At 35.8% G+C, this 72,089-nt stretch overlaps 1 protein-coding gene across 3 annotated transcripts; it reads right to left on the bottom strand.

Moving 5' to 3' along the window:
- Window positions 1-11,753: 11,753 nt before the first annotated feature.
- Window positions 11,754-63,259, bottom strand: LOC131572887 (myoD family inhibitor domain-containing protein-like). Of its 3 annotated transcripts, none has more exons than XM_058826312.1 (5): window positions 63,112-63,259; window positions 60,910-61,067; window positions 49,665-49,796; window positions 26,984-27,259; window positions 11,754-14,543 (listed from the first exon to the last, which is right to left on the bottom strand). In XM_058826312.1, the coding sequence occupies exons 2-5, from the start codon at window positions 60,998-61,000 to the stop codon at window positions 14,296-14,298; spliced, it is 747 nt and encodes a 248-aa protein (XP_058682295.1). In that variant the 5' UTR covers window positions 61,001-61,067; window positions 63,112-63,259; the 3' UTR covers window positions 11,754-14,295. The 3 variants fall into 3 exon arrangements, with proteins under 3 accessions (XP_058682295.1, XP_058682297.1, XP_058682296.1); XM_058826314.1 differs by lacking the exon at window positions 63,112-63,259 and adding an exon at window positions 61,511-61,637; XM_058826313.1 differs by lacking the exon at window positions 63,112-63,259 and adding an exon at window positions 61,325-61,472.
- Between the last annotated feature and the right edge of the window lie 8,830 nt (window positions 63,260-72,089).

The raw sequence follows: 72,089 nt of genomic DNA, 5'->3' as shown, positions 1-72,089 counted from the left end.
CTGGCAGAAAAGTTCAATCCCCATATAGAGACAACCTCCTTTCATGTGAGAATCTTTCTTTCCTTGACTTTTTCTTTATAATTATTTTGCTACAGTTTTTTAAGGAAGCATTAATTTCTGGGTTCCAAAGATTGAAAATAAAACTAACATTCTCAGGCATCCAGCTACTTCTGTCACCTCAAATCTGGAGAGCTGTAGAACATACAGTCACAGATCAGTGATCTCTGTTGTTAAATATATTCTAATATAGAGCTGTTCATAATCATTAATACATATGGATTTGTTTTTCTGTATAAAATAATGTAGACATAATTCTAATTGTGATATTCTGACATTTTGTTTATTTGATGAAGGAAAATTAACCCCAAACCAAATATGAATTACAGTGTGGCTGAGTTGAGAATTAGAAGTTCTACCGGAAGGATGATGTAGTCTACATTTGTGTCAACTGGGAAGCACACATTAACATAAATTTTGCTCTTTCCTGGATGGCTAGACTTGTGTTGCTACTACCAACCAGAGAAGTCCAACTTGCACATGCTTACATATGATATTCCCTTGATGCAGTCCTCACTAATCTTCTAAGTGTTGTATGTGATTCCTTCTGTGTGCAAAAGCTACAGGGCAAACAGCAATCAATGTGTAATTTGACTTGATGCCCTTTGAGTTTCCCAGTACTCTGAAACAGGCAAAATCACTTAGAGCAGATGATTCAATTTGTCAGGCAGCACTGTGGGTAATGTGCATCAGCCTTAATTCAGCTGTAGCAGAAGAGGGTGTCTTGTCAGTCCGTCAGCATATTGGGCTGGTAATTCACAGGAGCAAGGCAGAGTAGGATGTGAGCCATAAGCAGTCCAAGCAAGAATATTTAGTTAGAGAGGAACTCATGTGCATGAACAAATATTAACATTTAGAGTCACACAGCAATACATTTTATAGACATAAATACAGTGATTGTAGCTATTGAAAGGAGAGTTCACAGACAGGTGCTTTCCCACATACAGCACCAAAGCTCGACAAAGGAACAAAGAAATTCTCCCTCTGGCTGTTTTTGAACATGCTTTCCAGTTTTCCAGGCCATCGCCTCTCAGGAGGTTTTAGTTTTGGTTTCACTTTGGTTTTGGTTATTTCTGCTCTCAAACTGCTTGGCTCCATCTGTCCCAGAACTCTGAAGCACAATTCTGAGAAGGAAAAACTTAAGAGGTTAATGCAGGTTTCTCTGTTTAATATGGGTTTCAATGGTGGAATTTTTTCCATACATATCCGCAAAGACAGAAGGATCCCTTGCTATACTTTCACCAGACCTTTATACACAGTTTGAAATCACAAAACAATAGAAAATTATAACAGAGCAAACAATGTATATCTGTTGTTTAGTATATTAATCTTGGTAAATAATCATTTACACTAATTGTATCTACATATGAACAATCGGTTCTGCTGTCTAGGGTTTAAAACCTCATTAAAGAAGACTATGTATTAATATGATACCCTTGATTCCAGGATTTAGCTGAAGATTATAGTAATATTCATACAGGTAGGCAGACAGTAGGCCTATGCAGAAGTAGATTTATAATTCCCTTTCATAAATATTATTTTTATAAAAAACAAATACGGTGTTTGAGAAAATCCCAGGATCATATCTTAGTCTCTATTTGAAATATCTTTGGCCTCTATTGAAAATACAAAAAGATCTAACCTGTGAAAAAAGTGAGATATTCTACAATTATTTAAACCACATAAGACACTGGAGAATCTTTTATCAAAGATGCAGGAATACTTACCTTTCCTAATAGACTATTTCTTGAAATGTCAGGGTTCTAGAGAATTACCATTAAGCCTCCAGAGAGCATGTACTTCTCCTTATTGCCTCTTCTATTGTTCATCTGAGCTCACATTTGGCCCAAATCATTCAGACACAAGATTTCAACAAGCATATTAATCCAAGCAGTGCTGGATAGAGTGTTTCATACATAATTAGTAAAAAATCAAGCATCTGAAATACAATCACCACAGAGGATATCACAAACAAGTATGCCCTTCCCATTTTAATTTTAACAAAAGGCCTCAAAAAGCCTTTACACCTTTGTGCAAATTGCCTGCCCTTTGTGCAGCAGTGTCCTCGCTGGGATGCTGATAACCTGCACAGGGCACCTCCAGTCAACATGACTTTGCCTTTCACTACCCTGATTAAGTAAGTAATGTTCACTTTCCAGGAATCCCCCATGGAGCAGCAGCATTCCTATGTGCCTGGCCGTAACAGCAGTAATGACTGGATTCTGAGAGAATTTGAAAAACCTTCCTCAACACACTTATTTCTGTTTTTCAACCTATATTCAAAGCGATACTTTGGCTCTGCTATGTAATTTTTGACAGGGTTACAGTAAATTCATCATGCTAAACTGAAATGTTTCTGGCAGATGTCGACTCTGAAACAATCAAGCTATGTGTACAGTAAAATATGACAACCACAGACATACTTCTAGTTGTAAAAATTACACATATAATACTTTATTAATGCTAACTTGGAGTACAATTATGCAGCATATATTTATTTTTTAATTAGGAAATATTTCTTTCAAAAACTTGCTTAGCTTGTTATATGGATAAAAAATTCTTCAAATTTAGTCTTGAGTCAAAAAGCATCATTCGTAAAAAAGAAATAAACAGGCAAATATGTTAATAATAACAGAGTTTCTTTTTCAGTCCTTCAGTCTTTTCTTTCTTGACTATCAGCAAATTATTTCTTCAGTCATTTCTAGTTTTCTTCCTCAAGATTTCTTAGGAACTATGGATTTAGAAAGCTGTTTGGGGGACGGAGGGAGGGAACCTTGAATCATTAGAGGCGAATATCATAACTTTTCCAAAAATAGACATAAAAAACCAGAAGACAAAGAAGTAGCATTTATTTTAAAAGTAATTTAAACTATTCAAGTGTATGAAAGTCAGGCTTAAACCACGCAGAAGAGTTAGTTCTGTTAGTAAAAGAACTAATTTTTATTTGTATGATTTCAGTTGCTCAGTTTGATTTCCATGCATTTAATAAAATCTGAACTTCAACTGCAGATTTTTCCACTATTAAACATTTTTAGTAAGTCTCTCTTCTGTGGATTCCCTGGCAGCTTACAGGAGCTGACCAAATCCTGCCAGTGTCCTCTCACTGGGGTAAGAATAGGATCAGTCTCCTTTGATTTTCTTTAGCTTTTTTAAATTGCTCTCACTTTTCATTTACACAAGACCACAAGGCCTTAAAGTCATTAGTAGGGAGTAAGAAAATGGCTAAACACACATGCAAGCATATACATCACAGTGGATTATTAAACCCTTTTCTCTCTGGAAACCAGGAAAAGGGTAAAATTCATTTGGTCATTGGTAAAATCCCCATGTCACATAACACAGTCTTACAAACTACTAATGATTTCCATAGGGGTCAATTTTCATTTTATCATTTGACTCCCTTAAGAATAACACAGGACCAAGGAAGCCTAAGGGAAATAAATAAATAAATAAACCTAATGGTACAGTTTGTGAGCTAAATTTCTCCTGGAGTAGGGGAATGCAAAATTATAGCTGAATCAATGTAACACAGCATTTTATTAACCTCCAACTAAGGAGCAGGGAAGTGAAATATGCAGTAAAGTCTCCACACACGTCTGACCTCTCCACCTGCTCTATAATTTCCTGCGCTGCAAGATGTGGAAGGATAGTGTATAAAGAACAGTCAGTATCCACTTCCTTTTCTCAGCCCAGAGGAATTCAACCATCTAGCTAATTTTTTTTTTTTTTCCTTTTTTTAACATTTCAGAGTAGATTTGTAATGGTTATGATGAACCTACTGGCAGCTCACAACATACAAATCCCATTGGTCCTTTGTTTAATACACTGGAATGCATTTTGTCTTGTGAACTTTCCACAAACTTCTGTATCGTAGATGAACTTTCATGCTTTATTTCACTATGAGTGAACTATTTATCTTAACACTGCTGCTTATCTTTCTTTCACAGCCCAATTTATTAACTTTTTTAATATTAAGTAAATTCACTTTTTATCTACGGTGTTTGTTTTACAGGTAATTCATCCAATTTAAGGTATTTTCTTAGGGACTTCAATTTCATTTTTCCCTTGAAATTAACATCTAATGTGTTTTACATTTTTGAATTAGAAATTAATCTTTGTTTGAATTATTAGTCCAGAATTATAACCTACATTCACCATATTTGAATGTTGGTGTGGGAGTCATCTGTGACCACATATTATCCTGGACAACTACTGTGATAGAAGACATACATATTTGTGTTGTGGAGATCCTGCAGTGGTAAAAAAAAAAAAAAAAGTATTTCTTTTATTTTAATGTTTGACAGAAGTAAGAATTCTACAAACCCCATTCACACAGGATAATCTATTCCTACCACAAGACAAATCCATGAGGTAGTACTGTACCATCTCATCTAACCTCTCTAAGATGAAAGGAGATAAAATTCTGTCCAGTTCAGCATTTCTTGACTACATTTTTTCTCTGTATATGCTATATATATATACACATATATATATATAGGTATTCATATACACACACAGCTTTTTAAAGGTAAGTGTAATTCTGAGAAAAGCATCAGTTGTGGACCAAGACTACCAGAAGGTGATTAATCAATCACCTGGGTTTGATTTGTTCAACTTACTATCATCACAGCTACATTTGGGTAAGGAATTACATCCCTTTTTGTATGGCTTTAGAGTTTAGTTCTTTCTGTGTCTCTTTGGCAGAATAAGAAAAGCTTCAAAGCACTGTCATTTGTGCCTGGGAAGATACCAGTATAGTGTGATGAAATCAAAGCTCAGTCTTCTGCTGGATAAACTTGAGTAGAATATGCTCTAAAATTCTCTCATTTTTAAACTGATTTTATATGTCTAAGTGATTTTCAATGTTCTGTTTTGAACTTTCTGTTTTTCAAAACATGAAGAACTGAAAGCATGTTCTGAAACTGATTTCTTTAGCACACTCATTCTTCCTTGCTTCCAGTCACTGCACTATCCATTGAAATATTGAAAGGTCACCATGAAAGGCTGCAAGATTTCCACTGAAACTCATTGTTCAGTACATTCTTCACCATGATCCTCAAGTCCTTTAAAAGTGTTTGAAATTATTCTTTTTTATATGAAGTAAATTCTGAATATTTCCTTTCCCTTTCACAGCATGGAAAAACATTTTCTGAGAAGAGATTTATCCCACCAGATTCAGATTGCTCAAAAGAAGCACCTTGTAATGATATACTGTTCCATCAGCTATTGATTCATCAACAAATTCTGCTAGAAATGTTTCCAGATTGTTGATTAAAATGTTGAAGAGTTGCAGGCACCGTACCAATTTTCTCAGAACCTCTCTAAAATCACCCTTTTAACACATTCTCATTTGAAAACTATGGTTTTTAGACCTGTCAGTTACTTGGTTTCAATCTACATCACCTGTACATATTAAAGAATAATACTGCAAATCAGGACGTCATGTAAGTCCTAAATCAGAAGTGCTAAGAACTCAGGTATAATATGGCTATATAATTTTTTTAAAAAAAAACTTTTATTCTCATAAGTGAATAATAATTGAGAAGTATTTTCCATAAAACTACACTGACATACGTTGGATTTTCTCTGTGAATAAAATTATTCCAATTACCATTTTTGAACATGAAGGGACCATTAACCTATTGAAACACAGTTTGTTTATGTTAAATTCACTCTCACTTATGATCTTAAAACCATATTGCAAGGCTAATACAAGGTTACAGGTAAGCTCAATAAGAAAAAACATCACTCTTCAGTAGCTTCTTTTTTTCCCCTTCATAAATATGTATTAAGCATCAAAGAAGCTATGAGACCTAACAGAACTGGGCAGGAAGTTTCAGTGAAAACAGAGGATGCTGGATTAGAAAACCAAGTGCCCAAATGAGTGGGAAGAATCTGAAAGCTGAGATGGAGTGAAAATACAGAAGAAAACAATATAGATAAGCTTTAATGACATGGGTGATTAATTTTATCAGTTTGTTTGCTAATACAACACTTGCAGGTGTCCATCATGGAAATTTTTAAGTGTTTTGCAACACTTAAAATCTTTTCACAAAAATCTTTCAAGGCATTATGTAAATGATCATAATGCTGATTCTTTGGACTGATTCCGTTATAGAAGTCAAGGTGAAAGTGAAATACTGACAATTTTCATGCCACAGAAATCCACACACATTATAGATATGAATGTATCTTTCACCTCAATACACTATCCAACATCTGTCCTTCTTATTAGCAAAAAAAATCCTCCCTCAGTCTTGTCATAGTTTGAAAGGAGAAGCACAGCTCATACAGTTTATAATGCCTGAAATAAATGTTGCACAGAAAACAAGTTGGGACTCGATTTCTTTGGATTAGGCAAGAGAAATTGGGAAGGAGTGTACAAACTATATGAAAGGTTAATATAAGAAAGTTTGTGACAAGAGAATGGTGATTGTTCTACACATCCACTGGGAATAGAACATGGGTACATCAGTTTTATTTGCAGAAATGAAAATAAGATTAAATGGGATGTAAGGAAAAAAGCCTTCTATGCGTTAAGACACTACTGGAGCACAAGTGAGAACTATCTCTAGTGTCCAAACTCCCTTCATCAGAGGCTTCCAACAACATGTTTTTAGAAACTGTTACAGCTTAGACTGCTGAACTGGAAGTTCTCTAGAAGGTTCATCCAATCATGAAATCTCATGTTTCCACAATATTTGTATGTACATTTTGTGATTAATATCTTTTGGTTATTAGTCTAATTAATACAAGTGATTATGCAAAGTAATATCCAGAAAAATAGTAATTTAATATTACTCAGAAACACAATAATTTTTTGTCCTTTCCAAACAATATCTAAGGTAGGAGTTCAGAATGAAATAACCTTTTTTCCATTTACATGTATATATACTACAAAAATATTATGGTTGCTTTCAGAAATTTATAATTTAGAAATTAATATCAGCTGTAAAAGAATGTGATACATCTTAACACAAAAAAAAAAAACAAACAGATTTTTCACCACATATTTTGTAACGAGACTTGCATATGCAATACATGGAACAATTTAAAAATCATTTTGATGCATTATGAATCACCTGTAAAAGAATAAGTAAGTGAGGACATTCTCAATTTTGGTAAATATTTATAGAGCCAAACAATATGAAGTATATGTAACAATCAAATTTCTAGTGAAAATGTGTGCAAGAAGGTTTATTTTGAAAGGAAAATTCTTACTCCCAGTGTCATACCCAATTAAATTCTCCAGGTAATGACCCCATTTGCATAGAGAGCTGAACCCACAAGTGGGAATTTTAATGGGCACAGCACCTGAGTACATTAATTGAGAGTGACACTACTTGAACTAGTTTTGTGCTTACCCCACTGAAAATTCTACTCATATTATTTTTAATGTCAAGCTACAAGTCAAATTTCAAGATGATGGATTTGTTCTTTTTTAAGCATTGAATTTGAATAAAAGGCGGCTTTAATTCTGTTATGCATTGCATAGCTTTAACTAATCTTTAGTTTTGATTCTTACCATTGCTTCATTTTTTCAGTGATTGGAATTTAATTTTATTCATTAATTTGCAAATAATTAGATAGAAAATAATGCCTTCTGCAGCTAAATTTCTTCTGGATTGCTGTTTAATGTACTTTAACCAGAATATGTGTTACAGTCAAGCTGACATAATAGTTTACTAAAATGTAACTGTGTAAATTTATCTAATTACACTTTCTAAAGAAACAAGAGTGAATACAAAATTTCACTCATGGATACCTTAATTTTCTTAAACTTAACCCCATGAAAGCTTGGTAGATGCAAAGCAGATTACTGAGGCAGAGACAGCAGTTGTCAAGAGTAGTGGGATCCTTGCAACACATTTCCCTTTATCCTTCACACACTATTTCTAATGACCTTGAAGTTATTGTGGATTCTAAACCACTGCTGTTAGTCTACATTAAATATGTAATCAAGGTGTCTCCTCCTCACATGAAGAAACAGACAAATGGAGCAGCATTTCCTAGGGAAGAAAGAAATACCGTGTTGTTTAATACATTTATTCTTCCCAGCTTGTTGTTCTTAATTAGTCCTCACTACATGAAGCTAGCTCAGAATTGAAAAACTAGCACAGATATATATATATATATATATGCTACTAAAAAATGTGCTAATTTGAAACTAACTCTTATTCATGCAAGCAGAACTATTTTGAAGACTGTCAGTTTGCAAAATTCTGCAGAATCCATCTTGATAGAACTTCTGGTGCTTTATTTGAGCAAGAAAGACATAATCAATACATTTTCATTTTCAAATATTTCAACACTATTGAGCTTCAGTTATTTAGATGCTAAGTCCAAAGTTCCAAAGACATCACTTTTATACGGCTCTTTAACTAGAAGTTGCACATAGCAGAGAACATAGAAAAGATGAAGAAACAACTTACAATGCAACATGTATCTTGGTATTGTCCCAGACTTCCATAATGAAGACCCTTTCAATTCTCTTTGAACCAAAATTTAAAAGCAAAACAAAACCAAACATATCACCTTGCAAAAAAGCTAAGGAAACAAAGGTAGGCACTGTGAATCTGGTGCCTAAAAAAGTAGGATTGTAACATGAAACATACTGGAGTACAGCATATTCACAGTGTGGTCACTTTGTGCAACTTGGAGATGAGACAAATTTCTGAATCCTACATCACTGATTGAAGAGGAATTGTGTAGTGCCTGGGCACCAATTACATACCCTACTGAGATGATATAAAGAGCCCCAATTATAGTGGAGTATTTTGTCAGTTAAAATAGCAAATGCATACCAGAATAAAAATCAGTAAGGCACTATTAAATGTATAAAAGGTATTATACAGCCTTTCATCTTACATTTCATTTTTATGAGTACTGAATGGTAATGTACTAACAATTGCTATAATATGCGTACATAAAATAAGAAAACAGGATTGTACGCTGTGTTTTATTAAGTGTGCTGAACTGATAGGAGAGTTGGAATTGTTCAGCCTGGAAAAAAAGATCTTTTGGGTGGCCTAACTGCAGCCTTCCAGTTGCCTGAAGGGAGACTAAAAGGAAAATGGAGAGAGACTATTTACAAGATGTACTGATAGGACAAGGGAGAATGGGCTCTAAGATGAAAGAGGGGAGGTTTAGATTAGATACTGGGAAGCAATTCCCAAAGTGAGGGTGATGAGGCAATAGAACAGGTTGTCCAGAGACATTGTGGATGCCCCACCCCTGGAAGGGTTCAAAGCCAAGTTGGATGGGCCTCTGAGCAACATGATCTAGTTGAAGTTATCCCTGCCCATGGCAAGTGGGTTGGAATCCTATGATGCTTCAAGTCCCTCCCAACGCAATTCTATGAACCTATGATTAGAAACCATAAAGACATTAAGAACATCTAATCAAATTAAACATCTACCTGATTTGCAGAATGATAATTCAGAGAAAGTTCTCTTTCCAACTATATTTATTTCCATCATATTAAAGATTTCTAAAGGAGATAAAACTCATCCTTTTATGACATAGCACCAAATCACTGGTAAATAGCACAAGCAAGTGTTTAAGAGTAGGCTAAACTTTGTACAAGTGATCAACTTCACATTCTAGTGCACTGAGCACACTCAACAAGTGCATCTTGGAAGTGAGGGCAGTATATTATTTTTACTAAAATTCTTTCAATGTTAAAATTGAGTTCAGGTCTCCCTGCTCTCTTTGGAAGTGCTAAGAGCTGGAAAAGGGTGTGGAAGGTAAGGGAAAAAACAAGATTAATGTCTGTAGGATTTTAGAGCTACTACTGTCATCATCAACACAATGTGGAGTTTTCCAGTACATGGTGTATGCACTCAAAGACTAAGATAAGACACTAGGGAGATAGTTCTCTAATGTTTAACTTAATTTTGGGGCCAAGAGTAAGATTTCAGATACATCATTCATTCTATGATCTATTACCTTTTAGAAAGTTACAAGACTGGGGACAATAAAAGCTTTATTTTGGAGATACATCAATACAATTGGCACTGCTCTCCAAGACCATATACCAAATATTGCAAACATTAAGATAATGTGAAAAAAGCCTAAGTGTATGAAAAGCTTAGAAAAGTTTCTCATTTAAAGTATTTCAAAATCAGTGATTCATCTAAGCAAGCCAACACACAGTTCTTAACATGAGAACTACAACTGAAATAGAGCCATTATTCAATCCAAAAGATCCTGAATGTTCCTGGTCCTTCTTAACAGGAGCCATTATTTAAAAAATAAATCTTATGAATTATGGATACTGGCTAAACTACCTAAAATAGGTGTCAAATGTTGCTATTTGTCTATGTGTTTATCAGTTCTTTTACTAAAGCAATTATTTTGGTGAGCAGTCTCAATGCAAAACTCCTTGATACACGCTCAAACACAATTTCTGCCAGTTTTATTATCTTTCCTCTGTAATGGCCAGAGAAGCAATTTTTTGGACCCTCTACAGGGTTATAGATGTAGAAAAAAAATAGTGCAAAAGACTGTAACATGCAGTTTCTGCAGTTTTAAAGTAGTATAAGGATGTTCACACTTAGCTTAAGCCAACATGAAAAAAAAATCATATGAATACTAAGAGCCGGTTATACTCCTGGTTCAGCTTGTTTTTGGTAAACTGAAGACTTTCTGTGGATGTATTAAAATAACTTTCAATTCGATAAAAATTCACAATTACTGGAATTTCACTTAATTAATCCATTTTCACCAAGGAATGAATTTTCCCTCTTAATGACAAATTTTTTACTGCTGGAGGTTCATGCTAACACAGCTTCTAGTGCCTGAGTCAGCTGAGCTCCACCTGTAGGACAATTTGTACATCGGTTCACCCTCTGTGCAAGTCACCCAAAGGCCAACACCTTTAGGAAGGGTTTAAGCAGAAGAAAAAACACAAAAATACATGAAATTATTCTTTAGAGGAGTAACAAGGCAAGACTAGAAGAAGGTAATATCCAAAAGTTTCAAAATAAAGATCTTTATTTCAAAATACTGTTTGCAAGTAGCACATCCAATTGATAAAAAATACAAACAGCATGTTTTTTAAATGGGCCAGTTTGCAGAACTATAAACTGAAACACTGTACAAGTTCACAAGAATTATTATAAAATAGACAATTAAGTTCTAATGTTTTCATTTTATTTAACTCTATTTTCACATTTGAGTTCCAATTCCGCTTTTTTTATTACACAAGGTGCTTACAAGATTGATTATAGAGTGGAAATTACAAAACAGAATTTAAGGATATAAATATAGAAAGGAATTCCTTAAACTACATACTAATATTCTCTGCTACAAAGATATATTTTTCAAAAGTGCTAATATCTCTATGACAAACAGTAGCAGATTACATTTAAATGTCAAACAAAATACACTTTTTTTTTTTTAATTGTCTGTTATACTCTGATACTTCTAATTATTAAGAGGCTTAATAACACTATTTTCACTTCCTAGTATTTCACAATCCCACATGTGGAAAAAGACATATCTGTGTGTGTATGTCCATGTGTGTGAGAAAAATTATATACATATATGCATAAACAAAGTTCTCATAATTATTGTTTTCATAATTCCAATAAATCAAAAACCCACTAAGTTCCAGTAAGTAGAAACAAGGGCTTGTGCAGGACAAACTCTATAGATAACTTTTACACAGGAAAAGAAATCCCTAGACTGGTATATTTTTTTTTTTATTTTTTTTTTTTTAATCATATCAACCTGTGGTAAAAAGAATTTTTAGTAAAATCTAGCATTCACTAAAAGCATGATACACAAATGTGCATTTTCCATGCACGGAACTGGAACTGCACCAGCAGGGCATGGATATTGGGGCAGGACAAGAGACTGGAAGTCCTCTTCCCTGTCCCAAAAGCACAATCAGACAAGAAACAGCCATAATTCACCTCTCTGTGACCAGAAGGACAAAAGGGAGTTCATGGTGCTGTCTAGCCCCAGAGAACATGTTCCCACAACCATGGTGTCAACCACAGACCTACAATGGACAAAGTACTGTCTAGACTTTTCCAAGGTGCATTGAGTCCCAATGCTCACTGTGATGCCCCCAATTTCCCCAGAGGCATTATGCCTTACAAAGACAAAATGCCTCCAGGCAATGCCACTCAACCAAGGCACCTCTTCCCCCTTCCCAATGTGGTTCAGCCTTTTAGGAGTCATAATTGAGCCCCATGAGCCTGATTCTGAGCACTGGGAATTTATCAATTTAACTATATTATTCCTTATTAGCCTGCCTATTACCATAATATTTTTGTGCTCTCTAACTGGAATTTAACCAATAGGAAATTCTGACATGAATGGAAATGCACTTAGTTTATGCAATACAGATTAGAATCTGGCCCAATATATGGGGAGGAAAAAAAAAAACAAAAACATAATAAGAATAATACCTGTAGCAACTATCAAAAAACAGATTAGGAAACCCTCTGAGGGTGAATCTGCATTGCATCAGAATACACCACAATATTGCATACACCAAGGCAAAATGTAACACTTCCCAGCTTCCTAGTAAAGTTAAGGATTCAGCTTCAGTGATAACTTGCAGTAGTAGGCACTACTAGTCAGTGTTCACAAGAAGAAGCTTTGGTTAATATCAGACCGTTTGTAGACTTAGTTTCTAAAGATCCTGTGATCTTTAGCTTGTCACATTTGCATAAACTGAATTCACTATAATAGAAAGAGGCATTTATGGCCAATTCACTCAACATACATGCTATTGGCTATTGATGACTCTTGTAACAAGGACTGAATTTAGGAGATCTACAATTTTACACTCAAAAAATGGAATATCTGGAGTGTAAACAGGAAAGTTTAAGTATGTGAGATCAAGATGTTTGGGTGTTTTACACAGAAAAGCTACATACATGGACGGAGGAAATTAGCAGACAGTAAAGAAAATGGGTACTTTGATTCCCTATATCTGGGAATGCCATAAACCTCTTTATGTGTTCCACAATTAAAACTACAAAAGACAGTTATTTCTTGGAAAACCTTAATGGTGTAATAGGAATATACAGCTAGGTCCAACAGATCCTAACTGTATTTTTCAAAATTTTAAATACCAACACTTTTATTTTTAAAGCATAAAACATATATTTTTAATTATCTTTTTTTACACAGTTATTTAAAAATAACATTTTAAATGTATCTGAGAATAATCATTTTTTCACTTGCTCTTTGCATTTAATGACATAATTCCTTGATTAAGTCAGTTTTGTTTTTATATCCTGTTTAAATTCTGCTACTTTCTGTAGATCTTTCTTACACCATAAAGAAATAAATACTAAGTTATGTGACACTGGCTCCAAAGGCACAAACACTGACCAGGCCACTTAACGTACTGGTTTAGATTCTTGAGTTAACTTCTAACAATTTTCCTTCTTTACCCAATTTTTGAGGTATTGTTAGTCTATTGGTTTATTACTCGAAGGATACATTTCATAGACAGATTTCCAAAGTCTCTTTCTAAGATGAAGCATTTCAAGTAATAATAGTACTGAACTAAAATGATAAGGTCTCTATTCTGTCTTGATTAATGACAAAGAAATCCTGGTACTCTTCTAGTCCAGGGCAAAACTTAGATTTGATTTTAGATTGCCAGATTATTTCAGCAATGTAAAATACTGGGAATTGCTCTCTAATTAATGAGATATTCAAAACAAAAGACATATTTCCAACATGACCACTGTAGCAAAACCAACAGTATATTTCTAATGCTGACTTTTGAATTAAGTTTAAAATAATAGGGCAAAGTTGCTTTCAACCCAGAGAGAAACAGAGATACTTTGATTTTTCAGAATGCCTGTAAGGACATGTTATGCATGGAGGCATTTGAGTGTTTAAACATTAAAATATGTAGCAAATACTTAAGGCTTTGCCTTGCAGTCTGTTCTCTGACCAAAACCTTGATTCACTGGATTCAAATGGCAATTTTGCCTTCATGTGGACTGCAGTATCAGGCCTAGAATTCACTTTCTGTAAACTCTTCCATTTGCAAAGCCAAAAGGAAGCTGGAATGTAGCTTTAGTTTCACATACAAAACTATACCATTTGTGTTAGAATACAGACTTGAGGATTACTTTTTAAAAAAATATTTATATAAAGAGAATTAACAGTGCAAGTGTGAAAATCTTACCTAGTCTTTCTTCAAATGTATTTAAAGAAAACTCTCCAGTTTTATAGAGAATAAAATAGAAAGGGATAAATATTTCATGATGGGAAGCAGATCCCACAGCATTCCATGCAGATCTCCAAGCAATCTGAAGATTCACAACACGCGTCCATTATGCCACAGTCCATATCACATGGACAGTTACAGTCATCCCCCATCTCGTCCCCGCAGCAGCAGCAGCAGGCTTCCGATGTGCAGATGCCACAGGATGCTTGTCCCAGAACAATGTTGCAGAGGGTGAGAAATTCACAGAACAAGCAAGCCAGGATACAGTGAACACAGCAATCTTCATAGACAATAGTACAGTAGCATGTCAGGAACAAACAAAAGAAACCAACAAAACAAAACAAAACAAAACAAAAAAAAAAAAAGACAAAGAAGAAAAGAGAAAATCATTAATATGTCATTATAAATCCAGATTTATCACAATGTCAAATAAGTAGATGAATGAAACGGTTCAGTGTAGACATTATTTACCACAAAAAAAGTGCTTCCTATCTTCATGGTCACTTCTGCAGCTGAACTCATGTCCACCTCCATGCAAGTTTCCTGTCACCACTTCACTTCATACAAATCCTTAGTACAAAACTGCTCAGAGCTGCTTAGATCAACCTCCTTAGTAATTATGTAAGATATCCGTATCTATTATTTTCAGTTATTCATTCTTACACAAACTGATAAAAAATAAAAAAAAATGAGGGAAACTATCAAAAATTATTTCCAGCCCTTCCCAGTTCATCTTGCCCTTCTGAAGCTGTTTTGTTTGCTTGATACATGTGAAGAAAAACAAAGGAGTTGCCTAAACATTGTTGTTTTACTTTATTGTTTTTGCACGCGTTAAAACCAGCTTAACAGCACATTATAAATGTTACTTACCCTCAACAATAGGTAAAATATTCAGTCAAAATACAGATTTTCCTATTGCTTTTCTACACAAATCTACTGGCAATTGTTTTAATATACTGCTTCAATCTTCAAGAGTTGTTAACTACACCTAAACATCAATATACAGCTTTTATAAGTACTACTAAATTATTTAGATAGTTTAGGTGTCTCACAAACTATCTGCAAAAGATACGGCACCCAAGGAGTAAATATATGGAATAACTTCAAACAATAATACATCCATGAGATATGACAGGAAAACAAGGATTGGAACTAAACATGCACCAGTGAAAAGGAGACTGCAGGAATGAGGGACATACTCAATTTTACATAATACGGATAAATCCATATGTATAAGTATACTTAATTTGTAAGAGGCAGTGAATAGTCATTCAGAAATTAAATGAAAACTTAAAAATACAAGATGTGTTCAGGATGGAGAAATACTTTTCTTTCCTAGCCTCAGCTTTTGTTCTTTTTACTACTTGCAATCTCCAAAGTCTAGCCAGACAAGTGAAGATTGGGAAAATTTTCTGGGGAAAATATCCTGCACAACTTCACCCTATCTCTTGTCCCTACAGCCTGTCACAGCATCCTCTGTGAGAGTCTGTTAGGATCGACAGGTTATTGAGCTATATGGTCTGAGCACCTACAGACGTTATGTTCTATAAATGTTATATTCTTTCAGTTCACAGGTTAAGACTGCTGTCATAGGGGAAAAAATGCAATTGCAACAGTAATACTATTATCAGGCCTTCTAACCAAATTTATAAATGTAAAAAATTATGCAGTAGCCATGACAAGTATGTTGATTGATTCCAAATATCTCTACCATTGCAGAAACTCGGACTGCATGATAGTACAGTGATGACTTACACAAGGAAGAATGAATACTTAAAGCAATGCAGCAACAGAGACTCAGACCAGCCAAATCTGTCCCAAGAAGCAAAGGAACTACTTGAGCCTTTAGCCCACTCCTATTTACTATAATACTTAGATGCAAACTTAGCTTGGACATTTCTGCACTGCAATGTGGCTGCAGTCATCATGTACTACTAAACCCTTATGCCCAAAACAAAAAAAAAAATTGGAAATTTCAGAAAAAGCAAGAGGGAAAAAAAAACCAAAATCCTAACCTTAAAATCTCCCTACTACTGTGCAGGAAGCAAAACTGGGAGGAAACTGCAGGTGCATTTAATGTGCTTTAAAGACAATGGTTTCTTGTATGAAAAGGCTTCCACTCCCAAAGACATAATGTCGCTAAATAAATGACCTTCATAGAAAACACAGAAGATATGTGAAAAAAAGCTGGAGAGTATCAGTTCACTGAAGAGGACCAAAGCCAGACTGATAGTGATTAATTAGCTGGTTGTCATGGAGATGGTGTTAAATATGCTCAGGTAAAATCTCCTTTCAGATTTTCTTTTACTATGAAGGAAAAAGATAAAGAAGCCAAGAGTTCTATCTAAGAAAGATCCGTATTTGAGGAACTAAGGTTTTAGTATATCACATCTTCAAAAAATTAGCTGGAAGCAGCTAATACAACAACAAATGTTGTTCTAAATTTTTTTTTTTTAGTACACCATAATGAAACTTTGTGTGTAAACATATCATAAATAAAATGTACAAAAAATCTTGCTTGCTTAATGCAGGGATGTGTAAAATTGCAGACAGAGAAATACACATTCACAGACATTATAATATGCTTCTATTGATGAGCAAGGAACAGAGTTCATAGGATAAAAAACAGAAACTGTAATCAGAAAGCATTTTCTGGACCCACAAAAGAACTTTTCCCTCCTAATCTAAAAATAACACCAAATCAAGACTTATGGGTAGAGGCTGTGTTTATTTAAATGAAGGTATTCCAAAGGCAAGAGCTATGAAAAATGGCCCAAGACATAGTAAGAAATTTTGGCCATTAGTATTATTATGAAAACTCTGTAGAGGTTCTTTTTTTCCATCTTTTTTTCACTGACTGGAACACTAAGAGGATTTATTTACCTACTCTTTATTTTATGGCAAACCTAATATTCAATTCAAAAACTCTTTATATAACAATTTTACTTAACCTCCACAAACAATTAACAGAAAATAGAGATACCCTTTAGTGCTCTCTTCATTCTTGCAATGACTCATTTGTACAATGAACATAAACTTTGATCCACATTTCAAGGACAAATCTGAAATAATCATGCTTTTATGTTCTTCATGTTATTGACTTTTAATAGCTATCCAGGTAGCAATTATTTAACACATGACAAAGCATGCTGTTACCTAGTCCTACCTAACTTGCTGAATTCAGAATCATGACTCTAAAGGGCTGTAATACAGTTGCATAAAATGGGTGGAAGAATAATTTCTTCTATGTATGACCCCTATTTCTTGGCTTCTTATCTACAGATGCAATTATAGGAAAAAGATGCAGTTACACTGTATTTTTGTAGTAATAACAAACCTACATGCCACACAAAACTCATTCTTCTTAAGTATCTGCATTCCTACAGCAATCTGTCAGTTCCACAGAAATCACTATACAGCTAAAACTGTGATCAGTGGAATACAGCCATGAAGGTGCTATACAAAGCTCACTTCAAAAGAGATGACCACAGATTTTTCATTACCATGTTTGAGACAACTACAATATATTTCATTGCTTGCACAAGACACTGCAGTAATTTTTTTCTGCTTATAAGACCAAGGAAACTATTTTAAGTTACATATTATTCCAAGTTTCAAAACTTATTAGTACATTAAGAATAAAGACTATACTTAACTTCCACTCTTTAATCTTACCCCATCAAAATCCTTTTTTTTTTTTTTTTTTTTTTTTTTTTTACCACCTGCTTGAGGAGTGGAACACTTTAATCCAACTAGAAGTAAACATATTTTATGTGTTTGTAAACTTGGTGATTTTAATGTCTGACAAGGAATTTTCTGGAACCTTTGAGTATATTCTAGTCTTTTCTAATAAGGAAATGATACAATAATAGCAGTTACAATACTGGTGCCAGCTTAAAATCATGTATTTCTTTAAGCTCTTTTTTGTTTGAGAATTAGAGGTAATAACACAATTGAGAATTAGGGGCATGTCTTTATTGTGGACAGAACTCCATTAGCCTTGACATTCATGATGCACTACTGTAAGTTAACTGAAATTTCTTAGGGCTTAAGTTTTCATTAAACAAATTTCTCTCTCTGTGGAAATATCTAAGTTTCATCACACAGGCAAATAATTAACAGATAAACTTTTTCCTAGGACTTCTACACTACACCACACAAGTCTCAAATTTCCCTTGTTTTTCAACTCTTATATTACACTTTAATTAAGAATTGCTGCACTAGAGACTGCCACTTTTATAAAGTGAGGATGTGGGGTGCAAGCACTGTCTAGAGGCATACTTAAAAAAAAAATAAAATTCCAAATCAGTAAGTTAGTTCTTTCACCAAAAGTTTCTGATTTTGTCAAAACACTACATCACTTTTGTTGACTAGATCCAAGCTCCTATAAGCTATGCTAAATGGCATAAATTACAACAGTCTTGATCTGTTGGCAGTACTAGTACATTTTATTGGACCAATTTATGTTTGGGGAAAAAAGGTGAGCTTTCAGACACTCACACTTATTTTCAATTATTCCCTCATTTTGTCTGGGATGAAAGTTAGACCTGAAGTTAAAACGATCATCCCATCTGACATTTTTTAAAGCCAATGTAAGTGAAGGTGTTTCCTTAGGCCTTTGGCACGTCCCCAAAAGGCACAGATTTGTTAGGGAACTTCATCAAAACTGTTAAACAATGCCAAGGCAAATAGAACCCAACCAACATGTTCAAGTTTTTGCTGCTTTATATCATACACACACACCCGACCATGTGCTGATTTAACCAAAGAGTGGATACAGTATATGTAACATCTACTTTAACTAGGTTTTAAATATTACCACAGAAAAGATCCAGACAAAAAATAGGCCTAAGATCCCTTCAAACTGTTTACACACTGTTATAAAAGCCCAGAAGGCTCCACTCCTAACTTACCCCAGTTATAACAGCTACATTTAAGAAAAAGAAACAATACCAACAATAAAACTATTTTAATGCTTTTCCACATCTTTAAACATTTGCATGTGCACACCACTTTTTATTTCTAAAACTTCTGCATACAGATATTACCATGGTATCCCATTTCTTTCAAACACTGTCATATACATTTATTTTATTTCAATTTCCCTTGTATCATCTCCTCTTCATTTTTATGAAAAGGTGCATCTCTAGTTAAAAAACAGGTTTTAAGAGAATGATCAACCATCAAAACTGTACAGGAAATGCAGGAGGTGAACTGAAAAATGCACAGAGAAATGTATGTGCGGGCTGCTATGTGCTGCTTTTGTAATGTTTGACACTAACCTGTCACAAACTGACTAAAAAAGCTTTCATACCAAGCAGGCAGGTCACATATGATAAAAGTTTTTCATGTCTACAGTGGTAAATAAGCTCACTTACAGGATGGTGACCTTGGTCAGCTTCTTACTAACTATATTCACCAAGTTCAGACAACTCAAAACAAATCTCCAGGCACTCTGCTGTCTCACAGAGAGAATCAAAAAGGGCAAATCCACAATCAAAGTGACAGCTGAGGTCTTCAGCAGGGGTTTACCGCAGGCCCCCGCAGAGCCCTGAACAGAAGCCCCAGCAGGTGCTACAGGCGTCCCGCAGCCCAGCTGCACGGGCTGGCAGCGGTTGGGATGAGCACACAGCGCCGGCGGCTCAGAGCCCACACCACCAGCCAGAAACCACCCCAGCCAAGGCTCCTGGAGGGCTGCAGAAGCGAGGAGCAAAATTCCTGAGCCGCCACACCTCCCACCGCTCCTGCAACGGGGCTCATGGGCAGCCTCTGCGACCCACTGCCTTTCTTTTGAGAAAAATCACTACACCCAGGAAAATGTTCACAGGAAAATAGGAAAAGGCAGAAAGAACAACTGACATTTTGTATGGAATATGATTATTTCTAGATAAAAGAGTGACATTTATTTAGACAGCGGAAAACATAGTTACAAAGTCTAGTATATGTGATATTTCACCATTTAAAAAAAAAAACATTATCTCTATTGAACAAGAAAATTAAAATGTTGCCTGAACAGGCAAATCACACTGAACACATGGAAACTTTCATCAGAGCTTATTTTCTAAGCTCTCAATACAGATATAACCTCAGGAGTAAAATGATCCATTTTAAACATACAGATATACTCAGAAATCTGCTAATTTCTATTACCGAAGACTTCCTTAGAATACAAAGCCTTCACTGCCACTACTCACTACTCCAAATACTGAGACAAGTTAAGTGCCAGCTAAACTATGTCCTTATGAAATAGATGCTGCTGGAAGACCCTTTTACAGACCTCTTACAGGCTGTTTTCCACTCAATCCTATTAAAAAACATGTAAATGACCTTTCAAGACTTCTGTGCAAAAAAACAATGTAAACTATAATTAAAACACATCACCCTTCAAAATGCATTCTTAATAAAAACAAATTTGACCATTTTGATAATGTTATTTGCCCACTGCCTGACTGACAACTGTGTTCTGATACAAACTTGTCTAACAAAAACCCTGGTTTAGCACTTCATGCTCAGACACAAATCCACTTTGAATCAATTTCTAATCCATAACAAATAAAATTTCTAAATTCTAAACAAATAAAATTTCTAAAGTAGAGAGATTGCAGAATACTAACAAGTAGCTGCCTAAATACTACTTAATGCTACAGGATGGATTTCAGAATGTATGTTTAAAAAAAAAAAAATCCAGGTTGAGCGATGGCCAACAGATATTTCTGCAATGTTAGGCGATTGATGCACATTCTTACTGAATTTCAGTAAATAATACTAATCAAGTGACTGAACAGTATATAAAAGAAAACTTATTGCTGCTCTGGTGTCCCTCAAGAGGAAAAAATCCCAACACAATCCTATTGCAAGTCATGCCCACTAAAGTTTCCTGGAAACCATTTTTCCTATATAAAGTTATATAAACCAAAGTAAAACACTCCTACTTCAAACAGAAGTCTGGTAACATGCTAAGACAACTACTCATACTTTCCATGTATATGCACCTAGTGGCTCTTAAGACCCTGGCTTAACACAAAGGTCATTTGTTGGACTTGCTTTGTCTTCACTTAAGCCATCAGTATCATTTGGGATATTCTATTAAATGAATGTAGTCAGCAGAATGACTTTAATAGTGTCCACCAACCCCATGCTTTGATTCAAAATCTAGAACAGATAGAAGTTGCATTATGCTAAAAAAAAGGGGAGCAGGAGAGGGATGTTTCATTCAAATGCACCCTGAAATGTTGAATTTTAAACACTGAGTTTAAAAAAACACCCACACTTTGGGTGAAATAGTTCATCACATCTCTAAGCTCAGCACCGCAAGAAGCACAGTCTAGAAAGCTGCAGAAGGTTGCTTCAGGCTTTGCTTCTGGGAGAGCATGAATAGTAACTTAAATGTGGTGGCAAGTCTGCACTGACTGTCCTTCCCCAGAGTCTCACCCCCATGCTGCAGGCTTTCCTTATCTAGCCTTATTACACTTCCTAAAGATCTCTCCTGAAAGAAACCCATTACAAAGAAGATGCCTTCTAGTGCCTGTCCAAGTTAGAGAGCCTGGGAAGGAAGGGAGTAGATTTCCCTGTCCATGCAGGAGGCAGGCTCATGATCTGTTTGGCATAGTTTAACAATCTTCTGATTCCAAATGAATACAGCAATTGTGTATGCTCAAAGCCATTTCGGTGAGGTATCACACTGAACTCAAATTGTCGAGTTGCTGGAGTTGTGGGAACTTCCCAGCCAAACACAGTAACTTCTGAGAACACAACAACTTGACCAGAAGTGAGAGCTTCATGTCAAAAACAAGTTAAAACCTGTATTCCCTCTCTCCATCCTTAACTTTTCATAAATGATTGCTTTGATTCAAAAACTGTATAACATCAAGCTTCATAAGGATTTGGTAGGAAGACTTGGTTTAGTTTTTAGAAAATAATAAGCACCTACCTTGGCCCCTCACTCCCTTAATTAAATTCCTCTTCTAGCCTTCCCGCTGCCCAACCTCTTTCCTCTCCTTCTCCAAGTCTGCCTGTCATTATTACATACCTTCCACCGCTCTGATACACATACGCATGTATTCAGCTACTCATCTCTCTTCATTTCCTGACATCTAGATCTACTGGTCTGCTCCCTCACTGCTGTCTCCTTTAGACCTCCTGTCTTCTTTGAGTTCCTCTGGACAGGTCTGCAACTGGATCTGCATCAGATTTCTGGATGCTCTGCATTTGAATACAGCAGCTAGACTGCCTTCCTTTTTACTCATTTACAATTGCTTTTTCATGTTTCCAAGATGTTTTTCTCTACTTCTCATAACAAACAGGTGCAAAACAGTAACAATTCTCTTTGCTAGTGGCCTACCAACCAGAATTTTGGAAGTACTGTGACACCTCTGGCATCAATAATTCACATTATTATTAAAATTTCTTTGAGCTAAAAAATTTTTATTCCCAATATTCACTGAAACCTATCCAGTCCCTTTGAAAAATCTTTAGAACTGAAACAGTGTTTAAAAACTGCTTTTTAGGAGTGACACTCCAACTATTTCATAATTCCTTTGGTTTTTTTGTAGTGTAAGTTATGGAGCTGAGTAAGATTTCTTCAGGGACAATATGGATTAATAATAGATGTGGAGGAGAAGCAGAACTGGAGAGTGGTGCACTCACACCCTCCTAAATCTCACTGGATGTGAAAGTGTTTCTAACCAGCATATTCTAGAATGCTGACATCACCACATATACTGCAGACCCACTTAAAAAAGGAGTTTTTAAGCCTTTATACTACTGCTTCCAAAATGTCTGTTACATTTTAAGCATTTCCTACACAAATTCAGCTCCAAAAGCTCACTAGGTGTGACCCAAAGCACAAGTGGAGTTTTCAGCTGGAACAATTAATAAAAGAGTTCTTAACAGTAGTGGGTGAATTTTTGAGGGGTGGCAGACTGGGAGGTTTCAATGCTTTTGTTAGGACTGCCTAGTACTTTGGAGACCAACAGGAGCAGCACCAACCTTCACGGGAAGATGTGCTACCCAGGGTAAAGTAATATTGAACTTCATTTAGCTTTCTGGTATATATACTGAAATCTGCAGTATATGAAGCAGCACACTACATTTCAAATACTCATGAGGCAAAATATGTGCCTGTGCAGAATGGGAGGCAACCCCATGTTGTGTTTCTTGATTCTATCCCACTTCAAGCCCTTCCAGGCTTTTGGTTCTGTCAACAGATATAATATTTAGAGCAAAGTAGAGCAAAAAACCCTGGACAAACTTTGCATTACAAGCAAGTGTGGTGCTCCAGAAATATTCACATCTTGCCTTTTAAGAAAAATCAAGGAGAATGAGGCTTTTGGGAGGGAAAAAGAAAAAAATGGAAAATATTTTCTCTTTCCTATAGTTTAATCTCAACTTGCTAGCCAGAATTTTTGCTTCTATTCCTTCTGAGGACATAACATACTATTTTTCTCTGGCCACTTTCCTTCACTTAATTTAGTTAGTCTCCTGACTGACAACAGACCAAAACATTCAAGGAGGAAGAAAATGTAGACAAACTAAAAAAACAGGGTGTGTATTTTCAGGTTTAAAAAACCAAACAAAGCTAGCAATTAGATCATAAAATCCAAGGTACTACATCAGGAATAGCAAAATTAAAGTGAATTGAAATATCTGAAAGTGTACAAGTTTATTTCTTTCTACTAAAACTTTCTGGATGCTATAGTAAACTAAGCAGGTGAGTTAATTCAGGTGATTCATTACTCACAGTACAAAATAAATATAGTTTGTCTACTTCTGCATTAAAGCATTTAAAAAACTGCCCAGAATGTATATTATTACACTATATATACATGCCTGAAAACGAATACACACCTGCTGCCCTGAAAACTCAGCTTCTGAGCTTGCTAACATAGTTTTCTAAAGACTTTCCCAAGACAGTAACTGCAAACATAGATATGTGTACATTCTTTCTGTTACACGTCTTGTGATGGACATCTCTCATGGCCAGTGCAGTGAGAAAGTGTTATCCTGACTATCCAATCCCTGGCTGTGGTCAGAAGCCTATAAATCCTGGGAGGAAAAATAAACTTCTTCTTTTCACCAGTCTTCCTGTAAGCTGTGTCAATAGCCTCTACAGAAATGTCATTGAATCAGAAGAGGCAACTACTCAGAGAAATGCCTCTTTGCCCAAAAATGTTCATCATATAAAGAAGCTGCAGAAGTTAGGTTCAAATTAAATTGTGTATACCATTTTGAAAAAATGTCTGTGCAATCCTCAGTCACTGAACTTATTAATATACTCCTCTGGCTTAGCATAATTACATGTATTTATCAAGCATATATACATATATGCATATATACATATGCATATACATGCATATATTCCAGATTTAAATGCAATTATAGTCCTTTAAACAAGTAACTGGGTTAATTATATCAGGTTTTTGTAATTCAGTCTTCCAGAAGTAGTCATAAGGGGTTAACATGACTTGTAGTAATAGCACAATTATTTTAAAGCTATCAATAAATAATTTTTCCCTTAAACAGTGAGCTCTTCTTTGTGTTTACATTAGACTTCATGATTGTGCATCTTCTAAAAAATTGGGATGATAGAACAAATAAAGTATATACTGATACTTCCTGAAAGGCAACAGCTTGATAAGAATACTGCTCATCTAGTTCTGTCATGTAGCACCAAAGGGTACCTTACTGAAAAGCTGAAGAACCTGTCAGAAGACTTGTAGATGTGTGCATGCAGATGTGTTTACACAAACATAAAACATGTCTGTCAGAGAACTGTAAAGCAAAATAAATTTCAAAACTAGAAAATAATTTAATAACAAATATTCCTTTATGGGCGTATTCCAACACACCAGACGTACTTTAATCATTGCACGATAAAACTTGTGCTTCGCTCGGATTGAGTATCAGAAAACTTAGAGCTGCAGACATTTGCAGAGTGGGACAAGCTACTCAGAGCATATATCCAACTTCTCACATTCAAAAGGAGAACATTACAATGCCAGATGTAAAGTGTTGACTATATTTAACCATAGCTACTAGGTGACTTGTGAAATTGCGTGTGACAATAGGACTATCCTGTATTTCTGTGCTTTCAAAAAATGAAAGTTATACAGTGCAACAACATTATTTAATTATCTATATTCTAATCAGATATGCCTTTAAGGATAATGACATTTCTACTGTATATAAAAACATTGTATGATGGCAGTTTAAAGCAACTAACACAATTGTGTTGGATATTAAAATCATATATTAAAATTTAAAGCTAAATCTGAAGACATCATTGATTTTCTCCTCAATCACTTAGTAATTTGACACAATTATATCCAGCTATTAAACAAAAAAAATCCCCAACAACTGCTTTAATTACAGGATAATTTTAGAAGAAAAAAGGAAATGTTTGCCACAATTAATTGTATCAGGGAATGAACAGGGCAAGCGCTGCCTCTGAAATAACAGTTTATTGGCTTTTTTCAGAGGTATGAATTTATTAAAATTCAGAGGCCTGCAGTTTGTTTCAATCATGAACAGATCTAGGATTCCTAAGATATAGTCTTTTCAAAATGTACTAAGGAGAACCATATAAGCATATTTCACAGAAGAATACAGGAAGTATGAAGTTGTGATTTTGGAAAGAAATATTAGAGGACTAAAAGTGCAACAGAAAAGTAACAGTAGATTCTTGAAAATAAACATGAAAATAAAAAACAGCAAGGGGGACCAGCCCAGGAAAAGTCTGACTGAAGCTGTTCTTGATATTACTACACAGATTCACTGAGTAAGTTTGACTAAAGTAGTTGAAGCCAAGAGGACTCACTCCACTGACATCAGTAGGCTTCGTTCAGGCCGCTACATGTGGTCCTTCTGATCCCTTATCCTTTCATCTAGGCTGAGAATCTTCCCCATTTCACTGAACACTCTGTGTCCGTCCCCTCCCTCTAGAGGTGTTTTTTTAACCAGTCATATCTATGCCTGCCTCAAACCAATAAAATTTCAAGCATCTCTACACTCCTCCTGTTAAGGGCAGTAGTAAAGTCCATCGATTATATTAATGCTAATGGGAAGATTGAGAAGCTCAGGAACTCTGGAACCATGAGTGTAAATGCAAGCAGTGAGAGTACAGAGACACAGCTAAAACATAAGAGAAATTATCTACTTTTGCTTATTTAAGCTATGCAGGAGTCTGAAGCTTTTTCCTGCACATTATCTACATCTCAAATATAGCATAAGGCACACTAAACACTGGAGCACAGGTCATTGTTTTATTATCTAGTGTTCAGACCTCACAGCTAGTCAGGATATCAGCTAACAGAACATTTCAAAAGCAAAGTCTACCTTCACGGAGCCTGTTATTACTGCATTTAAATATTTACTATGCTTTGAACTACTAGTACTTTAATAGTTGTTTTTTTTCTGATGCGTGTGTGACAATGTTGACAGGAGTTTCTATCAGTTCAGGAGACTAAGTACAGAGACTAAAACATTATCAGATCATGTTGACCAAACGTTTGAAAGCAAGAAGTCTCCCATTCCTTCCTGTTCCTTCAAATACTCAATATTTTCCTTTGGGAAAGAAGCTTGTCTTTTATCTTAATAAAAGATCTATTTGCTTCTGGAGCATGAGTCACACTCTTCAATTATTTTCAGTTTATTTTATAATTTTTACTGAGATTTGGTTGGTCTTTATTCAGTTTGGTTTTTTTAATGAGACTATCAGCTTACCTTCTGGTGAAGTACCTGGCTTTTGAGAAAACACAGAGCTTATTTTATTCTTCTTGCTGCTGTTGCTGTTGACAGACAAGGTGGACTGAATTTTTCTGTGCATTTTTTCTGAAACAGGAGATGAAAGCTTTCTGTTGTCTGCAGGCATATGCTTGACCCCGTTGTGAATTCCACTTCCATTACTCAGACCCACATGGCCATTTTGGATTTTTCCACTTTCTTCCTCACTCCTTTCCAGTGCTGAAGTATTTGGCTGAGGCAAACGTCGAGGTTGTGCTTAAAGTATAAGAAAAAAAAGGGTTAATTGTAAATTGATAACTGAACTGGGAATGCAACTTTCCTTGCTCTTATTGAGCTAAAAACAGACTGACAAGTTACCATTCTCCCATCAAGACAACAAAGCAAAAAAAATCTCTAGATTAAAAATAATTATTAGGTATTCAAAAAGCACCTCATGTCTGCATGGAACCTAGGCTGCCTGTTTGGCAATGCAAAGAAAGGCTTTCAAGGCTCTGTGAACTGCACAGAGAGAATAATGCAACCAATTTGAAGAAAGGGAAAAAGTCAAGACTAGGAACAAATGTAGTAAAACTGAGATAAACTTGTATTGAGGGGATCAAATGAATAATGTGTGAAATACACCCAAATGGAAGAAAAAGTGTAGGAGTAAACATACAAACCACAATAATGGGCTAAGATGCAGGCTGGCCAAGCCACCAACCTTCAGAAAATAACCTGAGTGACATGGTAGAGGTCCCCTGACACTCAACCACCACAGACCAGTATATTATAGAAGAACAGGAATATCCAGGTAACTAACAAGTTTGAGCTTAAATTCATAAAGATCATGGATTACTAAGAATTAAAACCAATCAAAATCAGCTTTTGTGGAAGAAGTAATCAGAAGGAACATACATTCAAACACCACAGAGCTGTGACAAGCCAGTCACCCCCCCATATTCTTCAATTCAGAATCACAATTTTAGAAATGGCTGTAATGGGCCAGTTAGGGATTTCATGGAAACACTGAAATGGTCAAGGGGGAAAAAAAAACCAAACAAAATCCTGTCAAGGCAAGAATCTGCAGTGACCTGGCTAAGCCTCCAAGAGTACATGCTATAAACTCATTTTAATGAGTAAGCATGAAACTTGGCCATTCTGTCTTGAACTACTATATCATAAAGGAGAATGTGTGTAGCAACATGGAAAATGGATTTCCTACGTATTCCTTAGTCTGTAACTAAAGAAAAGACGCATGATTTTTTAATATAAATCTTTGTAATAAAATAAAATTATTTGGATTTAACAATTCTTTTTTATAAAAAAAAAGAAGTAGATTTTGTGGGTGAAAACTAATCAAACTGTAAACACAGTAACACAACAAGATTTCACAATCAAAAAGCATCAGCCCAATCACCTCTCCTAATCAAAACACTTCTGCATCATGCTTGGACATAAAGAGGTTTTCAGACAGTCCAATCTTCACCTATTTAAAAATGTTGTGCAAAAGAAAAAGTCCAGATTCTATTAGATACCCAATGGATGAGAAATTAGTGCCAGCAGTATGGAAAACCAGTGCTACAGTTCATTCTGTTTTCAAATGGTTCATATCCACTTCCTGATGATTTCACAGTATCAAGGTAAAAATACACATAGATAATTATAGATAGCTTGTTCTGAAAGAAACAATTCCACTGATCACTTCAGATACTAGTTAACAAACTATCCAACAAATACTACTGGGACAAACAGACCAACATGGTCTCTAAAAGAACTCAGTTCTAAATTTGACTAACAAACCCCTAATGCTTTCCTTTTATCCAGAACACTTAACACCATGCTCAGGTTGCTTTCTCTACTATCATAAACTTGTCCAGATTAAACTTCACACAAATCTTAAACTTTGTTCTGGTCATACTCGCAGGCAACAAAGGATTCTTTTTCATAATAGTTTAAATATGAACTGGTTCATGCTTCTTTTGATATTTTAATCACTGCCACTAACATTTTCAGAAGATAGCCTTGACTGCCCACATTTATCTAGGTCCAGTAACCCTGCTGGAACCTACTTGACCAAAGTGATAATTTTCTGTTGCAGCAAAGTGGGCTGGGATAAACATTCATGTTTTAGACTCCCCAGAGATGTTACAGGGAATAAAAAGATCATTCCCTTTCATTACCAGTAGAAACTGCTCAGAAACCTCCAAGCAAACAAAACAAAACAGGAGCACACTATCTGAGACCTGAAGAACTAACTGTTGCCCAAAGGTTTTTTTATTGACAATGCTGAAACTGCTTCTCCTTCAATTTTGCATTAGTGTTTGTAAAATCTATGAACAGAAGCATAAGCAAGGCACTTTCTTCACTTTGGAATTCAATTTGTGCTATTGATGCATTGAGAGGTTACCTAGAACAGAGGCTAGACAGTGTTAAAGGAATAAAGTAGGTATTTATTAAAAAAGCCTTCAAAGAATACACCTTGGGCAGTACAAGAGCCTGGCTGAGGCTACCCAAGATGGATCCTGGTCACAAGTTTTCACACTTTTTAAAGTTTTGGTCTATTTACATATTGGGTTTTATTGTCCAATTACAGCTTCACGTGATGAAGTCCCATCCTCACAGATGGCTGTCCTCAATTCGCTGGTTTTTATACTTTTTGGGCCTGAAGCTGCAATGGTGTCCTTGATTCTCAAGCTGGAAAAGGTTTTGTCTAACTAAACTGTGAAGAGAACTTGCTAACAATTTATATGAAGTTCAGAGTTATATACTAATGCAATATCTATAATACAGAAACTCTCATAAAGGTCCCAAAACAAAGTTTTAGGGAACTTTCTCCTATTTGAATAAGTGTTATTAAAACCCTATAAGTATTATTAAAACCTATTTGAATAAGTATTATTATACAGGAACCCTTCATGTAGATTCTCTTTCCATATATGTGCAAAATTAATTTTATTAAAAATCAAATGTTATTCCTTCCATTTTAAAAATAGTCAATGTAGACCTAATCACAGCCAAAAATCTTTGCCAATATCAGATATAAAAATTTACTCTCTCAAATTCAGTGTTTATGTCCACAGTACCCCACAGTTTTATCTTCATTATCCCACTTAAATGCAAATTTGGTAATTAAAGAATAGTGTTCTTCATGTTTCATGTAATGTTTCCTCACCCTGGATTGCCTGTGAGTCCCTGCTGTGGAGTAGTGCAGTTGTACCAATGAACTAGAATTGCTGGAGCAGTTAACCTTCCTCAATAAACACAAGCAATAGACTTTTCTAAAAATTCTCAGTGTCTGGATGTCAGTTTATAAAACTGACATCTATGACCTTTTCTAAGCCAGTTAAATTGGTGGTGGAAGCTTACAAATTGTTTGTATATTTTCTGGGGGCTTTGCTGCAATATAGTAACTTGACAAAATATCCAAAATTAAATCTTCAAAATGAGGTGTGTTTCTGTTGGTAAATGGGAAGTCTTGGAAATCTGAACAGTTATAGGTTTTTACTTTTATTATTATTTTTACTAAGGGTTTAGGGACTTTCCTATGGTTTTTCAATTTTAATTTTTTATTAAGTAATCCTGTTCCCAAAGTACTCTTACTTGAGTCTTTTAGCATTAACATACAACTTTTTAGCTGACTGGCTTTACAGTATTCACGTGTGATACGCAGGTCAAATCAAACTGGAATAAAACCCCAAATGGATTAGTTATCTCAATTTAAATTTATTTTAACTTTATTGATAATTTTGCACTAGGGAGACTTGAATCTTATGGTTAAAACACACTTGAAACCAATTAGGAACCATATGACCGCATTCTAGCATAAAGAACAAAAGCAATTGACAGTTCTGAGATTAAACCACAACCACTCAGTTTAGAACAGAAATGTTTTTACCTTATTTTTTAAAGGTTGTGTATATCTTAAAAAAAAAAAAAAAAAAAAAAAAAGGTGTAATATGGAGAACGACACAATGCTTCTTAAAACACAGTGATACCCAGGGACTCTCACTCTCTCTTTAATGATCCACTGCTCTCATTCAGCTGTCTTTCTTTTTTCAAATCTTTACATATGTGACAGCTCTCAAAAGTAGACCATAGACCATCTGGCATTTTCCGAGGTGTAACTTGTGCAAATTCAGCTCTACTGGGAACACAATGCTATCTTCTGCCTGCGTTATAAAAGATACAATAGAATGTAGAACTTATGAGTTGTTTTGAATTATTCATTTTTTGCCTGTATATTCAAGAAATTTTACAAACTCTGCATTTTGTACTACATAATCACATGCGTTAAAGGTACAAAGAAACTTTTTGACACCTCTTTTCTACAGAAAGATGGCATTTTGTTTGATATGTGAACATTCAGCGCCTGTTATATCATTCTAAACAGGCCGTGTGCTGCTACAAAAGATCCCATTTTACACTCTATGTATGAGCAAAAATTTTATTCTTGATATTCACTAACTAATGCAATACGCATCAAAATTTCAAATGTATGTTGGATGAACATTCAGCATCGTCAAATCAGGATGGTACTGGTCACTTACTATATGCTAAAGATTTAAGGAAAAAAAATCATTCCTCAGACAACATAGAAAAATTGTCATTTCAAACAACTACAATGAGTAGCTTCAAAATGTCCTAAGAAATACCATGCTTTTCAGGTTAATATGTTTTTAATCTTTAGCAAAACCAGTAGATTTAAGTCAATATTTTATACAGCGCTAACACTAGTGGATTTTCAATAAGAATGATAAATATTAGATTAATGATTCAATAGACTGAATCTTTTTTGATAGAAAACTAGCAGATAATATAGGTAGTAATAACTGCACATGAATCTGCTGCCTGTGGAAAAGCAATAAAAAGGCAATATATTGCTATAGCTTATAATCTATTAGCGTGTTTCACACTTCCTTGACATTGGTTTCCTTGCAAAGGGGGCCTTAATACAGTAACTTCTGCTGTTATTTAACTGACTTTACACAATAATTTAATTGTAAGGTTACTATCTGGTGAATTCAAGTAGTAAACATTTATTATGGTTTTTGATGGTTTTGAAGCAACTCTGAAGTGCTTTTCAGACTGTAAAACCCTTAGCACACTTTAAATGAATATGCACATATATATATGCACCCTGACTGCACACTGCTTTTACACCTTGCAGAGTCCCAGCTGTTCTTAAAAGAAAAATTCTGATACATGCGTTTAACAGAAAAATGTATGTCAACAAAGGGAAACTCTCAACCAAAAGAGGACAGTCTAAGCTATCATTAGGGATTTTAGACAAAACACAAAAACAAACATACACTGAATGCAGACTCCTCTGAGTCAAAGTGAATCAAAAGAAAACATCAGGAGGCAGAGAGGAATTGAGACAGCTAATTAGTAGCCTAATCACATCAAAAGCAATTCCATGGCAGCTGATACAGACACCCGCAGAGTTTGCTACTCTGGCCAATGAAAGTGATGGAAAAAATACTTTCCAGTTTACAGCCTGGGTTATCTGACTACACACCCAGAGAGGTAAGAACAATTTTTTTTATTTATGTATGACACAGTAGTTTCTGATGACAAATCACGCCACAGTAACAGTAATTGTAGGTGGATGTGGGAAGAATAAAACACACAACTCCTGGTTATAAAAACTGTAATGGTATTTTCAAATATTGAGAAAATACAACATATTGTTTCACCTGACAGTATTCCTAAATTCTCTTCCCAAAACAGTTGTAACTACAATAAGAAGATGAGCAGAAATATCAGAGGAAATACAGAGGTCCTGATCAGGTCCACTAACACTGAAAGTCAAGATCTACATGTTAATTTGTGCGGGAAGAACTGTTTGATCTCAGTGGACACTGCTCCTACTCCCTCTGCATGGATCACATGCAACAGACCATACGTGAGGGAGGTAAGAATCAGGCCTCTGGTTTTATATCAGTGTTTCTTCACAACACCGATTTAAGCTTAAGGGGGAAAATAAAGCAGATGACTGTCAAGAATTGCACAGTAAAACCAGGGGCTGCCTGAATTCTAGAGTAAAATTAAGGTGAGTCTAAATTACTTCTGGAGAAAACATAAATTCTTTAGATATAAAAGGTAACATTTCCCAGTGATTAGCAAAAAATCTTAACTTTTCAAAAATATTATATATTGTATATGTTATATGCTCAATAAGCATAAAATTTTAGTGAAACTGGAAGAACTCAAGTATCTCAATCCTTCTCTATCCCCACTTTCTAACTAAATCCTGACTAGTCTCTAATATGATCTTCAAACTACATCAATAGTTTTCTCTGTCTAGCTATCCAGAATATTAACATTCAGATTACAAGATGCACCTCTGAGTCAACCTGTGAAGTGGCTTTTGTCAGCAATTATTTTTGAATATTTTCTGGGACATAAATAGCATATACTGCAGCTATCATATCAGAGAAAGCATACATTAACTAAATAACAAGGTACCATCAAGGCACCATCTATCTTTTAAAATCATTTTTTTACACTGAATTTTTTATACCATGCTGACTTTACAAAGAAGACAAAGTATCAACTAACAGCATCAACCACTTTTTAGAATTCCTTCTTGTAAGACGTGAGGACATCTTCAAAATGAATACAATATATTATTATGAAACAGGATGTCCTTTGTAATGAAAATACTGTAGTAAAATTGCTGGTTCGAGTTTTACAGGACCCACACTGAGAACACTTTGTTAGAATACGTCTGAGAGCACATCCAGGGAACACATGGTATAACAGAAACAAGGATGGCACGGGACAAAGGGAAAAGACATTTTATCCTGTCAGCTTTCACTTGGTGAATGGTGGACAAGAATGGCAAACGTGTGCACGTGTGTTTATGGGTTGAGAAGCAACACAAATGCACAAGACAGTGCCCAAAGCACTCTTATATCTGTGCAAAGACACCTGCAGTGCCTTCCTTCGGAAGCACTGCAGGACTTTACACACTGTTTGAAGGGTTGCAGGAATTGTATAGAGATGTCTTTGACATACCCAGAGAGACGCAGTTACCACAGGGAAGCATAAAAAGGGCTGGTAGACAAGGTTTATAAAGTTGATAAGCATTCCAACTGAAAATACGGAGTGAATTTCTCTATTTACAAATCCTACATCCTTCCTGATGTGATTTTGTAAAATGAACAAACGCCCACCAATTTTTCTTTAAAGACTGGAACAGCAAATTTTAAAAGTTTGCTAAACTGAGTAAATTTCCTAACATTTTTAGTTACCTATCTTGCAACAATTATCTCAAAATCAAAATACGCTTTGGCTTCTAACTACCATTAGGTTGTCAATAAATTATTCTTCTTTATCAAGCACACATCTTGCCATCATTAGCAATGTTTTTTCTAAGACTGCCAATATTGTCATCTATGATAAACTTTGCAGATGATCTGGGAATTCTTGGTAGGTTACAACATAATTCGAAATATACATAATTCTCACAATGCAGTGATTGTTAAGCTACACTACATAAAGTTGAATATAGTTCTCACTGCAGCATAGTTTGTCACTTCTTGAGAACAAACAACAGGAACTCACCACAAAATACCAAGAGCCAAACACAAACCAGGCCATTACACGTAACAGACACCATACACCTGGGGAATAAATCCCTAGTGCTGCATTCAAAAGTGGGAAATATTACTGCAAACTTTCCACTTGCAACATTTCTGTATCCAGTTTTCTTCTCATGCATTCTGCTAGGACTGGAAAGAATTGTACTGTATTTGCTGTTATGTTTCATAGCATTACAGCTATGTACTGCAGTGGTAAGAGTTGCAAAGACATGTGGAATGGCAGGTTTCCTCCTGGTCACCATTCCAGCACTCCTAGGGCATATTTATGGAGTTTAATAGATTCATTAGTTACTATTGCAGCTAATTTGTTGTTTGGTTGTTTGTTGTTGCAGCTAGTTTCTGGGTTGGTTTTTGGGCTTTTTTTTATTAAAGATTTTTTTCTTATTTAAGGTGAGATGCTTAGTTATTGTGTCCTGTATTTTCTACAGAGGCAATTTATTGAGACATCTTCATCTACTTGGGTTTTTTTTGTTTGCTTGATTGTTGTTACATCTTCCTTTGTAACACACAGTGGCTTGTAAAACATTGGATCTGAGAAGTCAATAATCAATGCATTAAGAATCAGAGAATTAGCTTTTTGCTAATTCTTAATGTAATGAAACAGATCTATTTCTTCAACACAAATAATCAACAATTTCCTAAACATGAAGACAGGCCTTGAAATGATAAAAGGCACTAGAATCCACCTCACTGAGGAACAGAACGCTTTGCTTCTGGAGCTCCAATTTTAAAAGCAAGTTTATCAACCACTAAAGGTAATCCAAGCCGTTGGTGGGGCATTACAGCAGTTAAGCAATCTGTACCTGCTACAACATGTAGTAATAACACTGACTAAAGACATGCTGGTATCCCATGGAATTTGACACATTAAGTGTCAAATATTTGAAACAGTTTCGATGCCCCTCACCATTGTGTTACTTGTTCCCAAATAAATTAAAAACATCAAAGAGAAGCTACAAACAACAGGATATCACTTGCTGGGTATTGCCTCATGTGTGGCAGGGCAGGATGCACCAGACAGGAACGATAACCTCAGTGTCACTAACAGCCGTAACCTAAGCAAGTGCACAAACAGGTCCTCTCGCCTCCAGCACCTCCTGCTCTCTTCCTCAAAACCCCAGCAACCACTGACAAGTTAAACTCTGTCTAAACTCTTGTTCACCACAGGAAAGAATGTGGGATGGGGAGGCAACAGCATCTCAGCCAAGCCCATTCAGCACTCACCTCTGAGTGAGAAGATATTCAGAGGTCAGGTTTATTTTCCACTAACCATATATACCAAATGTCCAGATGCCAAGATTACAGTGGTCAGCTAAACTCATACAAAAAAAAAAAAAAACAAAACAAAACCACAAAAACACCAGCAAAAAAAAAACAACCATATAAATTGGCTGTAATTGGTTTTAAAAAGAACTTGAAAGGAAGTGTTTGAAATGAGCAATTCCCTTAATGTTCACTGCTACCTTGATTTCTAGTCCCCACCTCATGTAAGTGACAGAATATCAGAATATTCTAGGAAGTGTTCCACCTTAAGTGTGATCACCTGCTCTCAGGGCACTATCTTTTCTAATCTCTATAATTTTAATACCCAATGCTACTATTAACAATGTTAACTAATTGCAGAAATTAAAAATAGGAATGAAAACATAGCAACAGCAATAAAGAGAAGATTATATAAAAAGGTGGCAGGAAAACACAGAATACGCATACAAACACACTAATATATAAAATGATAACTGAGTTTTTGATTCCATTGCTGCACTTATTTTCTCTCTGCTAATTCTTTCTTGCAACCTACAGCTGATGCTAAATTTGGCATTGGATGATACAAAGTATGAGAAAACCAAAGACAGAAAGAAAAAAAAAAAGCACAGCTGCAAGAAAAATGTAACAGGGAAAGCAAATGGACAGTAACTACAAATTACAGGGTAAAACTTGAGATTTGACATTATTAAAACAATAGCAGGGAAAAAAACATCAAAAGAAAAAAGTGAACATAGGAACCACCCAGAAGATAGCACTGGAGGGGAAGGAGACAAAGAGAAAAAATACATAGCTGAGCCACTTCACTTCTGTGAGGGCAGAAAAGAGTATGGAAGAAACAAAAAAAAGAAATCATAAGTAAAATCCCAGTAGATCTGACGTATTTGCTACAGATTTTATAAGTAAAAAGAGAATTAATGATAAATCATTACTTGATAAGCATTGAAATATAACAAAGATAAACACCTCATACTTAAACAGTGATCAGGTGCTGAAGCAAAAGCTCCCCTTCTGCTCAAGGTCAGAGAGGATCCTGGAGCCCAGGCCAAAAATCAGCCACATTCAGCAATAGCAGCATAATAGAAAATGGAAATTCTGTGTCAGAAAGCAGTGTGAGGACTTGAGGTCCACAACAATAGCTCTTCATGACCCATCTTTTCATAACTGCAGACTTTGTTGTTAACAGAGTGATTGCCAGTAGGAGAGAAAAAAGATGTGGAAACATGGTTGAGAGAGCAGCAAATGTCCACCTATTTCCTGGTCCTGAAAAAGCAAAGTGTGAGGAGAAAGAGAAGCAGCATCTACCTGCATAGACAACACCCTGAGAAGATTTAGTCTCATTTAGTTCTTCACCTGCATGAATTCCCTTTCCCTTATGGCAAGCAGGGTCTGGCAGATGGGTAGAGGACAGATATCCCTCACCAATCCACCAGGCTTCTAGGGCCATGGGCTGGATGAGTGGGGCTCCCCCATCCCAAAGCCCATCAGGGGCCCCAGGTCACCAAAGGAGTTTGAATCACACACACAGAAAGTCCAGGCAGAGCTACGATCACCAATGCTGTCTCATGGGCTGCTGTATGCCACTAATGCACCGGCTTGGCATCACAATGACCCAGAAACGAGAGCTTTTTCCACCTTTGAACTAACTCTTTGGTGCACCTTGAAGTGAGAAGGCACCATCTAACCCAAAATACTTTTGTGCAAGCTGTACAAGTCAGATTCTTGTGAATATACTTTGAAAAGTGTTCTTACCAGAGTCCTTGAAAAACCTAAATTCTCTTTTCTTCTTCCCTAGATTCAAAGCCACGAGCAACCATGGACTAAAAGGATGAACCTCTGTATCAGAGCTCACTGTCTTTTCCCCTCCCCACCCCACCCCACAGGCAGTTTGACTCAAAAATGATTGTTTCATATGCTAAGGGAAAGGGCAATGAAGTCTTTCTGAATATAAACCTTTTTCAGCTGAGAGCTTTGTGTGCTAAATTCAAAACTGACTGCACTCAACATTCAATCATTGTCACCAATACTAAGGAAAAAAGGCAAATATTTTTTACTTAACTGCTTACTTATCACATTCTACCAAAATGATCTAGCAAGACCTCTTTCTGACTTGGCTGGAAAAACTCACACATCCTGGCCAAGTTTTCGTAATGACCTCAATTACATGAATTCAATATAGTAATAAAAAAGAAAAGCTAAATGAGCTTTTCCCAGTTGCTCATAGGTCCATCCCTTAGAGTAGAGCAAAAGCCAGACTGCTGACCATGCCTGGTGAAGACCAAACTTCCTCTAAAAACGATGCACTTGGTTTCCTGAAAGGAAGCAAAGCAAAAGCTGCTCAAACAATACACAAGGAAACTCTGATATCTGAGCTACACAGTTACAAATCTGTCCTGTTAGAAAAATACAGTGTCACATCAGTAACCAACAGCAACAAGCACAGAAATTCACTATTAACTCAATGGCAAAGCATCAGATTAGCTGAGGAAATAGATAAATTGTTTCAATGGGATGAAATTACCTGAAAAACATTTTTCTTTCATTCCACAACTGAGCTAAAATTCTGATTCTCTACTCTGTTCATGAAACAAGATATAATGCCTATGAAATTGTTGCGCCCAAATGATATTAACAGTAAAATACTAATTTTTATCTCTAACATGCAAATATTCTCTTTCCAGTATGTTTAAAAGCATTCAACATTACCTATGGAATTATTTTCATTCTCTATTAAAAATAGTTATTTCAATTTACAAAACTATGTAATTTGACCCACTGAAGTTTATTTGGTTCATCTGTCATTTAAAAATATTTTAAAGTAGCATTTAAATTTGAATTAGCTCCATGGTTGGAATCAGTGCTTCTCGCAACACAATTCTTTGGGTTTTTTTTTTTAAACCTTTTGTTTTGTCTTATTTAAAAGACATATTTCTCTTTATTCACTGAAAAAAAAAATCCTTCTGCACACTAATCACAATTACTTTTTTTTAAATGGAGTGCAGATACAGCAATGAACTCTGTGCTGCATCAGTATAATTCACAATACTGAAAAAAGTCCATTTATACATTTTAAAATCATTTTGCTACAAGTTTCTACAATAAGCTGAAAGACTTCAAGAAAAGAAACAGCATTTTAAGTGAAAGCATTAGAATTCAGCTACTTTTTTTTGTCCATTTACAGTTTAAGAGCTTTAAAGAGTCACAGTTGAGACAGCAAGCTTCTCTTACCCAACATACAGCACAGCATAGACAGCAACTCCACCAAACACAACCAACCTTCCCTTGTTGCTTACACACATCTTCAGCCACACAAAAGCATTCACGGCATCACCTGTGACCTGCACCTGGCCAGGTTGATGGTGGGTGAGCCAAAACCACTGCCTCCATCCATCCCCGCATGCTCTGCAGCTATTCCCTGCCTGGCAAACACTGCAGCCTCACTTCTGCATTTCTTGGCCCCAAACAAAAACACTTGGGAAACTGCTCAAACAACTGCAACGGGGACAGAACTACACTGTTTTTAATACTACCGTATCCACTCTTCTGAAGAGTCCTGGCAATCTGCCATTTCATCTGCCATTTGGAATTAATTCCAGCACCCTTTTATGTTCCTTCAGTATAACTGGCTGCATTTTACTGTGCCATAACATTTTCTGAGGCTGCTAGAACAACTCACAATGGAATATTTCTCTATAACCTTTTATTTAATTATCATTACGATAATTTAGCCAAAATTCCCGGTTTCTGTACAATGCAGTACACAGAGAAGCCAAACTACTCAAAAATCACCAATATTTTATTTTTAAATACATCCTTTTTATTTACTTTCCTAATTTTCAGTCTTTAACTTTCTGCTTTTGTCAGTAGCTACAAACTAAGACCAGATTAATTTTTTTTCATTTTATGAAAATTCAAATCTCACATAATCACATGGCCCTAGAAGTTGAGTTTCATAGTGTGTTGTAAAATTTAACAGCTGAGGGTTTTGCCTGAATTGCACAGTATCTTTACAAAATATTTAATTCACTGTTAGTTCTCCAATAGTCAGATTACTCATGCTAATGAGAAGGCCCATTGCTACTTAAAAAACAGCTTAAATGTTGATGTTAACACACTGATGCTGAAACAGGCTTTTGTTCTTCAGCACTTTAAAATACTTCCAGTCAGCCTCTAAGCACAACCTTACTGTCATTACTTACAGGTTTGTCATGGTAGTTGAGAAAGAAGCGGGGAAGCAAAGGACTGTTCAAGCAAGCAGACAAACAAACAAGAAAAAAAGGAAAAAGGGGCACTAGAGAAAATTATGCAAACAGAAAAGAGAAAAATGGCTTGGCATCAGAATTGTTATAGGAATGGGTCAGTATTTTTTTTATCCTTTTACTTTATAAGGCAATAATTATTTATTAAAATGAAAGAATAATTTATTAAAAATGGGAACAAACCTTCAACATTCTTCAAACTTTGATTTCACCATATCACTGATACACACCCTTTACTTTCTTCCAAAATTACCCTAAATTCTAAAGAGTTTTTTTTAAAACTCAATACTTTGAAGTGCCATTCCATTATAGCAATCATGAAATGCACTTCCATCTCTAAGTTTTGAAAGTAAAGTGTATTATTCTATCAAAACCTTTCCTGTGCTATCAAACAAGTCTTCTCTCCTTTTCCATAAGGACCTGCTTCAAAAAAATTCAACAAAATATTAATAATGAGACCTGAACTTTTTGCCCTATTCCAGCTATCACAGCAGAATCCCTGGTGTGGATGCTGACTTGATAACGAACAAAAGCTTTTGCCAGGTTATTTTCTCTTGTTCAAGGAGGGAGCATAGCACAGCAAATGGGATCTCGCTGTTCCTCTGAAAATGCTAGAGTAGCAGATATTCTGTAATAACACAAACAGTCAAAACCAAATAGCGATTTACTTAAAATTGAGTCTGTCGACTAAATTGTAAAAAAAAGATTCTTCAGGAATAACACTATGCTACAAATGGGAATCAGAAAATCAAGTGGACAGAGAAACATATCAAGTAACAGTCAAATGAGTGGAATAAGAAGAGGAATGGATAAAAACCAGATACCTTTTACTAGAATTCCTTAAAAAAGTGTTGTGAGGGCTTTTTTTCCCCTTCCATATTTCCAGAATTAAACACTGTCTTGTTTGTTGTAAATACAAAACTCACACTAGTTGCAAATTTCCAGGATTTGATCCAGCACAGAACAGCTTACAGAAGGGCTGTAAAGAAGACTCTCACTAAGCATGGAGATCTTTACAGCTACATCAGCCACCTTAATGTGTGCTGTCAGTTACTTCATAGTGTGATTAGTGTACAATCCCACTGAATGATCTGTTATTGTATAAAAATATTTGCCAATACTGATTTTACATCATAAATGTGATAGTGACTCATCACTAAAAAAACCATCACACTGTAAAAATATATATATATATATATTGAAGTAGGGAAATACTTCACAAAGTCACAGTTACAAAGTAAGCTGTGAAATAATAAATGAAATGGTGTAATTTGATAAAATCACCCATAAGAAAACTATATGTACACTATCCAAAGTTAGCCCTGCATCCCACCTCACCATCCAAATATTTTTCTGCATCACGTCTGTGAAAAACTGAGGTTGATCCCTCAGATAATTTTTTCCAGGCAGGTTAATCCCAAATCTTCTCACCAAAACTTAGCTTCTTTCATTCTGAAATTCAGGCAAAAAAAAAAGTATTGTTCACTGATCTTCTATATTCCTGAATTCTACAGACCTAAAACTTGTTCCATTCTGGTTTGACACTGCTCTTATAGGCAATTCTGGTCAGTATAATAATCTTTCATTGCTTTTCTGGCAAAATGTGAATTTTATTTCAACTTGCAGCTTATGGAATACAGTCAAAATATGCACCTGTCCTATTGAAGAAAGGAGATTGGGGAAGGTAGATGCCTTCTAACTGGCTAAGAGTAGAAGTTTTTGAAGATGTACTTCAAAGTACAGGCTTGCCCCTGATCTGCCAAAGAACAGGTGAATAGCTTATGTTGTCTCTCAGTAGCAAAAACTTGCCCTGAAGGTCAAATCTGACTCATAGGCCATTTTTTATAGGTTTGCCTAACAGTTTGCTGTACTTGACTCGTCTCAAAAGCAAACTTCTTAACATTTTATGCAAACATTATACAACCTTAAGTCTGAATTACAAATCAATAAAACTCAAACATGAGGAACTTTTGCAACAGGAAATAGTCTCTTAGCTGAAATTCTACTGTAATTAACATTAGCATTGCTAAATTTTCTCCAAACAAGTGTCATAATATTTATAGTTCAAAGAGAAAACATGATCATTGAGATGCTGCATAGAATTTGATGGAAGAAAGTTTAGAAGTAAAATTTAAGCCTCTAAAATTCATGGGTCCAGAAAAACTCAGAATTTGAAAAAATTCTTGTGTTAGAATGTATGAGTTTGCATTTTATAATCACAAACTTCAGGAGCAGCCTCCACACAAAAATGTTTCTCACACCAGAAGATTCAAAAAGAGTTAAGGTCATTCAAAAAGAGTTAAGGCTCAGGTACCAAATAATTAATCATTCTCTTAAACCAAGCCTCAATATATCTGGAGGCCTACTTTGTCAGTAAAATGATTTAAAAAAATTGGTATTAGAAATAGCCTGAGTGACCACAGCTGTTTGACATTTCAATGTTTTTTCAAAAGGCTCCTCTGGCTTTGGATCATGAAGAATTTTTTAAGAGAAAACAGAAAACCACACCACAACAAGACACCAATAGGTCATAGGCTCCTGTTTTACTTTGTCTTTTATAAAAATACATTGAGGGAAAGGTACTTCTGGGTTCTTTTGCACTAGAGATATCATATTATCAGAATGCATAAGAAGTAAGCAATATTCAGACCTCTCTTTTCTCTGTGTAGCTATATAAAGAAGAATAATATTTAACTATGACTACTTAGCTAAGGCTTATCCTGTGACCATGAGTCCCTCCTCCTCTTTCACTCTTTTATCAGTAAGTAAAAAATTCAAAAATATTTAAAAACTATTTGACTCTTAAATTTTGAAGTATTCATTTAATTATTTTGATGTAAACACAATATACAGTACTACCTTTGAGCTGTATAAACCTACTCCATGTTTTTCACACCCATGAGAGCAAACACAAAATTAAATCTAAAACAAGAAAAAGAGAACTTTTGCTATGTTTTAAGTTCATGACATTTTTGTCAGCAGACAGGTTCTAAAAGTATGTCTTAGATAATAACACTTTCTTACACTTTGTAATTTAGTCTTTTCATTGCTAAATATGGCTAACTAAATACTGTTAGGATTGAAAACAGAAGACTAAAACCACACTGACTCATTGGTTTGGTAGTATAATATTTCCAATAGAATGCAGTCAAGAGTTTTATTATTCTTCTTTAGGGAACTACTAGAAGCATATTCTACTTTTTCCCCTATATGAGGAACTTGTCAGAAAAAGAATATAACTTCTTTCCCATACACACATAACACCATGATTAATTCAGAGACAGTACCAATACAGCACAGAAAAATATTCTGAAATTAAGATACAATTTACTTCAGGCCCAAACACTGCAAGCACAGTAATCTTCACGTTACTTAACGAATTTCACCTTTGTCTGGTAGTGATGATTACTACCATCCAAACTTCCTCAGCCTCAGACCATGAATTCAGATAACATTTTGAGAGTCAGAAGTAAAATAAAACAGAAATTAAAAGGCTCCAAGTAATTCTGGCTATTAGTGATATGCAGAATACATATATCTATCTTATGGCCACCTGGAACAGTTTAAAGTTCCCAATGAAGTTTGACTACTGTTCTGTAAATGGATCAACAACAGCAAGAAGTTTGTTTCTTGACATGGAGCAAAAACAGAGTATACAAATTCCTCATCTGTCTCAGTCCATCATTAGCTGCATTTCCTTACAGCATTCAACATAGAGTTGAAGGGAAGAGGATATAAGGAAAACATGTGAACCTCACAGGAGCTCGGTTAACAAGGGACTACTAACTTCAGCAACACTCAGGTCATTTCACAGTGACTTCTGTAAACACAGAATCACACAGGATCAATTAGGTTGGAAAAGCCTTCTGAGGTCATTGAGTCCAACTTGTGACAGAACACACTATGTCAATTAGATCATGGTGCTTAGTGCCACATCCTGTCTTTCCTTAAATATCTCCAGAAATGATTACTCCACTACCTCCCTGGGAAGCCCATTCCAACATCTGATCATGCTTTCGGTGAAGAAATTCTTCTTGATGACCAACCTAAACCTCCTCTGGCACAGCTTGAGACTGTGTTCTCTTGTCCTGGGAGAAGAGACCAATCACCTGGCCAAAACCTCCTTTCAGGCAGCTGCAGAGAGTGGAAAAGTCTCCCCTGAGCCTCCTTTCTTCCAGGCTAACACCAAAGACCCAGTCAGACTCTGAAGACTCTAAGTACAATGCTACAGCTATCTGTGAAAATCCCTCTCTCTACCCAGGAGAAGGTAAAATGAAAATCAAAGGGAAAGGCTTTGACTGTGCAACTCATCAGGCCCCTCAATAGGCCTGAGAAGTTTTTTGAAGAGTTTTGGAGCAGGTGTAGTAAGAGAACTGCCAGGTCAGGGGAGAAACAGAAGCAACACAGGCTAGTTCTCTGCTGGGGAGAGGATTAGAAAAATCTCTAGGAGAGGAGTTCTCAGGAAGGACCTGTACTCCTCTATTACATCTACTAGCAGATTTGTCAAAGTTTAATCTTTTTTTAAAAAAGGTTCTAAATATCAAATACTGTGCTGCTGTATAAATATTGAACTGATTAAGTTTTGTTCATCCATAGGTTAACAGATTTTTACACCTGGGTCTATTTGGAACACTGTACATAAATCACTTCTTTAACTAATAGAATACACCTTTCAAACTCAGTAATATATTTTGAAAAATTTCCATTAATCTACTCTGCACAATCTCTGTAGTCACACACAGTAATGCTGCAAGAAGACTGTATTTGTCATACTTTCTAGCTTTGAAAAGAACCATTTAAGTTAACTCAAGCACTTTGCACTATTTTATAGACAGAATAAACAGGATCATTTGAAATCACAGTAATTGTAAGATAACTGTGCATCATAGAACAGCCAAGAAAAGATATCTGGGTTAATATCAAACAAAACAAAGACTTCTAACAGCAGATTATCTACTTCTTGTTGGAAAAAACCCAAACAAACCCAAACACAAGCAGCATAACATAAACTACAGAAATCACCCACTTAGCCAGACAAAGAAAGGAATATCCAAATCTTAAAATTAAATAAATAATCATGTAAAGTGAAAATGTCAACATAAAATATAGAAAACAAAAATATATCTAGGTTTTTATTCCAGAAGAATATAGTAAATAAAATAGTGGCCACAAGACCATGTATAATTGATCCCCAAAGAGCTGAAAAAACATCACTTTCTCTGAAGAACCATTCTTATCAGGAGGGTGTTCCATGGAGGAGAAAAGACAATTGAAGCTAGAAAATGATGGATAGCAATGACCTTTCTATCTGTAAAACATGGGCATATTTTAGGTATTTAATCTTCAGAATTGGATTATTATTAATCAATTATTCATGACAATTTGAATCTATGGTAGATGTTTTTTGTTTTCTTAAATATCACATAGCTAAGGTTCTGCTTGAGAACTGGAAAAGAGATTAAATCCTCACAAGCAAATAGTGTTCAAGACTGGCATTTTATTCTCTCCTAAACATTCCCTTCCCTGCATAGCAACACACACTGAAGATAACCTAGTGCCCTCTGCAAAACTCCTGCCTAAATATTCTAATATCCATCTTTATAGCCTTTTTTACTCTAAGAGGGAAAAAAAAAATCCCATACCTCTTCCAGAGAACAAAGCAGAGCATTGTGGTAACACCGAGCAACAAAAACTGCTATGGCTTCATTCCTATAGCCACAGATTACCCTGCTGCATGTTTAACATGCACTCCTCCTCACGTGCCAACAGTGAGTGATAACAGAAGCAGAACCACTCCATTATGGGCCACCAGACCATACAATGAAAATAAGCAGAAGGTGCTCGAAGATATTTAAAGTGCCTGCCAAGAAAGATAGTAGATGGAGTTATTCTAAAGCTCTTTTGAAAAGCAGAACCTCCACTGTCAGAAATAAAAAATATGTATGTGTCTCTGAAGGGAAAGGAACAGGTCTCAACATTATCTTGAAGAATATAATTCTTCAATTATTTCAGTACAGAAATAATTGTACTGAAAAATATATGTCTTCCAACTGGGGGAACCACTATGGAAAGACTCTCTTTTACTCAGGTTCTAAAACTGAAGGATATGGATAGCAGTTGCCACCTTGTGATGACTAAAGCCGATTTAACACACATAAAGCCATCAAGGATTTGACAGTTTTTTCTGCTCTCAAATACCCTGTTAAAAAATGAACACCTTATTCCTAGTCAAACTGAACTTCCCAACCTTATATTTAGTTCTGCCTTTGTCTTGCTGTAGTTGGAGAACTGTCTTACCATACTTCTGTTTGTTGTGGCATGCTTCTTAGGGACTAGGCAAAGCCCTTCTTTATTCCCTTTGTTAACGGCAAACAGATTGAATTCCAGAAGGTTTTCCACAATATGGCATGTTTTCAACTACTCCAGTCATTCCTGAGATATTTGTGGTTCTCTCCTGACCCTTCTCCAACTGAACAGTCTTCCAGTAACAGTTATGCAAGTGTATTAACAATTACTACAGAAAGGTAATACAACTGCTTCCTTTTCATACAGCCCTTCATTGTTTATATGTCAGTATACAACAATCTTGGTTCTCAAACTCTCTTCAAAAACAATAAATACCTTGGTTGGCACTTCCCATAAGGTTACCATTTACCCAGGATATGATGAACATTTCCATTAGTGGGGATGCTCCAAAGGAGGTGGAGGTGGGGAAAGGGCTAATCTGGAGGAAATCTCTGGAGGTTAAAAAAGGGAGCATGAAAAAAAGACTGAAAGGGCAAACAAAGGTGAATGTATAACATCTTACTGTGGAAAACAGGGGCAGTGTTTTAGTTTATTGATGTTGCCTGGTAAACTGAGTTCACAAGTGCAAATGAGAAATCATACATAATGAAGTCATTACAGGGGCTCTAACACTGGGCTTCGTTGTTAGTGTGCCAGTAAAACTGACTGATTAATCTAATTCCATATAACAGCAGGATAAAACAGCTGCAAACAAGGAAAACCTTGGAAATTAAATGTTGGAAACATTTATAAAGTAAAAGCTAATGGTAAGACAAATGGAGTATATATCAACTGTGGGGATGGAAAACAATCTGTACAGGAAAAAAAGAAACGGAATCATTAGGATAGTGCTGAACAGTTGTGAAGTATGCGCTGTCTGAAACAATTTTTAGAAAGAGTTTTAAAATATACTGCAATAATTAAAACACTGTTTATTTCTAACCTGAAACCTCTTCCAATATGCAGCAGTCTGTAAACTTTAGTTTGATGGGGAAATAGATCTGGTTGATTTAAGACCATTCTGAGCTACAATACTTCTTTTTTTAACATGAAATATCTAAGTAATGTTTGTTATAAGAAAGCTTACGTTTGCTGCACTTGTTCTAGTTTTCAAACTTGGCTACTAGGAATATTGAGTAGTAAAACTTCTGCAAACTACAAAATGTATAACTGAGTCAAGCACTGTTCCTCAAATTTTAAAAGGAGAACAAACTTCCCCACTCATAAGCTCCCCCTCACCCCCCCAAAAAAAAGAAAACCAAAAAGAAGCTGTTTTGATTTCATCATTTTTATTTCTTCCATCTAAGACTTGAAGCTAAAAGTTACCTGAAGCAAGGAGAGGTTTGCATCATAGCATCTAATCAAATATGACTCATAATAAAGCCTCTACTACACACTTATTAAGAGAAAGTGTTTTAGAAACTTACCGCTTTCAGCTAAACTTGCTTGTCACAAAGTCAGAGGTAAAGCTACTCTTGACTCCAGGATGAGGACAGTCATGCACACTGGAACAGTACCTTTCACCTCTACATTTTATCCTATCTTTCCCCCTTTTTTTTTTTTTTTTTTTTAATTCAGCCACAGATAACCCTCCCATCACAGAGATACAACTACATATAATCATCAAGTCACTTTACCAGGGGTTTCCACAATCTGCTGCAATTTTTACTTTATGTTGAAAAAAAAAAATGTACTATTTTCTCACACTCCCCAGTGCAGCCACTGCAGTGTGTCCTGGTGGCAAACAGATTAGAGGATGCACAGATGCACAGAATCACCCTACAGTTTTGGTCCTTTCCTCCATAGTTTAGGCATGCTGCTAACTGCTATGAAATAAATCTGCTTTCTTATGGGTTTGGAAACCAGGAACCTTCTAGGAAGAGGGAATGAGAAGGAGGCCATTCCAAAAGCAGAAGATGTTATACACACCTTTCCATATCCTCAACATAAGCACAAAGCAATTACTTGTCCAGGGACAGTTGGGTTTAAAACAATAATCTTCTGGGACTAAGTAAACTCTCAAGCTGTGCAGGACAATTCTCCCTGTTTGTAGCCCTTTAAGAATTATTTTAAATCATCAGATAAATATATGACATGTTAAATTCAAGTTTTTGTAAAGAATCTAGGTTACACATTAGAGGTGTAAGTATTTACTGGGATTGATTATTCAGAAAAAAAAAATAAATTATTAACTAAGATTAGAAAAGAATTTCAAATGCTAACACAAAGTTCTGGAGAAGATGAATGTATAGATAAGACTAAAAAACAACTAAGCAAAATAACAGAACAAATAAAAAAACAACCTAAAAAATACCATATAACTGCAGCAAAAAATCACCAATTTGGAAAACAGCAGGCTCAGAAATATGATTTTACCCCACTGTCAACAGTATAGTGTCCATTGTAAAGAGAGACTAACCCTGAAATGTGTGATCAGATGATCTCAAGAGAGCTGGAGCACCACTCTGCATTTAGTCCATTTTCTTTTTGAATACACCCAATAATTACAGAACAGTTCCTCATGCTGCCCCTCCCTTGAGCAACTAACATTCAAGCATTCACAGAATTTTAGAGCATTACAGAGCATTACCTCTGGCAGTTGACAGAAATATTTTTGCCTTAAGAGGGTGCAATGGATAGCTTATGATCTTCAGTCCAAGGCAGGAAAATAGGAATAATCTTGCATACCTTTTTATGTTTTAAAGCATGCAGAATGTACACTAGGAATGTGGACCTGTCAAAACTAATTTAAAAACTCCACAGTTCCGCAGCATAGGTCTAAAACCTTACCTTACAGCATTCTTCTAGTTTTGAAAATAACTACTTTAGGACTCAAAACTCTTAAAAATACTTATACCTGACCAATACTCAGTGCTTCTGGAAGCAACTGCTCTCAGGAGATCTCTGCTGCTTATATATATGTATAACCTGGGAAATTGAGGGTGATTGACACCTAGCACGCTGCATATGTGCAGTACTAACTGTTGTACTATTAATGATAAGAGAAGAATGTAACACTAAGGCTTTAAAAGCTTAGATGCTACAGAGGTCTATAGCATACTGCACCACTCAAATCATACCTTCCTTTATACTTGTTGCTTATGCATGCTGACAGGAGTCAATCTGGGAAATAAATTCAGTAGATTCAGTGCATTACAGTTGCAATACAATTGCATTTGACACATATTTAACAGAGTCAACAGGCAGTATCCTGTTACACGGTGAAAGCAAGCCTCCACGGCAGCAATTTGTTCTGGAAATACTTACTTCTGATGAGGTCACCATCAGTGCGATTTCCCCAGATGGACTGCTCTTGTATCTCTGCTTGTATACTTTGATTACTGGAAGGCTGGTTTATGTCTTTATCTCCTGCCACAGTAGTCTCTTCGTCAGTTTTTCCTAAGTCAAAAGAAATTCCAAGGTATTAGATATTTTCTCTATGTGAGCAAAAATAATTTTTAAAAGTTAAAAAGTACAATGGCATAAAAAAATAACTTGTCTTAGCATCTCCTTTTGTTTCCTTAGAATTAACTTCCAATAAATCTAGATCAATATAATTCCTCATTAAGAAAGACTTTTAGTCATATTGTATCCAATTGTGCAAAATAGTACTCAGCAGCTTCTGTAACAAATTATATTTGGGGGGGGGAGTGGGTGGCTGCTTTCCAATTTAGTTACCTTCCATAAAATTTTAATATAAAAATTTGAATAACTTTGTCACACAAAAACCCATTTTTTTTACCCATATACATGTGGGCTCTAGCATATAAAAGCTATAATAATTTCACAAAATTTTGTTCTCTATTTTTTATAATTAAACACATAATCAAAGACAAATACAGTAGAAACTAAAAAAGTGACTAGTACAAAAATTCAGAAAAATTATTATTACAAGTATCTATTTTTGTTGAAGAAAAATAGTTTTAAAATGCCACTGCTGATTAAAAGTCAACATTCAGCCAATAATGAAAAGAAAAAGTATTTCTTCTCTCTAATAAGATGCAGGGAAAATTCCATAGTAAGGTTATTTGAGGGATTCTTCAGCTTATTTCACAATGTAACAGATGTTTTGATGATGCTGCCAGTTATCACAAGCAGACCAGAATTTCCTCAAACCAAGGCAAGTAACAGTTCTCATCTTCACTGTCATTAATGTTTTAATAATCAAATCCACATACACAAATCTTTCTGTTCTTGATTGCTACAGAGATTTTTCCTACTGGCATTCAAGGAAATATTTTCAAATCTGGATTTACTTTGTTCATTATTCACAGCAACAGATTATCAGTTTATATTAATTACTCAAGGGATCTGTAAAACACTAAATATTTTCAGTCTCATGTATTTTCTTTTGAGTATACCTACAACATTTAATATTTACAGGAAGTCTAGATGAGAAACTGCTGAAGTCTGTTAGCTCTATTTATTTGTTTCAAATAAGAACACATTTATAAATCCCATATTACAGTTTCATATACTGTATCCTCTAGTAAAGCAATTATTCCAGTCCAGACACAGAAAAATCACTTTTTGCTACTGTGACATAGTTAAGGTTAGTTTCTTCATGTAACCCACAGCACTTTGATTTTAAATCCTAACTTTCTGCCTTTGTTATCCACCCTATTAAACTGAGGCACTGAACATCACTCAAAATAATATATGCCATCTTGTGTGTAAAGTAGCATATGCCTTCAAGCACTGCTGCTCCCCTTCTATCAATTTCCACTTCTGAAATGTCTGACCCAGCTACCTCCATGGCACTTTGCTCTCAGTCCTCCCTCCCACCAACAACTTGTCAGTATTTCCTCAAGCCCATCCTGAGAGAAACTGTTTCACTGGGATTGGTATTCACTGGGAAGATATTAACTTTAATGAGTTTTGCTCCTTGCCCTGATGACTTACCTAGATACTCATCCTATTAACATTAACAAAAAAAAACAAAAAAAACCAACCCACAAACCCCCAAAAAACATAAAGAAACACCGAAAACAAAACCCCAACAACCAAAAAACATTAAAACAAACAAAAAACAACAGACCAAAACACAGAGTTTTTCAACCCGTTTGACAGTTATCAGATAAAAATTATTTCTGCCTGGTATCTATCAAATACAAAGTGACTGTATTGAAGTATGATGATTTAGCCCATGCAGTTAAGTGTTAGGTGCAAATGTGTTTCAAAAGTGTTTCAAAAGTGCTCTGGAATTGACTGAATAAAAATAAGCAGTGTCCTGACGGACCTACTGTAAAAACACCCTGCTTTCCACAAACACTAAGCTTAAATGAGCTATTTTAGGAGATTTTTCTCTTAAATTACTTTACTATAGTGATAGCACCAAAATTACAATATGTACCCAGCAGTGCTAGTACAGACCCATGGAGTAGCTGTATATAATTCTCTTGTATAGGATATGACTTTGCAGAACCCTATTATTTCATGTAGTAAACAATGAAAGGCTATGAGGAAACAATAACGTTAATATTATGGGGCCCTCAGTTCTCTAGATTACATTTTTATCTAAGAAATCTGAAGGAGTGCAGAATACAATCAGTCATCATTATTCATATGAATTTATTTTTGACCCCTCTGCTTGTGTTCAGTTCAGTATTTTTTTCACTTTTCTCTTCTCACTATCTAGGCTGTATGTATATTTTTCATGTCCACTTTTATTATTCTAGCCAGCTATGGTAACTGGCCAGTCAAGACCATGTAAACAATAGTAGCAGGTAACAAGAAAAAAGAAGCACTATTAAAAAGTTTAAAAGAAACAATGTTGCAATTGAACACCAAACCATTCTGATAGGACATTCAAAACAATTAACATTATTTATTTCTTCTTTAATCTATTGAATTCACATGAAGACTTCCTCGTAAACGTGCATAACAGAAACCTACACCATTAAACGCATTTGGTGTCTTACCCTGCACTCCAGAGTTGTCCACTGGAGCAGCTCATGCTGATAGATGCTGCTCCATGGTGTGGTGAGTGCACCCTGGGTGGCAGGTCAGGACCATGCAGCCTGTCCTCCCTTCCCCAGCCCCAGTAGGACAAGGGGAGAAACTCATGGGTCAAGATATTGTTTAATAAGTGAAGAAAAGAGGAAGGAGAAGTAAAACAGGAGATGCAAAGGCAATCACACTCTATCTCCCACAAGTAGACTGATGCCCAAGCTAGTCTAAGCAATGGCTACCTCCCCTAAAACCTCCTCCCCTGTTTTTATTGCTGAGCATGACACTCTATGGCATGGAATAGACCTCTTGTCAGCCTGAGCCAGCTGCCTGGACTGTGTCCCCTCCCAGTCCCATGCCTACCCGCAGTCTAGTCACTGGAGAGAAAAGGGGAAAAGAGAAAATTTCGACTGTGCAAATGCTGCTCAGCAATAGCCAACCCACTTGTGTGCTATCAACCTTGTTGGAGTCACTGATCCCAAACACAGCACCACAGGGGTTGCTGTGAAGAAAATTAACCCCAGCACACTCAGACTTAGTTCAATGGGGCTGTAGAAATAGTAGACCTTTGTAGATGATCTCTTTACTTGTGCATTTTTTCATAAATCACTTCTGGAGCATCAGACTACTGAAAACAGACACACGGTGTCTTGATTCAGTTGCTTTTTCTGGAATATGTACCATATGGCTCAGTTTTTGTACAAAGGAATTTATTGATTCCCTTATAACAATTAGTTGATAATGGGATCTTCTTTTCTTTTTTTTAATATCAGAGGTCCCACTACAACATGCCAATTACAACCAGTCACATATGAAGACTGCCTCGAGCACATTCCTGTCTTTTGTTGATGCCATTACTTTTATGTTAGGTACCTGAGAATTGTCACAACAGTAGTTTATGAAGAATCAACACAAAGACCTTACTCTGACAGAAATACTAATGATTGGATCTGGCCATAGAAAGTGTGACTTTTTTTCCACTGCATCTTCAAGTAAATTTGTAACACTTTTCTGTTTCAATCAAGCTTATCCTTAAGAATTCTTTCTGTAAGACTTCCTTAGTATTTTAGCTTCTGCTTCCTTTAGCACACCCTTCCACTCTCATGTGGCTAACCCCCAGTACTGACAGCCAAGAAAAAAAAGAGATGCTCTTCTTAACAGTTCCAATAATGGAAAGAAAAGACTCATTATGTTCTGAGTCTGGCAGTGCTAAAGTATAAATCAAATCTCTCTTCAAAACCACAGCAAGTTACTCTAGGTCATGTCACAAAAGCAACACAGACTTCGTACCTACCACAGTCGAGCCCCAAACTAGCAACTTATGTGGCTCTGTACTTCCCCTAAACTAACAGCAGTGCCAGGGCTGAAAAGCTTCTAGTCAAAAGCCCCAGGGAGTGACGCCCACACAGAACACCCTGTGATTTATCCTGAAGGTAAGCATAGGCAGAAACTCTACTTGTCCAGAGACTAATGCAAGTTTAAGATTTAAATAGTAAGAGATATGACATGCTCACAAAGTATAGAATGGAGATGGCTAAAAGCCAAATCATTTCTATGATACAGACAACTGTCAAGCCACTTAGTGAAAAAAAATTAAAATTTTAATCACATCTCAATATTACTGCTTCATTAAATAAGTGAATAAAGTGAATTACTGCTTTTTCTCTATGGAAATTACCATAATTTTGTTGTATTTATTTTTAAATTAAACAGCAAAACAGATATTCCATAGAATAGAAAGCTGTTTTCACCTCTGAGACTACTGTAATATTGATTGTTAACTTTTGTTCTAGTTTGGAGAATATGCCTCCAGTTACACATGCTTCTTTGCAACATGACAAATACATTCTACAAGACTCCACCAACTGAATAATGTCAGCAGTCTGGATTAGCAACAAGGCAACTATTACAACACTCCTATCAAAAAGCAAACTTAAATAGTCAGAGCTGTCAAGAAAGACCTATGAATATTAGGCAAAACAGGTATACAGGGAAATCTCCCCAGATTCCTTCCAATTCTGCCTCCTATGCCTTTGGGAAGTTGCTAATTCCTGAAATATTCTTACCCCACTGAATAATCTCTCTTCTCAGAGCTACATTTGTGTATCTTTCTCTATAATGTAGAGCATATTAAGTGGAGATGAAATTAATACACAAAACTAATAGAAAATACAAAAAGATGGGTAATGGATCTGTATTTGCAAGACACACCTCAAAGAGCTCAAGTCTTTGACAAATAATCGACTTTTCCTCTCCAAGTGCTTGTCCATTTGCACATTCACACACCAGCTGCCCCCAGAGCCTCACCACATCTTCTTGCTCAGAAATGAGTCTCTGTGTGCTGATATATGTGCTGTTATGTATCACGAAGTATGCAATATACACAAAACAAAAATGGAAACAAGAGCCCACATTAAGCAGATTGCACATCCTCAGAGTTCGATTGGCAGCTGATTTCTGTTCATTAGATGACACATAACCTTATAAACTGACTCAGCCACTGCTTCCAAGAATGTGAATCATTAGAGTGCATGACAAGCAAAATGACAAGCTGGACTTGAGAAACAGGTTTAGAGTTTGTCTATAAAATTTAGGAGTTTGTATGTAAAATGAATTCTGCTGCAACAACCAAAGGCTTTGCTGCTGTGACACATTCATTTTCTGTTCACCAGCAATGTGGTGGATTGCTCCAAATAGCACGTAAAGAAAAAACAACTGGTGGGAAAAGTTTCTGGAAACCTGAGTGCATCATTCTCATCAAGGAGAGAGAAATAAGCAAAATGAACTGGCACAGTGTTCACTGTGAACTCCAAAAATGCAGTCACTAACAGACCAAGAGTTTTATGGCGTTGGGGCAAAGGAAAGATTTGGAAGCATGGGGCAAAGTTATTAAGGCACCTAAAGCTGACCTAGTTGTTGGAATGAATCATTAGAACCCCTGAGTTTATCCTATAACAAGCAGAGGCAGGTTTAAAAATACATGTGCAAAGTTCAGACCATCCAAGTGAAATTTTGTCTTTCAAAGGAAAGAGAAATTACAAAAGAAAATCAATTGCCACAAAACATAAACACAAACACATAAGTAGATCTATGAGGAATAAAAAAGTCAAAGAATGTTCCCAAAAGGAAACACAACAATCACTTCTCTGTCTCAAGCCTACAGTTGCTGGGAGGAATTGAAGAACATGTGGCAAACACTGGATTTCTAACACTTCCTCTGTTCATTAATAGCCTTGCTGGCAATGAACTGCTAAGGATGCTACTTCCTACAGAAAATTCCACTGTTCACAACAATAACACAAAGAAACCCTGATAAAACCACATTTCACAAAGTAATCATTAACAGTAACACCTACCATCTACTTCATGAAATGCCAAAAACTTTTAGGCATTTTATACAACAAATAAATTCAACAGTTTGTGTAATAGAATGCCTATTCCAGTACTTACCTGAAACAATCTTATTTCATTAAGGACATCTAATCAACAATGATAATCCACAAATTATGGAGTTGGAAGCCTCCAATTAGATGTTTGATTGTCTTAAACTAAAAAAAAACTTAAATTATTTGCATTCATTTAATTTCAGTGGGTTTCACTTAAATGTCTCATTGCAACTTTCAACAGCTTCAGAAGTGCCACAGAAAAAATTAGTTTCGCAAAATTAGAGCAATTTAACTGAGCAATTTTTTGGAAAACTCTTACAAAGAATTTTCCAGGTCCAAGCTATGGAATTACGATGAAAATTTGACAATAGAAGCACGACAGCCCTGTATAAATTTCAGTCACAATAAATTAAAAATGGACAGCAACGTGCAAATAGGTATTCTGCATTATTTTAGAGTGATAAAAAGGTCAAATATATAAGTGAAAACTTTTCACAAATAACTGCACTAATTATGTAGCTACTCATGTATGTCATTCATCCAAAGAAATTTTACATCTATACAAAACCAGTTTCATGGAAGTGCTAAGCAATACTTGGCAGCTATGGCTGTATTAGCAATGGCCAATAAAACTGGGCCTGTACAGTGAAAGAGTTTAAGAATATTCCATATTTTACATGTTCCAGGGGCTTTCCACTTTGAACTAGCTCTCAGATTTAATCTTAAACATTCAAGGCTTACTAGTGGCTGGAGTGTATTAGGCACATTCCTGCAGCTTTCACATTATTTTGAGCAAAAGGAATCCCATCCAGGTCACTCCCTAGGATAACTCCACAGTGCAAATCAAAGTAGAGGCGAACAGATTTACTTCAAAACTGCATGGCTGATCCAAATAAAAACAGTAGGATAACACGCTCATTGCTTTATGTTACTTACTAAGGAAAAAAAAAGAAAATTAGTGTTTAAAGCAAAGAGAAATCTAACTTCTGAGAGCCCAGAGCTGAATTTAAGAAGAATTAGTGTGATATAAGAGGAAACAAAAATATTTCAAACTTGATACAAGATCTTTTACACTCAACTCTATGAAATACAAGTTTATCACACCCATGTGGGCATGAATCACTTGACTGGAACGGTATGCACGTGAAACTGAAAGCAGACGTACAATTTCATGACAAACTGGAGTCAGACATCTATTTACCAAAATTTTAGATATTTTAGTCATTAAAATTAAATAACTGTCTCAGTACTGGCACACAGCAACGAAACAAATTAATACAGATTCTCTCAACTCTTGTCAGATAGCAAGAGGGAATAAAATTACAGAGGAAATATTTGGTAAGTTTGAGCAATCTGACTACACTGGTTAACAGTTAAAATGAAAATATATTACTCATAACACTGAGGCATTGCTGGTAAAATTGAATAATTATTGTGATAGCAATCACTGTTGCCTCAAGAATGTCCAAACATTCCCTGCATCAAGTCTTTTGTCACCCAATCTCATCTAGCCATCAGATTCCTTTCCTGTTCCTCATCATGAAAATAGTTAAGCACAGAAAACATGAAGATTACAATCACATTCTTTCGGAGGAGTACTTTGCACATTTTCCGAATGGAAGTATTAGTTGCCACATATGCTTTCTTGAGATACCAAATCACAACTGCATCTCCATCCAGCAACAGTGAGATGACTTGCACCACAGAGAACAGTCACTTATAGAATCTGATCCTTGATATTTCTACTAGATTTCTCCATCCTCCCCACTCCATTAAAATAAAAAATTCTAGTGAATTTACATCATCTAAGGATTTATTATAGTGAAATTATCAGTCTAAATTTTGTAATAAGTTGTTAATTATTATACTTATTGTTTTTATTTTCTTTCTTAATTGAGAAAGCTAAATATTATTCCTTCATTATTTTAGGTTACAGTTAGTTACCAAAAAAGCAAAGATAAAAGCATTCCAAATAATTTATAGATGACAGTCCTACATTTTTTAAAATGTGGCCCAATTCTCTAAATGTAGTTCCATGTTCCACTGAATTTCTCTCTTGGATTGGTTTATTCAAATGCAGAGGATTTTAGAAAAACAAGCCTACCCATAATCCAGGCAATAATCACACCATAACCTCTAATATATGAAACATTTTTCTTAAAGCAGAGAGTCCAGTGGTCACAAATTGCCACATTCCTTCCTCAAGGACATTATTCTGGTACCTACCAGTTGAGAAATACCTGCTAACAACCAAATTGAAGTGGTCTGAGCAGTATTCACTGACTACATGACACAAGTAGATATAATCATACTTTGGTTCCAAGGCCCATGGGCTACAAAGAAGAAAGAAGGCATCACTAGGATCTTGAACAAGGGTGCATAAGCAGAGCTACACTTTTGGAAGGATGTGGAAGAAATTAACATATTTTCAGAAATTAGATTAAATCTTCCAACCTGCAGTATGTGTCTTAAGGCAGCAGACCACATTGAAACAGATAATGGTTTAAAGACTGAAGTTGAATTTTGACATTGCCACAAAAGAAGATGCCATGACTTCAATTGCTCTCTCTCACAGCACACTAATTGTGGATGGGCAGCATCTAGATTCTCACTAATATTTATGCATTTATTCAAAAATGAACTAACAAGGAAGAACGGTGACAGGGGATATGTTGAGAGAACGTATTGGTTAAAGTAACAGAAAAATTATTTTAAATTGTGAAAGCCAGAGAATACCACATCTGTAGGCAAAACTCTGCCTCAAGCCAGTTTTCACCATGTCCACAACTGATGAATATCCCTGTACACCGCCTAAGTTTTATTAAGTTTTTCTGATCTTTAATTACATTGTGGAATAGCTATTTTTGAATATTCAAAATTCAACTGAAGTTTCTTTTTCTTTTCCTTTCATGGAAAAATACAATTATTCTTCAGCATCTGAATGTATATGATAGCAAGCAAAAGGAATGCTTTATATATCTGGATTTCTTGATGATACCTCACAGAACTATAGAAGAAGAAAAGTTTGTTCCCAGGATATAAGGTATCTATATCAGTTAAACATATACAAAGCACATTAAAGTATGCTGTTACAAATGAGAAATTCCTTCTCATTAGAATGCACTTAATACTTTATTATACACACAAGATAAGCCATCTTTTCCTGATTAAGGGATGTTTAATTCTAGGTCAACCCAGATTTCAAGTATCTCACTGTACATATATAAAGTCATTTATAGGTCAATACTATGAATTTCAATCAAAGCTTTGAAAATTATCACCAAATTCTAGAGAAGTCAGTGTAATTTTGGATGTCCTGGGGGTAGAAGGATAGGGATTGTTGAAAGTCCCAGACATACAATCTTAGTTTTTTTCAGCCCTGGAATATCTGAATTACCTTACCCTGTAACCACACACCGCAAAGCTGACAACAGAAATGCTGGAATATAGACTGGAAATGTTATGAACTCACCTTTTCCTCTTTCCACCCCCACTTCCCCAACAAATTTAGACTAGAAAAAAGCAACAGCTATCCATATTAAAAAATATATATTATCCTTAAATCTAAGTTCATTAAAATAAAAATTATGTATTTCAATGATGAATTCTGCTTTGTCTTTATGTGAACTGTACATAAGCTTTAAAACTGAGCATGTGTCTTGATAGGTGTGGCCAGTGCACAAACCATAATCATAATGCTTGTTTGTACCTTACTGATCCCTAAGAAAGCTCTGAGGTTTAATTGTGTCATTTGGATTTTCTGCACATTACTTGTCAGGACAGATCAGTATTAGTTTCCTTACTTTTATTTTTTTTTAAAAAAGCATGTATTTACAATAGGACATTGACTTCATAGTGAAAACTCAGTTTGAAGTGGTACTGTGAGAATGAGACCACTTTCCATGCCAGTTAGTTCACTGACATACAACTTCAGTAACTTTGATGTATGGCCTACATGCAGAATTTAACCAGCATGGCCAGTTGACCATGTGACAGATTAATAACAACACACTGAAAATAAACACATACCACAGGTACTGATGGTTCTGGCAAAAATGTGACTCTAGCAGTTCAGTTCTGCATGCTTTATCTTCTGCATTTAATCTTTTTTATTATTGTTTTTTACTGTTTAGAAGTTATGAGTCATTCTCTAGAACAACAACAAAAAAAACCCCAAAAAATCCCATCCAACAATAAGATAAGTATAAGCCAACTTGCTATGCCTCCCTGCCAAAACATTTTTTATTTAGCTACGGATACTTTCTGGTTTCTGAAACAAGTCTTCAGCTTTGATTACACATAGCTATTGATTTTCCTAGTTATAAAAACAAGACTGCATTTTTAATCCACAGTTGCACAACTGTGTTACCAGGCTCTGCTCCAGTTAACCAGTTATGAATAAAGTTACAGTTCTTGAATAAGATTATTTGTCTGTTTTTCAGAGACTTTTTAAATTCCTGTCAGAATTCTGGAAAATCATAGCTGTAAATGAATAAACAAAGAAAAGTCTCATCTTCACAGACCTGGGCTTGACAGGCAAACATACTTGCCAGTCTTGAGGATAACCTAAAATATACTTTGTCAAACTTCCATACATAAAGGTGATCAGAGTATCAGTGTATTTTCCTCAAAAGCAAATAAGACATAACTTGAATAATTTATCTTTAAGATTAATGTACTTTTAAACAACCTTTTGAACAGCTGATATGAAACAAGTTGTATTCTCAGAAACTGATTTTAGCTGCAGCATCACAGAGTAATCTAAGAAAAAAGCCAGCAAAATGATCTCCAACCTGAACAATGCTCTTGCTATTGGATCAACCTTCCATAATTTACTTCAAGACCTGGAAGGACAGCTTTACAGGAAAGAATTTCTAAACACAAACACAAAGCTGAGAAAATCAAAAGTGATTTTTAAGGAGCAACATTTGCTTCTGAATGACTGCAGTTTTTCAAGTACTGAAAATCAAAGCTGACAGAAGCACTTTTCCTTCCTTTTTAGTTTTTCATGGGAATTTTGGGTTAAAACAATCAAGTGGAGAAGTGAAAGTGCTACAGAGATACACCACGGAGGGGAGGGGCAAAAAAAGAGGGGTTAAAACCCACAAGTCAAATCAGTAAATGTATCATTCAAATATAACGTGCAACAATTACAGAGAAACTTTAAAGCAACTTACCTAGAGGGAGGGAGATCAAAGAGCTGTTTTCAGTCGGAGCTTGCTCTGGCCCTCCAGGCCCCGGAGGAAGAGGTTCTCTCACTTGGGACATCTGCCAGCTCTCTCGCCGAGTAACAGAGAGAGCCTGCACCCCTCTCCAACAAAACTAACACGCGACCCTGAAGGAACAAGCAAATGAAAGGACTCGTTAATGTATTTTACTCAGAAAACTCACGGCTCGGGGCGAGGGACTGAAGAGGGACAGAAGGGAAGCGGCGGCAACTTTCCGGCGCGGCGGCGGGCGCGCCCCCCGCCCCCTGCAGCGAGCACCCGCGGGGCCGAGGGGCGGGAGCGGGCCCGGAGCCGGGCGGCGCGGGGTGCCCGGGGGGGGCCCCGTCCGCCGCGGCGGAGCCGGCCGGCAGCGCGGCGCTCCTACCTCCGCATTTCCTCCCGCTCCGCTCCGCTCCGCCCGGCCCTGCGCCGCGCCCCGGCCGCCTTCGCGCCGCTCCCGCTCCGCCGCGCCCCGGCCGCCCGTCCCGGCGGCCGCCTCCCCTCACGTCGTGCCGCCCGCCCCGCACCGCGGGCCTTCCCCCGGCAGTGGCGCGCACAGCCTGGCACTCACAGCCGCTGTCCCACCGCCGCCACAGTCACTCCTTCTCCATCATTTCCGGACAATGAAACATCCCGCTCCGGGTGGCGGCGGCTGAGGCTCGGGGCGGCGGTTGTGCAGGTCCTGCCGCCCGCCAGCGACGGGCCCGCGGGCTGGGCTGCGCGGGGCCGACCGCCGGGCGCCGCGCTGCCCCGGCCGGGCCTCCGGCCATGGAAATTCCCCCAGGAGACCGCAACCCGTCAGACAGAAGTAGGCAAGAAGGGGGAAAAAAAGCCCCGGGAGACTGTGAAAGGGAGGCTTTCCAGCCCGGGCAGGGTTTGCAGCTGCAGCGCCGGCAGCGGTGCGGGGCGCGCTGAGTGGCGCAGCCGCTGGTTCCCAGCTTGGCCGCGGTGCTGCGGATCGGCCGCCACCAGTTGCGCCTCGGAGCGCGGAGCGGCACGTGGAGCGCCGCAGCCCCTGCCCTCCGGGCCTGCCAGCCTCCGCCGGGCCCTGCCGACCTTCCTGCCCCGGCCCTGACTGCTAACATGCAGATATAGCCATTAAAAGGACTTCACAGCGGGCACACAGAAAAAACGCGAGTTTTTAAAGCAGTTTTCTAAAGTAGAACTCTAACGTGCAAACTACTTCCTCTGCTACCATCTGCCAAGTCGTGTTACCTGGACTTTCTCCATATAGGAAATAACATTTCTTTCCCATGGCACAGTTTGATGCGATCATCAGTCTTAGGCTCTTTCTTGCCCGCAGCACGGGGAACTGCAATTATTGCTCACACATGTGCTGGTGTCCATAAACTGCATGTTTTGCCTTGTTTATGGGAATACAGTATGCCACCTTTCTCAATTGAAGTGTGTTCAGGTTTAAAATGTATTTTCCTTAAAATTTACAAGCAGATTTTTTTATTATTATTATTATTATGGTTTAGTAAATATGCCAGCTTTACTGGTATGTCTCATTGCAGTGAGATATTGAGATACATCTTTTGGGAAACAAAGGTAAGAATATAAAATACACAAGTTGTAGGCTATCAGCATCCTAACATGAGAGACTATAGCTGATAGATATTAATTTTGATATCACACATGCTAAGCAATATGCTCAGTTATTAAAACCTGACTTTTTCTTTTCCCTGACATGCTTGCAAAACAAGCAGGGTAACGTGTAAATACCTCACTAAGAGCCAATTCTATGTGAACTCCACACCCTTCAGGGCTAACTCTTATTTCAGAAGTCATCAGTAATTTTGCTGTACAGCTTTATTTTTGTCATTGCTGGTGCAAAAGAGAAGTGTGTTGAAAAGTGCATATGCTTCCCTCTGAAAAATACCATAATTTTAAAGTATTTCAGTAACCTAAGGTGTTCTTTGGGCGCAGCATAGTCTTTCTTTAAACATTTATATGGAAAATGGGGGGAAAAATATGTTTTATGTAGGAAAAGAACTATGTAAAAAAAAACAAAAACATTTGGGCAAACAATGTTATTATTTTACTGTGTAATAATAATATTGGTCTCAATATCTACACTTTTTGTCTATGTAAACATTGCATAACTTTCCATAGTCTCCTCCTTGCTGTCCCAGGGGCAGAGTGATCAAAACATAAGGTAGAACAACTTACCTCAAACTCCCAAGTGAGTCAGTAGCAGAAGAAAGGTTATGACTCACTCTCAACATACAAGCTTGTGTTTTTCCCTCTGAAACTGGAAACATAGCAGGGAGCTGTGGGAGGAGCAATAATTTAGCCAACCACACCCTGCTTCCAAAATATTTCATTGGATAATAAATGCCTATGAAGAGCTGATACCACCCAGGATTGGTGTTTTGGTTGGTTTTTAAACCTTATCTATGAAACCCACATGGTGAACTCCCATGATGTTCAGTTTATCTTCTTTAAAAAGATGATGGGGTGAGCTCACCCTGACAAGGTTCAGTAAATTTTAAAGCAACTAATTGAATTTACGGGATCTTCAGCAGACAGTACAACCGATGCAGTTTGAGGTTGTCCTAAACAAAAACAGATCAAGAAAAAGCAAGAGAATTCAATACACGAAAAGCCCAATTCACTGAAATAGTACAGAAAAATATTGTGCAATACACATTGCACTACATACCAAAGGCTGTGATTTTAAAAAGATGAGTCCAGATGTGGTCCCTGTTAATGAGATACCACAGATAGGCAAAGCTCATTGGCATACGCACTTCCTGACACTACAACATACTTTTAACAAATACCCAGCAAACCTAAAATATTTGTTGTATTACTTTCCTGTAAAATACGTATCATTCTAAAATATTGACAATTCTCAGGAAGTGGGTAGTTCAGATATTAAAACCAGCAGCCTTTCAAGTAGGCTACAAATTTGAGATATACTGTATCTTTCTATAGCAACTGAGTTACTGGCTGTTGCACATATGCGTTCCAATATAGTCTTCCACTGTCAAACCATAAAATTCAGGTCTTGTAGGCAATTAATGGCAGATCCTGGGATTGATATGAAGAGAAATTCAAAAGCCTTGTAAATAGAAGATAAATACAGGTTGTAGGCAAGTTAATATTTCATGCAAGAAAAAAACACCAAAAAAACCAAACAAACAAAAAAAAAAAAACCCTGACAAAAACAAACTAACCAAAAAACCAACATAAAACCAATCAACCAACCAACAATAGCAATAAAAACCAAACCAAACAAGTAAACAAAAAACTAAAAAAAAAATCCCACAAAACCACACCCCATAAACAAACCCCACACATCGTCATCATCATGAAAAAGCCCTCCAAGTTTCTTTCTCTATTAAGCAAAATTCTTTGAAACACACTTCTAATGAAAGCGTACAAAATGTAGAATCTAATCCTGTGTCTTCAGGACAAAATTGTTTTTCAATATTTCCTAGGCTGAGCTCCTACACATGCCATACAAAAGATACTACTGCAGTCAAAATTCACTTTTCACAGAACAAAAGAGTTTTAGAAAGATGCAAGTTGTTTATTTAAAGTAAATCCACAACATCCTAAAATTAACTGCAGAGGTTGTTTACTCACATTATTAAAAATTAAATATTTCAAGCTTGAGTTTTCTAAGGCAAACTTTTAATATTTGTGGGTTTTTGGATTTCAAGTACTTTGTATTGGAGGAAGTTGTGAATAGCAGAGATGCCCATCTCAGAAATGCTGTAATAAAATTGTGCATAACTCTTCAAATAAAAAATGTGGTCAATAGCTATTAATTAAGGATCAATAAAGGTCTAGGTACTCAAATTTTCCCCCATCCTAACACTACTCTTCCCTTCCCCAGGGCTACTCTTTAACTGATGCTGATTTCCTTCTGTCAAGAGGAACAGAGGAAACTGAAGACATTTTACTTCCCTCTTAACACCTTTAAATAGTTCTGAATAATGGACAATAATTCCATTATTGAATGGAATCTTTATTTAATCTTTTTGTGATTGATTGCTTATACTTCAGTACATGTGAGTTCAAGTTATTCTTCTTCTATGCCTGAGAACAAGGTTTTAAACTTTGCAATATGTAATTGTAACATATGTGTATTATTCTAAACTTCACCAGTCTTTTCAGTATTAGGATCATGGCAGGGTCTCTGTCCTAAATATATTATAGTACAACAATGCTGAAATGGAAAGACAGTTATAGTTAAAAGGGCTAAATAAAAAACTTGATGTTAATACCAAATTATACAGTAAAATATCATAATTGCAAGTGAAACTTATAAATTTTTTAAAATTATTTTTAAAATATAGATTAAAAGCAGAAATACCCACAATATTACCCATAAATATGCATAAAAGGACAGTAAAAAAGAATTTGAAGATCACTATTAAGCTTGGTTTGGAGTACTTTTGGTTCCTGGTGTTCACGACCTAGCTTTTGTATTAGTTACCCTTCTGCAAAGCATCCTGTAAAAAGCCATGTAAATTGTCAGATGCCAAGGAAAAGTTGGTTGCAGCTGTGTTGAAGATGAGGATTTGTACTTCATAAAGCATAAAGTGCTGCGGGATTGATGGTGCCTTAGATACCAGCTGATCCTAACAGGGCAACCCACCCCATTTAGGCCAAGGAAATCCACCTCCGAAGAGCACTAACAGAAACAAATAAACAGTTGAATGTCTAAAATGAAACTAGAGACGTGAAGATCTAACTCCTATAATCAGAACTGAAATAAAGATATGCATTATCTTCTAGAGGAGCAACTTGTTCCAGTAATGCTGTACTTGGGAGCAAGAGGCTTTTCTATGATAAAGAATCCTTATCCAGGTTTGATGTTTTTCTGCCATGGGATGGACTCCACAGTGGGGAGAAAGGGAGTATGATGCTTAATGCTTTCTGCTGGCTGGAGGTATTTTTCTCCATTTTGTTTTTCTGTTTAGATTAAGTATAAGAAACACAGTAGTATAAAAAATAGCTTCTGTAAAATATTGTCTAACATAGATGTTAAAGATTTCATTAAAATTGATAAATTATTAACTAAAACAAAGAAGATTCTCTGAGATTAATTTTTTCTGATATAACTCTAATGAGGCTCAGGGAGTGGTGTGAGGATGAATTCATCTCAACAAGTTTTGTCCTGCTTAGGGCAAAGCACATCACATGGCCTGGCTTACAGTAGTTTCAGCTACTCCTTAGCAAGCTCAAGCAAGTAGCTCACTCAAGCAGGTAATAGATCTCATGAAAAATAACAGATCATATATTGAGGCATGGAAAATGATGTTTCATCACAACAAAATTCTGACTAGTAATTCATTACATTCCTACAAATAAGAAGGGTTCAGTATACAATTGCAGCTGTGCTGGATTGCAACAGTTAATTAATTTGCATATATTCCTTCAGTTATTCAGCTTTTCACTTTACAGTTAATGCTGCACCTTCATGAATAAAAAACTTATTTAGGACATCAGAAGAAACTTAAAATTCAGCAAAAATTAATTTTTCAAACTCTGTACTGATTTTTAAGGCATTGAAGATTATTTGGAACTTGTAGTGACATTAAAGATCATCTCAGTAAAGGCAAGTGATGGACAACGGCATCTTTTGAGTTAACAGAGCAGGAATTTTAAGGAAATATTGATTAAAAAGTGCAGCTAGCTGAACACAGAATATTGTAATATGAGTTATATAGAGGCTTAGTAAATGAATTTACTTAATGAATTTGCCTGCAACATTTAGTCCTAATAATCCTAATAATCCTGTATTTATAGCATACAAAAAAAAAATCAAACCAAAATAAAAAAAAAAAAAACAAAATAAAAAAAAAAATAAATCTTTCTGTTGCTTTTCAGGTTAATGAAGCTCCTTATACTTTTGCACCTGAGAAGTATCTGGATCTGGCATTATTCTACATTAGTATTTCATGCACATTCCTTACAATTGTGAGTATTCATGAAATTTACATTACCTTTTCTCAGCAGTATCAAACTAATCACCAACATCAAATGATGTATTAAAAAATACCTTATCTAGAATTCTACAAAACCAAAAATATTTCCATGTGAAATGAATATCTAATCAATCTGTTCCCAAAAATTTTAAATCTGAAAATACTAAACCAAGTATATTTTACAAATAGAATAAATAATGCAGTGGAACAGAAGACTATATGTTATATTGCTGTGTGAAGTCATGGTAACACATCCTGAGATCTATAAAAATTTAGTTAATTCTGTACATCTTTAATATGAGTTCATAATACAGAGTACAGATGCTCCTTTTGAGCTTCAAGAGAGTACACTGTGAATGAGTATCAAAAATATTGTGCATCCTCTTTTATATTTTCATAATATAGAATGCTCTTACTTACATATTGTGTATTATTCCTCATACATATTCAGAGCATATATTGTAATGGTTCCTTTGGAATCACTAACATGTAAGCTGTGAATGTGTATTAACAGCCAAATGCATTTGCATATTATGAGTCCATACTACTGAATGTACAACCAAATTATTGATAAAAAGTCATTGCTATACATAGAAACAGAATTTATCTTCTCATTCTTCTCACTCACAACTTGCAGTGATTTCTCACCCATATCTTAACAACTGAAAAAAAGAAAAAAATGCCAGTGCAATAACAATTGGGAATTATAGTTTTCTTGAAGCAAAATATTTTGTGAGAGTTTTTGCTCTGTATTGTAATATTTCCTTTAGTTGCTTGAATATATATGTTCCTGGTGTTTCATTTTGGTATCCATATAGATGACTGGACCAAACTTTTATCATCAAGTGCTCATTCAGATAGTACATGTAAAATACACAGGAAAAACAAACATAAATATAAACCTCAGTCAGTTCCACTAGTATTTTTAACTGTCATGATTTTGTTTGTACATTTCTGTAAAAGAATGGAGGGTGGGGGGTTTGCCAGCCAGAAACATGCAATTCTCTCTATTGAACACAACAAAATTTACAAAATAATATTTTGCAATAACATAATTACAAAACTTCATTCGTATCAAAAACTTATTGTTTGTCTACATTGGCAGATGATCATTCTGGCTACCCATGCAAGTAAGGATGGAAAAAGACACCATTTTACTTTTCTAAAACAGTGAATAAAGGAAAATAGTCTTCTGCCTCAGTTTCTTGCCTAGAAAATTGAAAGTTATGCAAATCTTAGGCTCAGGTCTGATCTAATTCTGTGACCATGCTGCTAGGATAGGGATTTTCCCCAGGAAGAAAAAGAAAAGCTAAGGACCAATTGCCTTTTGCCCAGTTCCCTTCTTCATCCTATAGAGTTGCTGAAATACCTGGAAAAACACAAGAGGAAATTACCTATACCATTTCAAGGACTGCATAGTTGTCATACTGATTATCAGTTTTAGAATAATTTCAGGTGTATTATTTTAATAATAAGCAACACTGAAAGTTACTTTATAGTTCTAATATCACAACAGAGATATTAACTCCAAGAAGTATTCAGTTATACTTTCTGGCAATTAATGGCAATTCTAAACCACCTGCCATGTAAGAACCAAATATTTACACAGGATTATCATAATACCTCAGCTAGAATACCAATAAAATCAGAAAACTCAAACTAGATTTAAAGTGATTCCCATATAGCTGGTATTTTTGCATCCCGTCTAGGAGATGCAGTCCTGCCTAGGGAATGATGGCACAACGATACTGTTCACTAGTATGTGTAATATCTGCCACATATCATTGAGAGAGAAATAATGTATGTATGTATGTTTGTAAAATCACTGGAATTTTAGTGTTTTGCCTTTAAAAGAAGTTATTACATTTTAGTTTACCATACGAGCCTATTACAGTCTAAAATTCCTTCATTTCTCTTTTACTTTTTCTGTGGTTTGTTTCAAACAATTTAAAGTATTAATGAAAATGCTGTGTAAGTAAAAATATTAATGTAATTTTATTTCATATTGTTTTATATTTATAAGGTCCATAAACAGGCTCCTGTAAACTTATAAAATCAGTTATTTTGGGGTCAGAGCTGTGGGGTTTTCTTTCTTTTATTATTGTAAATAAAAAGATAGTTTGCACTCAGTTTTATACTTCTAACATACTAGGTGCTCTCTCGGAGAATGTTACAAGATATATATATATGCCAGCAGACTAAATTACCTTGATAACCAGTGATGAATATAAACAAATGAAATATTTTTCTGTAGTTTTCCAAAATTATCTTTTTATTTTCTCAATAAAATATTTGCATTTTTTACTTAATGAAATTTATTATAGTCAAAATAAAATTCTGATAACCATGAACAACAGACAAGGACAGTTTAAGCAATTGTGGCATAGGTGCTTTCACTGTCAAATCTCTGGTGTTCCAATCCTGGATCTCTGACACTTCCCTAATTTTTTTGCCCAATTTTTTTTTAGTCAGATTTGCTTCTGTAACAGTGGTAACCAATCCTGATCTGATCCAATGCTCTCCAGTGGCTAGTTAAACTTCCAAGCACTTCTACTCTGGTCTTCAAAAAGATTTGGCACCTGGTTTTTAGAATAAAAGGTGCATTTTAAATCAGTTTGCACTATAAATATAATTAAGGATTAAACCAAGTGAGTAGCAAAAATGCTAATGCCATTTTCTCTCATGATTTTGTCTCCTGCAGTGGTAGCAGCAGAGATTCCTGCCCACTCCACTTTTCCTCACTCAGCATCTGTCTGTTCTGAAACTAGAAATAGTTCTAAGAATCCTCCTATGATCATCCTACATTATCAGCCCAAAACAATAAATAAACTTCTCACTAGAACTATAAATTGCTTCTTCAAATTCCCATTTGTGAGTAATGCTGAAGAGAATCATGACATTTAGAAAAGGGTTCTTGAAGTGCGCTCTCAAAATGGCCTAATGTTACTAAGGTCTTATTTTCTTTAAAAAAAAAAAAAAGAAATATACAGCTGGAAATATATGTGAAAAAGCACTCAAGGCATATATTCAATACATACCTCTTTCTGCCTGCCATTGTATATGAGATCAACTATGCTAAGAATTAAAAAAAAAAAATAAATTATTTGCTACCATGGGAAAAATATGGAAGTTAATCTTCAGAAACATAGAATTTATCAGCCATTTAATTTTCTTGTTATAAAACTGTGGTTGGAAAAGACAAAACATGAGGGTAAGCAGAAACACTAAAGGGCTCCCCCCTTTTAATACCAACAACTCTATTTTATGGCATCCAAAGCTTCTAACATCACATATTAAACTCTTCTCTTGTATGAGATTTTTTATTGAATGAGAACTGATAAATAGCACCAAGGTGTCATGACACAGAAGAGCCTCCTCAAATAAAGCAGAAGATATTTTGTCTTTTTCTCAATGTAAATGGTTGAACTTGGGAACAATGGAGCGACTTAGACCTCACACTGATGAAAATCAGATTCTTGACCCATGGATACAGCAATTTGAAAACTACTAAAATAATTTCCTCTACAGTTTGCAGGGAAATACAAATCTGTGACTTTGGAAAACAAAATGAAGAAAATACACAACAGATTTCTATACAGACCCTGTAATTTTTGTGTATCTGTCTAGACACCTGTAGTTAACTACACTGGCAATGTGCATGCATAAAGGATATGCTACACCAGACCATGAGATTATACATTTATCCTCATTTGTGAAAGTGGATGCCTAGAACTCATGAATGGAAAAAGATATGTTATGAAGTATTTAATCCCAAACAATATTTATTAAAGGAGACAAAGTAAAAGGTAGCTCAAACCTACATTAGTTTACTAAAAAAAACAGTAACTGGACTTCTTATCATGCAATAATTAATGAAGTTCTATGATTTCTTTTAACCCTGATTTGGGTTTTTCAAAACTCTAATTATATTACTGTACTAAAAGAAATACCATTATTCCTTAGTTTCATTAAGCATGACAGGTAACAGTTTCAAAGACAAATGCTGAAACCTGTGAAAATTGCAAGTTCAGGCTGAAGTGACAATATGGTATCAATGGGATATACTGCATTAATCAATACTAAAAATTACTTTTTAATGTGAAGGATGTTTAGTTTCATTAATTGATGACTAGATTCTTTCCACTTATGTCTTTCCGTCTTTGGATTTCTGTCTTTCATTTTAAAATATTCTCTCTGTTTATAAACCCACAGCCAATCTCATATTACTGTTGGGAAAAAATCAGTGTTCTGTATACCACATGTGGTTTGTGATATTGGTCATATAACTGAATCAATTGAAGTAAACATGGCTCTGTTTAAACTGGAAAAGTACTATTGTCACCTGTGCTATACTCTGTGCAAAACCAGAAGATTTACATTTGTTCGGTTTATGATATCTTACTCATCTTTGCAAACCACAGGCTACACCTGCAATCTCCTAGCATAAACTAGATTTTTAATTTCCAGTTGGGAATATATAAACTACTGAACCAAGTCAACTTTATATGTAGTTTAGGAAAACCTGTATCATAAGTCTCAGATCTGATACTCTTGAGCTAGAACTGAGAGGATCCTCCCATATTTTCATTACAGCTTTATGGTTCAAAACACAAGCACACACATGCTCCATGCTGCTGTCCGTAGATGAGGATTGCTTATGTTGCACTTTGTGATAGCCCATGTAGTGGAATTTTAGTACTTTGGGATAAGTGAGAAGTCAAAAACTTTTATTTCCAATGCAGTTAATGAGCAATGGTAACGTGTGTGTACAGTAGATTTTTATGGACAGCTATAAGAAAGAATGCTTACAGCAACTGAACAGAATAGAATAAACAAATATTTGGACTATTTTCTCTAAGTGTGGGTAAATAATGTATAGATGATAATTGATACATAAATTTAAATTTCAGAAAGGACAAGAATGAAACCATTTAATCAATTTCTTCCACAATACTAAAAAGTCAATACATGAAGGGTTTCTAGAGCAAACCATTAGTATTGGGATACAAGGGCCTTTCCAAGTGAAAATTCAGGTAGTACCAAGTATCAGACAGCACTGAAACCTACTCCTGTCAACAGGTCTAAGCTTGTTAGGGGCAAGACATAATGTAAACATTTTCATGTTGAATGTAAATGACAATGAACCTGTTGGTAGCTTGGTCTGCTAGCAGCACATATTTCTGCTCTCTGTGGGCTGGGTAAGCT

The sequence above is a fragment of the Poecile atricapillus genome, chromosome Z, assembly GCF_030490865.1.
Source record: "Poecile atricapillus isolate bPoeAtr1 chromosome Z, bPoeAtr1.hap1, whole genome shotgun sequence".
In the NCBI taxonomy this organism is placed as follows: domain Eukaryota; kingdom Metazoa; phylum Chordata; class Aves; order Passeriformes; family Paridae; genus Poecile; species Poecile atricapillus.
This window is presented reverse-complemented; position numbering and strand designations above follow the sequence as displayed.

Bases quoted from the DNA above. Each gene is read 5' to 3' on its own strand.
- LOC131572887 (XM_058826312.1), bottom strand. From the start codon at position 61,000: ATGTCCCAAGTGAGAGAACCTCTTCCTCCGGGGCCTGGAGGGCCAGAG. The intron at 49,797-60,909 runs GTAAGTTGCTTT...CTTTTGACTTAG, and splicing joins TTTGATCTCCCTCCCTCTAG to GAAAAACTGACGAAGAGACT. The intron at 27,260-49,664 runs GTAAGTATTTCC...TTATACTTTAAG, and splicing joins TGATGGTGACCTCATCAGAA to CACAACCTCGACGTTTGCCT.